Source organism: Symphalangus syndactylus, chromosome 13 (genome assembly GCF_028878055.3).
Source record: "Symphalangus syndactylus isolate Jambi chromosome 13, NHGRI_mSymSyn1-v2.1_pri, whole genome shotgun sequence".
Taxonomy (NCBI): Eukaryota; Metazoa; Chordata; class Mammalia; order Primates; family Hylobatidae; genus Symphalangus; species Symphalangus syndactylus.
Window position 1 is genome coordinate 55,596,346 of NC_072435.2, and position 72,089 is coordinate 55,668,434.

The 72,089-nt window shown below is 43.3% G+C and overlaps 2 long non-coding RNA genes across 2 annotated transcripts; both read left to right on the plus strand.

Annotated features, from left to right (window-relative positions):
- Positions 1-34,263: 34,263 nt before the first annotated feature.
- Positions 34,264-39,060, plus strand: LOC129460461 (uncharacterized). Its single transcript, XR_008650231.2, has 3 exons — positions 34,264-34,387; positions 36,421-36,494; positions 36,586-39,060. It is a non-coding gene; the product is annotated as an uncharacterized lncRNA (long non-coding RNA).
- A 7,110-nt stretch (positions 39,061-46,170) lies between these two features.
- LOC134732147 (uncharacterized) lies at positions 46,171-54,851 on the plus strand. The gene is made up of 4 exons (XR_010115031.1): positions 46,171-46,287; positions 48,804-49,007; positions 53,260-53,487; positions 54,651-54,851. It is a non-coding gene; the product is annotated as an uncharacterized lncRNA (long non-coding RNA).
- Positions 54,852-72,089: the final 17,238 nt, after the last annotated feature.

Genomic DNA, 72,089 nt, shown 5'->3' on the forward strand with positions numbered 1-72,089 from the left:
GACCACCTGAGGTCAGGAGTTCAAGACCAGCCTGACCAATATGGTGAAATCCTGTCTGTCTCTACAAAAATACAAAATTTGCCGTATTAGGGTGTGGTGGCACACACCAGTAGTCCCAGCTACTCAGGAGGCCAAGGCATGAGAATTGCTTGAAACTGGGAAGCAGAAGTTGCAGTGAGCATAGACTGCACCACTGCACTCCAGCCTCAGCAACAGAGTGAGACTCCATCTCAAATAAATAAATAAATATAAAAGTAAAAAATAAAAAAGAAAGTGTGAATAAAAAAATCAACAAAACAGAATAAAAAGTTAAGTAAGAAAACATATCACTCAAATATTAAAAATGTTGCTTTCCAAATCAACAGGAAAATAAGTTATTCAAAAGATTGGTATGGACAACTAGCTAACAAGAAGAAGAAAAAGTGAGCTACAGTCTTGCTTCATTACAATGAAATAAATAACTGTGAAATGACTAAACATTAGAATGGAAAAATTAAACCATTACACTATAATATAAAATTTCTGTTAATTACAGTGTAATCTTGCAATGAAGAAATCCTAAGTATAAAACTAAGGGCAGAGCCATAGAGAAAACTTTGATCTCTTCAACGAGGTAAAAATGAAAAACTCAAACTTAAAAACTGTTGTTGTGGTAGCAGGATTTTCAGCCATGGTGGAGAGAAGAGATCAGCAACCCTTCTCCCCGTAAAACAAGTAAAAATTGGACAAAACTATCAAAAACAAACACTAAGAGCTCTGGAAATTGACTGTCTCTGTCCATTGGGCTGCTATAACAAAGTAACAGGGACTAAGTGGCTTACAAACAACCTGAATTTATATCAGTTCTGGAGGTTGCGAATCTGGGATTGGGGTGCCAGCAAGGTCAAGTTCTGGTGAGGGCTCTTTTCCAGCGTGTAGACTGCCAACTTCTCTTTGTGACCTCACATGGCAGAAAGGGAGTCAGAGAGCTTTCTGGGCTCTACATATAAGGGTTCTAATCCCGTTCATGAGGGCTCCACCCCTCCCAAAGTCTCTACCTCCAAATACCATCACAATGGGATTAGGGTTTGAACATATAAATGTTGGGGAGACACAAACTTTTTCCATAACATTGACCCAAAGCAAACAATAAACTGGAAGCATTTATTCATCAAAACTGCAAGAATTTTGAGTAAGAACAGTAGGATTTGGCGACCTTCTTGCCTAGGGTTGCTCCATTCTCTTCCCCAGCTAAGTTGGCATGGTATTATTTTTAGGACAAGTCTGGCTGGAAAAACAGCATCTTCACTGCCAAAGGGAGCTGATCTGTTTTGGAGTGAAGAGCAAACCTGTACTTGGTTGTGTTGTCAATAAAAGTTGCAAACACAGAAGAAAAATAAGGAGGAAAACCCACAGCCCTGCTAATGTAAAGTTGCAGTCCCAGTTAGGGCAAATTCGGTGAATGGATAACAAGAAATTTAATGCGAATATCCTGGAAGAGCTAACTAAGCTATCCACACATCTTGGGCTACCTAGGGAGCCTCTAGCATGTGCAGGGAATACTGAAGAGGGCCAAGCAGAAAGTAAAACTAAATCTTAAGGCAGATTTGAAAACTGCCTGAACATGGGGTACAAGCTACAACCCATATACAAACAATCAGCAGAGTGTGGAAGCACTGAGCATCTTCCAATGACTGACTGACTACTAATCTATGCAGACACAGGGGCAACTCTTAGGATGTCAGGCTAAAAATAAAAATAAAAATAAGAATTTAAGAAACGAAACAGATGTATCAACCACACATGCTTAGAAGACAGATTTCATGTATTAAATCCAGGCAAGTTACTTTTTTTTAATGCTTAGGGGAAAATTTACAATCCAGAGTTGCATAAAATATTATTTTAAATGTCCAGTTTTCAACAAAAAATTCTAAGAAGCAGTAAAGTATAAATTATACTCAAGGAGAAAAAAGAGAACCTATATAAACTGATGTTGAATGGGCCCAGATGTTGGATTTGGATTTAGTAGACAGAGAGTTCAAAGCAGCTATTAGAAATACATTCATGTTTCCATGGTGTAATGGTGAGCACTCTGGACTCTGAATCCAGAAATACATTCAAAGAATTAAAGAACACTATGTTTAAATAATTAAAGAAAAATCACTGCTTCACACTCTATCAAAAAATGAACTCAAAATGGATGAGCAACCTAAATGTAAGAGATAAAACCCTAAAACTCTTAGAATAAAACCTAGAAGTTAATCATAATCTTGGATTTGGCAGTGGATTCTTAGGACACCAAAAGCATGAGCAATGAAAGCAAAATAGATAAATTAGACTTTATTAAAATTAAAAACTTTTTGTATCAAAGGAGGTTATCGATAAAGACAAAAAGATGACCTACAGAATGGGAGGAAATATTTGCAAAGCACATATCTAATAAGAATCAGGTATTCAGAATACAAAAAGAATTCTTATAACTCAACAAGAAAAACATAAATGCCCAATTAAAAATTGAGCAAAGTACCTGAATAGGCCTTTCTCCAAAAACATATGCAAATGGCCAACAAGTACATAAAAAACACTCCACAGTATTAGTCACTAGGAAAATGGAAATCAAAACCACAAATGAGGTAAAACTTTATACTTCATACAGAAAATAACATGGTGAGGATGTAGAGAAATCAAAACTCTTCTACATTATTGCTGCAATGTAACATGATGCAGACACTGTGGAAAACAGTTTGTCATTTCCTCGAAAGCTAAACATGAAGTTATCATGTGAGTTAGCAATTCCACTTGTACATATATCCCCCAAAGACTTAAAAATAGGTACTCAAACAAATACATTTACATGCATAGTTATAGTAGCACTATTCACAGTAGCAAATAGGTGGAAACAGCGAAATGTTTATCAACAAATGAATGAATAAAGATATCATGGTATAGACATACAATGAAATATTATCCAGCCATGAAAATAAATGAAGCATTGATATACGCTACCATGTAGATAAACCTCAAAAGCCTTATGCTCAGTGAAAGAAGCCAGACATGAAATGTACATATCATAGGACATCATTTATATGAAATATCCGGAAAAGGGAAATCCAGACATACAGAACACAAATTGGTGGTTACCAGGGGCTGAATGAAGGGGGAAATAGGGTTCAACTGCTTAATGGGTATAAGGTTTCTTTATGGAGCAATGAAAATGTTTTAGAAAAACATTGTGAATGTCCTAAATGCCACTGCATTGTACACTTTTAAATAGTTAATTTTATGCACATTTTAAAATAGTGAATTTCACCTCAATTTTAAAAATCTAAAAAATAATGAAAGGAAAATACAATAACAGTGACTCATACCAAGAACCAAAATAGAGAAATATAAACTATAGAAATAAACTAAATAAAAATTATAGATGAAAAATACAATGACAAAATGAAAATTCACTAGATGAGTTCAACATCAGATTTAAGATGGCAGAATAAAGAATCAGTAAACTGAAAAATCATAAATAAAACTTATCTAACCTGAAGAATGGAGAAAAGATTAAAAGAAAAACAGAGACATCAAGTGAGACAACATCAAGAATGCCAACACATGTAAAGTGGGAGTTCTAGAACTTGAGAAGAGAGAGAAAGGTATATAAATTGAATATTCAAAGGGATAGTAGCCAAAAACTTCCCAAACTGGATGAAAATATTTTACAGATCCAAGAAGCTCAAGCCAAATGTAGGATAAATATAGTATAATCAGCCTGCTGAGAGCTAACAAAAACAATCAGAAAATCTTGCAAGTAGCAAGAGTAAAACAACTTATTGTGTAGAGGGGAGTAACAACAATGATTAACAGCAGTCTCTGCATCAGAAACAATGGAGTCCATAAGGCAGTAGAACAACATATTCAATGTGCTGGGGCTGTGGTGGGTATAAAACTATTAACCAAGAATTCTGTATCAAAAAAATTATTCAAAAATCAAGAGAAAGATGCTCCTAGGTAAACACTGAGAAAGTTTGTTAGTAGCCAACCAACCTTACAAGAAATGCTTTAGGACATTTTTCAGGTTGAAAGGAAATGTCACCAGATAGTAACTTGAATCAACAGGAAGAAATGAAAAGTTTAAAAATAGTAAATACATCATTAACTATAAAAGAATGATTAAATATATATTCTGCTTTTTTCTACTCTTAATTTTTTTCAAAAATATAAGATTTCAAAAAGGAATCAGAACACTGTATTTTTAGCTTCTAACACGTATAGCTAAAATATATATGACAATAACACCACAAAACAGAGAGAAGAAATGGAGCTATACTATAGCAAAGTGGCCTATTTTGCTGGAATTAGGTCAGTACTAACCTGAAGTATATTGTGATACCTCAACAGATATATTTTAAACCTACAGAGCAAAAAGTATTTGAAAAAACTTTAAATTAAAAATATATCATTAGAAAAACAGAGGAATTAAAATGGTACATGAAAAATGTTTGTTTAACACAGAAAAGGGCAAAACAAGGAAGGACAGAGGAATTTAAAAAAGTGAGACATATTGAAAACAAATAGCAAAATGGTAGATGTAACCATATCAATAATTATATTAAGTACTGAAGAACTAACCTCTCTAAACAAAAGGCAAAGATTATCTGAAGGATAAAAAAGCAAAATCCAATTATATTTTATCAATAAGAGACACATTGTAGACTCAAAGACAAATAAAGTGAAAAGACAAAAATAGATATAACATACAGGCATTAACAATAAGATAACTAGAGTGGCTACATTAATATCAAGCAAAGTTGATTTTGAGATCAGAAATTTTTCTAGAGATAAAGAGAAATATTTCATATTAATAAAGCCTTAATACATCAAGATGGAATGAGTGTTGTCAGTGTGTATTATGAATCTAATCATATGTATAATAATATGCATATTATGAATCTAATAATAGACCTCAAAATTCAATAAGCGAAATCTGGCAGAATTAAAAGAGAAATAGGTAAGTCAATTATTATAGTTGAAGATTTCAATAAGCCACTGTAAACAATAGATAAAATTAGTAAAAATATAAATATATAAACTTTACACATATAAAGATATTAGTAAATATATAAATATATAAACCACTATCAAACCTACTGACCTAACTGACATGTATAGAACACTCCAACAGAAGAATATAGTCTTCTCAAGGGTATAAAGAGCATTCTCCAGAAGGAATAATATCTAGGCCATGAAAAAGTCTTGATGAATTTAAAATGATCTGAATCCTTTAAAGTATATTCTCTGCCTCCAATGAAATTAAGTTAGAAATTAAAAACATAAAGAATTTTGAAAATTTGGGAATTTAAAAACATACTTCTAAACAACCAATGGCTAAAAAAGGGAAATTACAAAAGTAATTAGAAAATATTTTGAACAGAATGAGAATGACAACAAAACATAAGAATTATTAGTACATCAGGGAAGGATTGCAGGATTGCAGATGATTACATAGGGCACAAGGAAACCTTTGGAGAAGACAGATGTGTATATTATTTTCAGTGTAAATTCTTGCACATGTACGTATGTCAAAATGTATTAAATATTAGTTTGTACATTTTAAAATGTGAAGCTTATTATATGACAATTATGTTTCAATAAATTTATTAAAAAGTGCACCTTGTGGTACATTTGTAACATTAAAAGCTCACATTAGAAAAGAACAAAAATCTCAAGACTCTAAGCTTCCACCTTAAAAAAAAAAAACTAGAAAAGACGAGCAAATTAAACCCAAATCAAGTAGAAGAAAAAAGAGATACCAGAACAGAAGTCAATGAAAATGAAAATAGGAAAATAATAGAGAAAATAAACAAAAATAAAATTTAGTTTTTTGAAAAGATTAGCAAAATTGATAAATCTTTTAGCTAGATGGGTGAGCCTAAAAAGAAAGCACACAAAAATTACCTAAATTAGGAATGAAGAAGGTGTCATCACTACCAAACCTACAAAAATTAAAAAGATCACAGAGACTGTGATTAACTTTAGGCCAACAAAGTTAGACAACTCAGATAAAATGAAAGTCACAAATCACCAAAACTGACACAAAAAGAAATAGAAACATGAATAAAACTACAAGTAAAGAAATATATTTAATAGTTAAAAATCTTCTCACAAGAAAAGCGCAGGCCCAGATGGCTACACTAATGAATTCTATCAATATTAAGGAAATAATATTAAGCCTACACAAACTCTTTCAGAAAACAGAGGAGAAGGAAACATTTCCCAAGTCATTCTATAAGGCCAGTATTATCCTGATGTCAAAGCCAGAAAAAGGCATCACAACAAAGGAAAACTAAAGATCAATATTTCTCATGAAGATAGAAAAAAAAATCCTTAACAAAATGTTAAAAAATTGAACACAGCTACAGTTTTTTAAAAAAAGATTATTATGTAACATTAGAAGTGATATTTATCTCAGGAACACAGGTTGGTTTCACATCTAAAAATCAATTAATGTAATACACAATATTAATAAAGGACCAAAAGCTCACATGATTTTCTCAATTTTCAAAATCCACACCCATTTAAAATAATAACTTTCTGTAAACCAGGACTAAAAGGGAACTTCCCCAACCTAATAAAGTTGGGGAAACCTATGAAAAACCTACAGCTATCAACATGACTGATTTTAAAGACTGTATTATTTCCCCTTAAGATCAGGAATAAGGCAAGGATACCTGCTTGTACCTTTTCCATTCACCATTGCAGCGGAGGACCAAGTCAATGCAATAAAGCAAGAAAAAAAAAAAAGCAAAGACATACATAGTTGACCCTTGAACAACACAAGTTTGAACTGCATAAGTCTACTTATATATGAATTTTCTTCCACATCTGCCACCCCTGAGAGGAACAACCCCTCCTCTTCCTTCTCCTCTTCTGCCTACTCAGTGTGAAAACAAGGATAAAAACCTCCAAGATGAATCTACTTCCATTTAATGAATAGTAAATATATTTTCTCTTTCTTATGATTTTCTCAATAACATTTTATTTTCTCTAGCTTATTTTCTTATAAGAATGCAGTAAATAATATATATATATAATATGTGTTAACCAACTGTTTATGTTATTGGTAAGGTTTCCAGTCAACAGTAGGGTATTAGTGTTAAGTTTTGGGGCAGTCAAAAGTTCTATGCACATTTTCAACTATGCAGGGAAGTCAGTGCCCCTGATTCCCACATTGTTCAAGGGTCAGATGTATATTGAAAAAGAAGTAAATTTCTATGCATTTCCACAGATCATAAAAAGCTACTGGAACTACTCAGAGAATTCACCAAAGTCACAGATAACAAAATCAATATGCAAAAACCAATTGTATGTCTACAGACTAGCAATGGACAATCCAAAAAACAAAATTAAGAAAAAAAAAATCACATTAGTATCAAAACAAATACTTAGGAATAAACAAAAGATTTATATACTGAAACTACAAAATTACAACTGAAAACTTGTACACTGAAAACTATAAATCATTATATGGAATTACACAGATGAAACTCAACACATTATGCTAAGTGAAAAAAACTAGACACAGAAGACCACAGATTGTATGATTCCATTTATATGGACTTTCTAGAAAATGCCAACCTATACCAATAGATAGCAGATCAGTGGTTACATGGGACTGAGTGCTGAGAATGGAAACCCAACTACAAGTCATGAAGAAACCTTTGGGAGTGATGGAAATATTCTAAACCTGGATTGTGGCCACTGTTGCATGACTCTATACATTTATACGTAAAACTAAAACTCATTGAATTGTACACTTATAATCATTGGATGCTTTGATTTGTAAATTATGTAAATTATACCTCCATAAAATGACTAAAAAATTATTGTAGCACTTCCACTTTTGATAAGGGTATGATAGATTATTTGAACTGTCATTTCCCCATGATAACTAGAAAAACTAGATAAGACATTAAAAATAAAAAAAATACTTTAAGGAAATACAGAACTAACAAAATACAGAAGAATTAACACCCCATGATCAATGGGAAATGGAAGCCCAGGAGGCCTAGAATTTGGGGTTACCTTTTTCATCTGGGGATATATACCAATTCCAGTTAGGAAGACTGAGAAGTGCTTTTAATAGACTCACCAAAAAAAAGTATTGAAGATTGCTGCCCAAGTTTCAACAAGGTATGGTAGAGAAATTGGATCTCAAAGATAAAATATTGTAAGGCTTGCTTTTGAAATTAAGAATTAAGTCAAAAAAATAAACAAAAGAGGGCCGGGCGCGGTGGCTCACGCTTGTAATCCCAGCACTTTGGGAGGCCGAGGCGGGCAGATCACGAGGTCAGGAGATTGAGACCACGGTGAAACCCCATCTCTACTAAAAATACAAAAAGTTAGCCGGGCGTGGTGGCGGGCGCCTGTAGTCCCAGCTACTCGGAGAGGCTGAGGCAGGAGAATGGCGTGAACCCAGGAGGCGGAGCTTGCAGTGAGCCGAGATCGTGCCACTGCACTCCAGCCTGGGCGACAGAGCGAGACTCCGTCTCAAAAAAAATAAAAATAAAAAAAAAATAAACAAAAGAGGATTTGGAAGTGAAGTACAAGTTGTGGATATTTAAAAAAAGAAAGTACAAATTAATACAATAAGTGGGTTTAGCATGGTTGCTGGATATAAGAGCAATATATTTAAAATACGTATTTTTACATACCATCTACAAATATAATTAAAGCCATTACAACAAACATCAAATAAAATTATATATCAAAAGCCTAGTAATAAGCCAAACAAAAATGTGGAAGATCTCCACATCCAAGATTAAAATATATCATTGAGAAAAATATAAAAGAATATAAACGGAATGATATTTTATGTTCATGAACAGGAAGCTTGATTTTGTAAAATATTGTATTTTCCCCAGTATGATCTATTCAATGAAATCACAATAGAAATTCCAACAGTATTTTTTTTAGAAGTTGACAAGCTTATTGTATTAATGTTCTATCGCCACAAAACAGATTATCACAATATGATTGGCTACAGAAAACACACATTCCTTATCTCAGATTTTTTGTGTGTCAAGAGTCTAAGAGTGGCTTAGCTGGGTCTTTGCTCAGAGTCTCACAAGGTGGCACTCAAGGTGTTGGTCAGGCTGTGTGCTCATCTGGAGATCAGGGGTCCTCTTCCAAGCCCAGGTGGTTGTTGGTAGTCCCTGTGCAGTTGTAGGATTAAGACCTCAGTTCCCAGAGGCTGCACCCAATTCCCTGCCACGTGGCCTTCTCCATAGTCAGTTTATATCATAGCAGCTTGCTTCTTCAAAGCCAGTAGAACTGAATGATAACAAGACTGAGTTTATATATATGTATGTACATATGTGTGTGTGTGTATATATATATGTACATATATATATATGCATTTGCTCTACAGGAGAAAAATCACACTTGAGAGTTAGACGGAAATGACAATGGGACAACTAGATATCTATCAGGAAATAAAACTGATCCTACCTTACACAATACTCAAAAATCAATACCCAGGGGATTTTAGACCTGAATGCAAAAGGCAAATTAATAAAGCCACTGAAAAGTAATATACGAGAGTATATTCATGACCTTAGGGTAGATTTTACTACATTAAGACTAAGAATTTCTGTCCATCAAAACACTCAACAGAAGAGTGAAAAAGTGACAGATCATGGGAACGCACCTGTGACACATGAAACTAACAAAGGGTTTTCACCAAAACCACAAAGCTATTGGAAGAAAGACAGGTGAGCCAGAATAGACAGATGGCAAAAAGACATGACCAGGCACTTAGGAGCCAGGATCTCCAAATGGCAAATAAACAGACCAGAAGTGTTCCACCTCATTAGTTACCTAGGAAATGCTGGTTAAAGCTACAATGAGATACCACAACCCACACACCTGAATGGCTGGAATTTAAAAATAAAAATAAAATAAAAAGCTAACAGCACGATGTTTTGGCAAGGATGTAGAGCAACAGGAACAGTCAGACACTCCACGTGGGGTGTAAATTGTACAAGTACTTTGGAAAAATGTTTGTCAGTGTATGCCAAAGCTGAACTTATACATACTTTAACACAATTTTAGTTATATATGCAAAAGAAATACACATGTATGTGAACCAAGAGACACATACAAGAATATTCATGGCTGCACTATCAATTGCCCACAAAACTGGAAATTACTTAAATGTCCATCAACAGAATAATGGAAAAATACATGGTGCTATAGTCATAAGATGGAAGACTGCAGGAATGAACTGCAGGAATGATAAGGAACAAACTACAGCTACAGGCAACAAACACATAAGAACACAGTGCATATTCCCATTTACATAAAGTTCAGAAAATTAGTAAAACTATGCTATAGTATTTAGGGATGCATGCTCACATGGTAAACTACAAAGCAAGGAATTGCATACCATAAAATTAGCATGCTCTTTTGGTTTGGCATGGATTTTGCTGCGGATGAAAGAATAGTGATTGTGAAGTACAAGGAGATTTCAGATTGCTGGCTTGGGTGGTAGTTACGTGGGTGTTCAGAACGTGATTATTATTGAGCTATATGCTTTTGTTTTGTGCACTTTTCTCTATGTGGTATATTTCATGATAAAATGTTTTAATACCATTAACTAAAAATTTATTGCAACACATATGATAAAAATTTTGTGTCTTTCTTATGTAGTCAGCTTTTCCAAATCAAATGGGCAAACAAGTGTGAGATAGAAAAACAGAAAATTCAAAAACTACAAATACAAGTGTCCAATAAACACTTTTAAGTAGCCAATCTTAGAATTCAAAGAAAGGCAGTTTAATTATACAATAGAAATGTACAACAATAAGGGAATTTCTATGCAATAGACAATGATTAGCCATGAAAAGTATGTTATAAATAATATTGATGATATGAAATCATAGTCATGATATAATAAGTGAATAATATGGGTTATCAAACTATTGAATATGGAGGAAAGAGAACCTTGCTTACTATTTTTAAAAAGTCCATGTTGTAAAACTGAATATAACTGTGATCTATTTTTTAAAATAAATCTATATGGAGGTGTGTATTTATGTATATGTAAAGGAAACAATAGGATGATTTTGTTGTTGTTGTTATTGTTTTGACACAGAGTCTTGCTCTGTCACCCAGGCTGCAGTGCAATGGTACGATCTCTGCTCACTGCAACCTCTGCCTCCCGGGCTCAAGCAATTCTCTTGCCTCAGCCTCCCAAGTAGCCGGGATTACAAGCGCCTGCCACCATGCCCAGCTAATTTTTGCACTTTTAGTACAGACCGGGTTTCACCATGTTGGCCAGGCTGGTCTCGAACTCCTGACCTCAAATGATCCACCTGCCTCAGCCCCCCAAAGTGCTGGGATTACAGGCATGAACCACCGCGCCCGACCAGGATGATGTATTTCAAAAGGTTCAGTGACCATCTCTGAGTGCTGAGGTTACAGATTATTTTCATTTTATAATTCTCTTTATGCATGTTCTAAATTTTTCTCAGTGAGCATGTATTAGTTATGAATATGGAAAAAAGATTGTGCTTTTTTCATGATAAGCCAAGAATCATAGAATGTCATCAGCACAAGGAAGCTGTGGGGACGTGCAGGTGGAGAGAGAGAGTGGATATTTTCTCCTGTGCCCTCTCATCCACCACCCATTTGCCCTAGATGTCAGTAGGGAAGATTTTTTTAAAATAAAGAAAATAGATCAAGACCTAACCTGTCTGGCAGCAGAGAGACGTTTCTTTGTCCAAATCAATGCTCAGGCAAATGGTAAACAGGAAAATCTCCTACAGAGCCATCATTAAAGCCAATCTGGAGGAAGGTGAACATTTCCAAATACAAAATATGGCAGCTAAGAGTCAATAACAAAGATGGTGTGGAGGCACCTCATTTCAGAGAAATAAAATCTCCAGGTATTTCTTTGTCTTGTTGCTTTTTTGCCATTGATCAGATTTTTTTTTTTATTTTAACTCTCTGTCACTATGAACAGCAGGATGTGAATGAGGACTGTGCTTGAAGCCACCTAAAAGGTAGAAGAACACATCTAAAGCCCCCAGCAAATGAGCACACCTCGCAGGTGTGGATAATGGCAGCTTTGCACACCCACCTGACACTGTCTTGCAGGGTTAATACAGGCCATCACTTAATTCCTTCACAAAGCCACAGTGCTCCGTAGAGGGGCGCCTTGGTAATTATTACACCCATAAGGTGAGTCAAGATTACAGTTTATGTGCAGCTAATAACCACCTATCAGCAATTTTCTCACTCTCTCTTTTTCAGTCTCTTTCCTGATGAGCTACCCACCTGTGCCCTGGGAGTCACTGAAAACAGAAGCCAGGAGTAGGAGAGAAGAGCAGGAGGGATGGGGGGGGCCTATAAGTCTCTCCCAGTATCAGATTCATCCCAGAGAAGGCTGAGCCCCGGCAGGATGATCTGCAAGACTACAGAGCTCCCTGGTTCCCTCTGCAATAGTCCATAACTTAAAACCATAATAGTAGGCCGGGCATGGTGGCTCATGCCTGTAATCCCAACACTTTGGGAGGCCAAGGTGGGAGGATCACTTGAGGTCAGGAGCTCCAGACCAGCCTGGCCAACATGGTGAAACCCATCTCTACTAAAAATACAAAAATTAGCCAGGCATGGTGGTGCATGCCTTAGATTCCAACTACTCAGGAGGCTGAGGCAGGAGAATTGGTTGAACCCAGGAGGCGGAGGTTGCAGTGAGTCAAGATCATGCCACTGCTCTCCAGCCTGGGCAACAGAGTGAGACCCCGTCTCAAAAAAAAAAAAAAAAAACCCTAAAATCTTAATAGTAAACCTAAATGAAGTTCAAGAAAGTCCAAAATGTCTTGATTTATGCCCACGATGGCCACTCAGATTTGTTTTTTTTTTTCCTACGGTGCCCTGCTTTGTAGTGTCTTAGGCCCACTGCCCATTACTGACTCTGGGATGGTTTGATCTCCCACTACCTCTTTGGGATAACCTTTAGGTTGTGCTTTTCATCAAAATGCAATGATCATGCCCAAAACTCATCTTAAATTGCAGGCCAATTCCCAAAACATCCTGGGTGGGGAGCCCAGGCACCCACAGCCATGACCTTGTATCCCCAGAGCATTCCCATTTCAAGCACACTCGAGCAGGTGAATTCTCCTGGTGGAAGAATTCAAAGAACGGACATCAAATTTTTTTTTTGGCTGTTACTGTTTTCTCTTTGTTCTACATTTAGACCCCATACTTTTTGTTAAAAATGGAAAAGACTTTTGTATCACTGGGCTTTCTCCAGAGTAAATATTAGACTAGATGGTTATGAAGCTCATTTGGTCAGAATATATGACTTTTAAAGAAAAAGGGGATCAGGACTCAGGGACAGCTGAGCCGTCTGCAGAGGGAGAAGGTTCAGGACACTCACCCACGCAGCCATTAATGAGACATCTGACCAAGATCGCCGCATCAGCAGCCAGCTCTTTCTTACAAAAGCAAAGGCCTGTCAATCTGAGGCATAGAGAAGGCCCACCTGCAGTGTATTTCATCGAGTGTAGACACAGCCCTACGTCAGATAGTTATCCTTTTAATTCGACTGCAGTGAAGTGCACTTGTGGCCCTGACAGTATTCTCTTGTGCACCAAAGGAAGTGAATAATAATTAAAGAGTCCTTTGGACAATATCCTTCTATCTGAGGAATCATATACTCAAATAATTTAATTTGTAAAACCTCTTCACCACCTTACTGCCCAGCTTTCATTTTCTTTTGCATATATTTTCACCACTCAACTAATGATGGATAGAGGGAATTAAGACATGGTTGATTGCATCTCATAAAGGCACTTGGACGCATTTAAGATCACTAGCCTCTTTTTCCTTCCCAGCACCTTCTAATGTAATGTGTTCTCTGAACACATGTGTAAGACACACACTGATATTAAAAGCTGTATTCTACACCACCTAATAAAGAGGATGCCACATCAAAAGGCAGAGTTAACATCAAAAATGCACGAGAATCATTTAAGAGATTAGAATAAAGGAGCTGGTGGAAGGTTGATGCCACTAAACTACCTTCACTCACTACCTCTATCCACAAGGGCAAAGTTAAACAGCCACAGAAAGATGGCGGGGCCACCGTGCCCACAGCCCATCCAACAGCACATTACACTCTGTCACCATGTGACTCTAGCTATTTCCAAAAGTATGAACAAATGCATGCAATGATGAAAAGTACTCAGTATATTTTGTGTGTCCTCTAGAAACAAAGGAAGAATGCTCCTGTTGGGGACATGTCATCTATTTTTTTCCTAAGTCAAGCATTCAACCTCTGACCTGAGCCAGTTCAACTGGACCTAGAGTTGCTACTTATTCACGTAAAAACTAGCAATTCTGAGGCAGAAAAAAACTGGTGGCCAAGTGCTTGGGTCCTACTGCAGACTTCCGGGGACTAAATCCCGGTTCTGCCACGCCCTTGCTCTGTGACCCTGGGCAAGTTAATGAGCCTCTCCACATCCTACTTTCCTCACTGTGACATGGGGTCTCAATAATGGCCCCTGTGGCCAGGCACTGTGGCTCATGCCTGTAATCCCAACATTTTGGGAGGCCAAGTTCAGGAGTTCAAGACCAGCCTGGCCAACATGACAAAACCCCGTCTGTACTAAAAATACAAAAATTAGCCAGGTATGGTGGTGCACGCCTATAATTCCTACTCAGGAGGAATGTAATGCCTACAGAGGAGGCTGAGGCAGCAGAATCGCTTGAACCTGGGAGGCAGGGGTTGCAGTGAGCCAAGATCACACCACTGCACTCCAGCCTGGGCAACAGAGCAAACTTCTGTCTCAAAAAAAAAAAATGAAAAATAATAACTGCCCCTGCTTCCTAGGATTTCTTTTGTGAGGGCTGAAGGAGCTAGTTCATGCCAATCAGCACATTGTCTCTTTAAAAGTAAATGATAAACAGATATTAACTATCAACGTTAGGGCAAAGAACAAATTCTATGTGAACTTAAACTATCATTTTCCAAACTCTGTTCCATAGAACAATCAAGATGTTAATGCTAATAAATGCTCCAGAGAAGGAAGAAAAATTAACCTGGCCTTGGTCGAATGTGGTGGTGCACACCCGTAGTTCCAGCACTTTGGGAGGCCAAGGCAGGAGGATCACTTGAGCCCGGGAGTTCGAGGCTGAAGTGAACAGTGATTACACCATCACACCCCAGCCCAGGTGACAGAGTGAGACCCTGTCTCAAAAAAAAAGAAAATTTACTGAGTAGTTAAGTGATCAGTTAACTGACCCTTAACTAGTCAGTTAAGGAGGGATGTCATGGGTCCTTGGTTGACCTGGTCTTTAGTTCTCTGTAACTTTAACACGTTAAAGAGTTTATGAATATCTCATGGCTGAACTCCACTTGGAAATGATGAGCTAAACACAACTGCAAAAATTCTTTTTATAAGTTTTTTTCTCTATTTTTTTTTAGAGACAGGGTCTCATTCTGCCACTCAGGCTGGAGTATAGTGGTAAAATAGGTTCACTGCAACCTCAAACTCCTGGGCTCAAGCAATCCTTCTGCCGCAGCCTCCCAAGTAGCTGAGAATGCAGGTGCTCACCACTGTGCCTGGCTAATTTTCTTATTTCATTTTTTTGTAGAGACAGATTCTCACTATGTTGCCCAGGCTGGTCTCAAACTCCTGGCCTCAAGCGATCCTCCTACCTCAGCCTCCCAAAGCACTGGGATTGTAGGCATGAGCCACCAAGTCCAGCTATTTCTTTTTAAATTATATTGGGAAGCAAAAATAGACACAGGAAAGCATGCTTCCTGTCTGAGTGATCTTGGTATATTCTCTGTGAGCTCCCCAAATGAAAAGTCCAGCACATTCAAGAAGCTTCTAAGGCCTAGACCTCTGTCCAGAGATGTAGCACATGGCCAAAACAGGAAGATGTTCAGGATGACACTGATGGCACCTCCAAATTCTGAAGGAACAGTAGGAATGTGCGGGGTTCTGTTTAGATGAAGTAACAGACTCAAAAAAAAAAAAAAAAAAAAGCTTGAGTACAAGGAAAAGATCTTTTAAGACTGCTAAAGAGGTCAAGAGAGAAACGAAATGGTGCAAAGTTGACATTTGTTTTGATCTCTCAAGGAAAGCATGATTTTGAAGGAAATAGCAGCCAATCATAATAGAAAAAAAATTTGTGGATTTTATTTTTTTATTAGTATACTTTAAGTTTTAGGGTACTTGTGCACAACGTGCAGGTTTGTTACATATGTATACATGTGCCATGTTGGTGTGCTGCATCCATTAACTCGTCATTTAGCATTAGGTATATCTCCTAGTGCTATCCCTCCCCCCCTCCCCCCCTCCCCCCACCCCACAACAGTCCCTGGTGTGTGATGTTCCCCTTCCTGTGTCCATGTGCTCTCATTGTTCAATTCCCACCTATGAATGAGAACATGCAATGTTTGGGTTTTTGTCCTTGCGATAGTTTGCTGAGAATGATGGTTTCCAGTTTCATCCATGTCCCTACAAAGGACATGAACTCATCATTTTTTATGGCTGCATAGTATTCCATGGTGTATATGTGACACATTTTCCTAATCCAGTCTATCGTTGTTGGACATTTAGGTTGGTTTCAAGTCTTTGCTATTGTGAATAGTGCCGCTATAAACATACGTGTGCATGTGTCTTTATAGCAGCATGATTTATAGTCCTTTGGGTATATACCCAGTAATGGGATGGCTGGGTCAAATAGTATTTCTAGTTCTAGATCCCTGAGGAATCGCCACACTGACTTCCACAATGGTTGAACTAGTTTATAGTCCCACCAACAGTGTAAAAGTGTTCCTATTTCTCCACATCCTCTCCAACACCTGTTGTTTCCTGATTTTTTAATGATGGCCATTCTAACTGGTGTGAGATGGTATCTCATTGTGGTTTTGATTTGCATTTCTCTGATGGCCAGTGATGATGAGCATTTTTTCATGTGTTTTTTGGCTGCATAAATGTCTTCTTTTGAGAAGTGTCTGTTCATATCCTTTGTCCAGTTTTTGATGGGGTTGTTTGTTTTTTTCTTGTAAATTTGTTTGAGTTCATTGTAGATTCTGGATATTAGCCCTTTGTCAGATGAGTAGGTTGCAAAAATTTTCTCCCATTATGTAAGTTGCCTGTTCACCCTCATGGTAGTTTCTTTTGCTGTGCAGAAGCTCTTTAATTTAATTAGATCCCATTTGTCAATTTTAGCTTTTGTTGCCATTGCTTTTGGTGTTTTAGACATGAAGTCCTTGCCCACGCCTATGTCCTGAATGGTATTGCCTAGGTTTTCTTCTAGGGTTTTTATGGTTTTAGGTCTAATATTTAAGTCATTAATCCATCTTGAATTAATTTTTGTATAAGGTGTAAGGAAGGGATCCAGTTGCAGCTTTCTACATATGGCTAGCCAGTTTTCCCAGCACCATTTATTAAATAGGGAATCCTTTCCCCATTTCTTGTTTTTGTCAGGTTTGTCAAAGATCAGATAGTTGTAGATATGCAGCATTATTTCTGAGGGCTGTGTTCTGTTCCATTGGTCTATATCTCTGTTTTGGTACCAGTACCATGCTGTTTTGGTTACTGTAGCCTTGTAGTATAGTTTGAAGTCAGGTAGTATGATGCCGCCAGCTTTGTTCTTTTGGCTTAGGATTGACTTGGTGATGCGGGCTCTTTTTTGGTTCCATATGAACTTTAAAGTAGTTTTTTCCAATACTGTGAAGAAAGTCTTTGGTAGCTTGATGGGGATGGCATTGAATCTATAAATTACCTTGGACAGTGTGGCCATTTTCATGATATTGATTCTTCCCACCCATGAGCATGGAATGTTCTTCCATTTGTTTGTATCCTCTTTTATTTCATTGAGCAGTGGTTTGCAGTTCTCCTTGAAGAGGTCCTTCACATCCTTGTAAGTTGGATTCCTAGGTATTTTATTCTCTTTGAAGCAATTGTGAATGGGAGTTCACTCATGATTTGGCTCTCTGTTTGTCTGTATGGGTGTATAAGAATGCTTGTCATTTTTGTACATTGATTTTGTATGCTGAGACTTTGCTGAAGTTGCTTATCAGCTTGAGGAGATTTTGGGCTGAGACAATGGGGTTTTCTAGATATACAATCTATTTTAACTAAGCTCTACCTCCTAAACCAAGTGGTCTCTGGCCTGTTAGGAACTAGGCGGCACAGCAGAAGGTGAGCAGCGAGCAGGCCTGTGAAGCTTCATCTGCATTTATAACCTCTCCCCATCACTTGCATCACTGCCTGAGCTCTGCCTCCTGTCAGATCAGCAGTGGAATTGGATTCTCACAGAAGCCAAAATTCTATTGTAAACTGCACATGTGAGGGATCTAGGTTGTGGCTTCTTATGAGAATCTAAAGCCTGATGATCTGTCACTGTCTCCCATCACCCCAAGATGAAACAGGAAAACAAGCTCAGGACTCCCACTGATTCTACATTATGGTGAGTTGTATAATTGTTTAATTACATATTACAATATAATAATAGAAATAAATGAAGTGCAGAATAAATATAATGCACTTGAATCATCCTGAAACCATCCCCCCAGTCCATCGAAAAATTGACTTCCACAAAACTGATCCCTGGTGCAAAAATAATTGGAGACTGCTGTCCTACATGGCATCGTCATGATCACTCCTGAGACTCAGGAGCCCTACCACAAAATCCTAAATGGAAATCCACTTTGATTCAATGATTGAAATTCTTTCCCCGACCCTCAGGGCTTCAACATCAGCCAGATTTTCATGAGAAAATCCTAGAACACTGTCCAGATTATTTGACAGGTGAAAGGAAAACACTTCAACTCGCAAATCCATTGCTTCACTTCTCTGGGAAGTGGTTTCTTACCAAAAATGACCAAACCTGACTTGCCCACTTCATGAGGCTCAGAATGGTTTCTGGCCATGCAGAACCCTGGTTAACACTTTCAGAGAATGAAATCGTACCAGTCAAAGTCATCCAGTGGAAAGCAGGAATATTCCTAAAGGTAGAACACAGAAGAAGAGTCAGAACAAAAATTCTTACGGCAATAATAACTTCATTTTAATAAGTATATGGATAAGATGACTATTTTACAGGGGGCGGCAGCCAATTCTCATTGGCTGGTTTTAAAATATCAGCCTCTTCACTTCAAAAAACTGCATTGATCCCTAAATGCCATACACCATGCCATCTCCTTAATTTTTGTAAAACAGCTTTATTTCTTTTTCTTTTTAAAATATTTTTTAGAGACAGGGTCTCCTCACTCTGCCACCTACCCTGGAGTATAGCGGTGCAATAGGCTCACTGTAGCCTCAAACTCCTGGACTGTAGTGATCCTTCTGCCACAGCCTCCCAAGTAGCTGGGAATACTACTGTGCTGGCTAATTATTTTATTTTATTTTTTTGTAAAGAAAGAGTCTGGTTATGTTGCCCAGGCTGGTGTCAAACTCCTGGCCTCAAGTGATCCTCCCAACTCAGCCTCTCAAAGCACTGAGATTGCAGACATGAGCCACTGAGTCCAGCTATTTCTTTTTAAATTATATTGGAAAGTGGGCCAGGTGCAGTGACTCATGCCTGTAATTCCAGCACTTTGGGAGGCCAAGGCAGGCAGACCACCTGAGGTCAGGAGTTCAAGATCAGTCTAGCCAACATGGCAAAATCCCATCTCTACTAAAAATAGAAAAATTAGCCAGATGTGGTGGCTCATGCCTGTAATCCCAGCTACTCGGGAGGCAGAAGCAGGAGAATCACTTGAACCCGGGAGGCAGAGTTTGCAGTAAGCCGAGATCAGGCTACTGCACTCCAGCCTGGGTGACAGAGCAAGACTGTGTCTCAAAAATAAAAATAAATAAAATAAATTATATTGGAAAGCAAAAATAGATGTAGGAGAGCATGCTTCTTGTCTGAGTGATCCTGGTGCATTTTCTTTGAGCTTCCCAAACCCACCTAAGTCAGAGTAAAAGACACACCCTGGAATGCACTTCCAAGTGAAGCCCTTTATGCTCCATGAACTAAGACAATTGTTCAACACCAAAGATTTTAATGATGAGAAGGGCAAATCCTGATGAGTGGAAACAGTGACACCCCAACTTCCCCTGCTCCTCGAGACAAAGCCAATATGATTCTAAGGAGGCCTTTTCTTTACAAAGAAACGTGCCTTCCTAAAGGAGGAACCATGTCACCGATTAAGACATTTCCCAAGCATTTGCTAACTTACTTACAGGCATCATTGCTCCCTTGGGCCTGGGGACCCCTCCACCTTCTTGAACGGAGTAGCTGAATAGGTAAATGGGTTATATCAGGCCAGGAAATCAATGTGTATACTGTGTTCTCAGCCACAGATGAGCATGTCGAAGCCATTCTATTATAGCTCTAGGAGCCGTATTGATCCAGCTGTAACTACTCGGAGGTGGCCCGCAATCCAGTGAGAACACATCCATCTGTCCATCCAGCCGCCTCTCTCCCCTAGTAGTGCTTAGAGAGTAAGTGTTTGCAGATTGGATTAATTTAATGTTTGCTTAATCAAAACTGTCTACCCTGGAACTTAAATGCTATTAATTACTAAGAGAATCCAGAACTAATTCTCTAGCTCTGTGAGGCTGGGGAGGAACAGCCGTTCTGCAGAGAAAGGGAGTTTCTGTTTGTCTCTCTTTCCAGATGTTCATTTGGTGGCCTTCCCCACTCCCATTACCACTTACCCACCTGCTTTCCCTCACAGCCTTCTAAAAAGAAAAAAAGTACTTGCTGCTTTGCTGTTTGCTCTTTGGAGCATGCATGCCGCATGCACGGGAGCCTGCCGGTTGGATACACAGAGCCTCCACCTCAGATGTCCCGGCAGCATGCATTGCGTCACTTGCTTTTCCAGTGCGTTCTGGTGAAATAGCACCCTGTCTTTCATCTACTTCATGGTGCAAATGATTCTTTCCCAGAGCCCCGAGAGCTCCCCAAAGATAGGAGCTATGACTTGCTAATCTGTAATGCCCCGGCACCGAGCACTGTGCCTGTTACATACTGGCATTAGCAAGTGTTTGCTGAACTGAACTGGGGGAGGAGACGATGGCCCCCTCCAAGGGCTCTATGTTTACAAAGCCCTCTGTGGCACTGACACCTCTCCAGGGAGTGTCTCAGAGGCTTCCGTTCAACAGCACCTGCATCCAATCTTTCATCTTCCCTGTCCTTGAAAAGACAGCAGACTGTTCTTAGAACCAGGACCCAAAGCCTATCTTGCTTATGAATTTAATGCCATCACAAGAGGAGTGTGAAAGGGCATATCTGCCTCCAAATCTATTCCATGGCTTTGCAAAAGGATAACCAAGGACCACAAAATGCCATGCAGTTCAGCCAGAGGGCTAGCAGGAGCCAGGAGAGGCACTGCTATACCCCGAAACGTGTCTTTAGCCGCAGCAATACCGCAGGCTTTTGGTAAAACAACTGCATCTGGGCATCTGCAGTTTGGCCATGAGCACACATCACATCTCATGAACATCTCACTATTTGTGGTGAGTGGCGAGTGGTTCCACTATCCACTATGTCTGTGTATTGTACAGAAAAAGTCCACTGCTCTCCAAAGGGAATTCCTCTGCTGAGCACCTGGCCCCTGGGGTGGCCACTCCTTAAAGCAGAGGTTCTTCTGCAAGGGCATGGTTCTCAGCCCCCAGCTACCACTTGGGAACTTGCAGCTATTATTATAGGCATTGCAGACTTAAATCCCTACAAGGACACAGCAGGCGGAGTAAATGACCGAAGCTAGTAAGGCATACTTCCTTATGCGGTGGAGAGGAGCAGAGCAAAGTGGGGAGACTGTCCCTCTCCAGGAGGGGCTGCTGTGACTCAGCGCTCACTGCTGTTCCCCTGCAGAACACAGGCTCAGTATGAATAAATCTTCTTACTTCCTCATGACCTCACCCTACAGTAAAATGCTGGCAACCAATTCAATTTTTAAAACATTCACATATCATTCAAATAGGGTCTATAGTTCAGTTAATAATATTGTACCAATGCCAGTTTCCTGGTTTTGATAATGTGCTATGGTCATGTAAGATGTTACCATTGGGGGAAGGTGGGGAAAGAATACGGGAGAACTCTTGGTGCTATTCTTGCAACTTTGTGTGCATCTTAAATTATTTTAAAATGGAAAGTTAAACACACACACACACACAGTGCAGGCCAAGCTACATAGCTCAACAAGCCATAGGTTTTCTAAGTTTGTTGACATCCCTTGGTCACATCCAAGTGGGCTAGTGCCTCACAGGCAAAATGGGAGAAAGACCCAAAACCTTGACCTGACAGCTTCCACACATGGCCAACCTCAACTGTTGACCCTTTTATGGAACCAGTGCCCTGGAGGTGACACTGCAGACTTAGCTCACTGAAGTCCTGCCTCTGCCAGATTTCTGAAATCAAATCACCACTGCACCACACAACACCCACTAATTCATATGCATTTTGCACAAATAATTCTTATTTGATGAATAGAGCACCAGACTTAAAATTCAGCCGTGGTGTGGTAAATTACACTGGCCAGATTAACTGTACAAAGAACACGTCTCAAAACAATGATTTCACTTCGAGCTAAGGAGGAACAAGTGCCCTTCCTTTCATTTCTAAATTACATTTTCAATCATAAATATTGAAAATTACATTTCTGATCACCGCTGTCACCTTGTGAGTAGTGGCACATGAGCCCCACAGACACACGGGTTTTTACAGAAGGAAAGCAACAGCCATTAGAATACCCCAACCACTTTGAGTTTTAAAGGGCCTGTTCTCCCAGCCTACAAGATTATAAAACGATGGCACCCTTTGGAGCTTGCAGAGGCAGGGAGCAACAGTCTCATTGGCACATTGGTTGTTAAACATATGGAATTATTACTCTGGGTGTATTTTACCACTTATTATACAAGGGCTGTTCCAAGTATATACAGGTAGGTATGGTGCAGCCATTGCCCTAGCGAGGCAGACATGAAAACAAAACATATTTCTGCCTGGTAGACCTCTGAAACTTGTGAGCTTCTGGCTATAAGCAAAATAATTTTTTAATGTAAAATAGGGGGTAGCATGCTCATCTTCCTCTCCAGTAATAACAAAAGTCGGTATCATAAGGACAGCTGGGCGCTGTGTCTTATGCCTGTAATCTCAACACTTCGGGAGGCTAAGGCAGGAGGATTGCTTGAGGCCAGGGGTTCAAGACCAGCCTGGGAAACAGAGGAAGACTCTGTCTCAGAAACAACAACAAAATTAGCCAGACATGGTGGTGTATGCCTGTAGTCCCAGCTATTTGGGAGGCTGAGGCAGGAGGATCACTTGAGCACGGGAATTCGAGGCTACAGTGAGCTGTGATGGTGTCGCTGTACTCCATCCCAGGCAACAGAGTAAGACCCTGTCTCAAAGAAATAATATAATAAAATAAAATAAGACCAAAATAATTTTGAAAAAATAAAATGAAAATGAATGCTGCATGTAGAAACTCGGAAAAATAAAATAAAAAAGACTGTAAGGATGGAGAGGCTCTTCAAAGGAAAGATGAATGGGGTGTTAAAATTACTTGGCTGAGGAGATAGCAGGAAAGAGGCAGAGCTGCCCCCGTGGTCCCGGCTGGGAAAAGGGAAGGGTGGAAGAGACTCTGATAGAAACACAAGGCTAGAAGCAGAGTCCGTCTGAAAGACTTAATTGGTGAGCTAGTTTAGCTGCAGGTATTTTGACATTAAGATGAAAATAAAGCACTTGCCTACAATGAAGAAACCAAACACCCACCTCAACCAATGAATTGTATCCTTCAAGATATATACCCCTGGTGCCTTTAGATATAACCAACACTACGTTCAACTCTTCCCTGGATCCATATACCTGTCAGGCATGTGGATGGACCATTAATAGACAGTAGCAATGTCTCTACCCACTGGCTCACATCAGGGATGTACTGACCACTCTGCTTATGCTGGACCACACCAAACCCAGGCAACACTAAGCCATGCAAAGTCATACATAGAATATCCCATATCCTAAAGACAAAGCCCATAATATATTCTTGCAACTCTGCATTCCAGAGTCCCCTTCCCCCAAATGTATAGTATGCTAACAGTAGTCCCTTAAGCATAAAGTTGTACAGACCCTAACATGGTAGTATTTGTACATCACCTCCATGCCTTGCAGTAGCACTCAGAGTTCTAGTACAGGCATCAAGGGTGTCTGCTGCAAGCATGCACCAGAGGGCTAATGCCCCAGGACAGCCCTCCACTCCACCAGTAGCGGATAGGAGTTGATAGATTCATACCCAGCCATTTCCTCCCTTACTTGGAACAACTCAGGATTTTTTTTACATTCCCAGAGCTCCCAGCTGCCAGGCAAAGCAATCTGCTTATTCAATGCTTTCTGTATCAGTCCCCTTCCCTTCCCTTCTTCTCTCAGGCTAGATGGGATTAGGGCCTAAAGGCCACCTATGTTAGCCAGAGTTCTCCAGAGAAACAGAGCCAATGGGATGTGTATACACACACTGCATAACAACATTTTGGTCAACGATGGACCACATCTACCATGGTGCTCCTATAAGACAGTAATGTAGCTGAAAATTTTCTATCGCTCAGTGATGTCTTAGCCATCATGACTGTCAATAACATCTGATATGGTTTGGCTGTGTCCCCACCCAAATCTAGAATTGTAGCTCCCATAATTCCCTGTGTCATCAGAGGGACCCAGTGGGAGGTAATTGAATCATGGGGGCAGGTCTTTTCCGTGCTGTTCTCATGATAGTGAATAAGTCTCTGTGAATAACCATGAGATCTGATGGTTCCGTAAAGGGGATGTTCCCCTGCACATGTTCTCTCTTGCCTGCCACCATGTAAGACATTTCTTTCACTTTCTCCTATGATTGTGAGGCCTCCTCAGTCATGTGAAACCGTGAGTCCATTAAACCTCTTTTTCTTTATAAATTACCCAGTCTCGGATATGTCTTTATCAGCAAGCAAAAACAGACTAATACAACATCGTAGCAGAATGCACTATGTTTAAATTTGTTTAGATAACACAAGTACTTACCACTGCATTACAGTTGCCTGTAGCATTCAGTACAGTAATATGCTCACAGATTTGTAGCCTAAGAGCAATAGGCTACACCATATAGTCTAGGTGTGTAGTAGGCCATACCATGTAGGTTTGTGTATGTACGCTATGAGGTTCACGCAATGACAACATCACCTAAGGATGCATTTCTCAGAAAGCATCCCCATGGTTAAGCAATGCATGATTGTATATGGAGAGCCAAATTCACTTAAAGGAATTGGTTCACGTGATTTTGGAGGCTGGCAAGTCCAAAATCTACCAGTTAGGCCTGCAGGCTGCAGACCCACCCAAGGAAGGGCCAATGTTGCCGTTCCAGTTGGAAGGTTGTCTGCTGCAGAATTCTCTCTTGCTCAGGGAAGGTCAGTCTTTTGTTCTATTCAGCCTTTCAAATAACTGGATGCCCACTTTATGGAGGGCAATTAGCTTTACTCAAAGTCTACCGATATAAATGTTACTTTCATCCAAAAACATCCATAACAATTTTCACTAAATATCTGGGCACCGTGGCCCAGCCAAGTTGACATGTAAAATTAACCACCACACCTCCATTCCCCATCCCCTACCAGTGTGTCCTGCAACCACCACTGAAAGAAACAACTTGCACTCTAATTATTGTAACAGTGTCTGCTTCTGGTGGAACCTAATTTAAAACGTTGTATTTTTAGTATACTGTGACTTGGAAAATAAATGAAAGCATAGAAATGCTTAGTCCTCTTTCAAAAACCTAGTGACCCATGAAAGCACTTGGCCTACAGTTTAGGAACCACTGCCTCACAGGTGCTGGAGTTTAATGCCTAGAAAGGCCCACTCAATCTCTAAGGCTATGTAAACACAGATGTTTCCAAAGTCGTTGATCGTGATTTTGGAAAGACCGCAGCATTCCTAATAGTGACACAGATATCAGGATGGTGCTGTCAAAGAAGTCCCTCTCTATTCCATTGCATACCCGACCTTCCAGACAGTTAGCAACATTCTGAGAGGGTAAAGACTCTTATCTGAAACCCATCACGTCACCAAAGCAGCAACGATTTCATTTAAAAACAACACCTCTATCCAAGGGCTCAGAATATGTTCACAAAAGAAAATACATCTTTTGACATGCCTAAAAATACGTGATTATATCCTTTGTGGCAAGACGAGACCAAGTGACTCATTGAAGTCATAAAGGCTGCAAATTGCAGTATTGTTGTCTTTGAATGAAAATTGCCAGAGGACTTGTGTTTCGTTGTCTCGAGAAACCTAGGCAGTCATTTGCCGCATCACGAGATCCAAATCATGTGAAGTTGAAGATCATCTCCTCCTTTTTGTATTTCATTAGCCAAGATCAGGTTAATAAAAAGTTTAAAAGTTGACTGCCTTCCCCAGGAGATTTATTTAGACCTCCTCTGCGGGGATGAGCTGGGAATGGCAGCCGACACTCTCATTTCTCCAGAGCTCACTCTGTCATCTCCCTCTGTGGTCCCTGAAGTCTGCCAATTAAAGACCTCCTCGATGACATTCTGCTGCTGAAGTTATGCACACATAAATCACTGTAATAAGAGAAGATTGTTATGTTAACCTCCGCCATGCAACCCTTTTCCTTTTGTGAGAAATGTGAAAAACATTCATTTGTCTGGCACAAAGGAAGCTATTTCCCAACAGATGCCTGGAAGCCTCGCCTGGATGATGCCCCTTCCTGTGGTTACGTAGGTGGTGCCTCCTGCACCAGCAGGCATTACTCAACTCGAAACACAGAGCAACGAGGCCATAAACCAGGCAGCATTACATCAGAGACAGGGTGCTCTGAAATAAATGGGGAGCTGGTTCTATCTACAGGAACATTTTTCCATATTTAACCAAGCAAAACTGGAGACATTACTGAACACACAGTCTCAAAGGTCAATTCTTAAGGAGATTGGTGCTGGGGAGGGAAGACACACAGTTTCTACAGCTATGGAGGAACCCTTGAAGTGGCTGGAGTTTCACTGTTAGAACGAAGGGCTGGTGTGCAGCGACTGTGAATTCTACTTTGATGTGAAAGATTGCATCATCTTCTGGTTGAGCCCCTGGGAGTGGCAACCATAGCAGCCATGGGGCTGAAGCTGGAGACGGTCACCACTGTGTGCTCCCTCACCAGCACCGCAAATCTTCATGGGTTCAAATTCCCCAGAGATTCAGTTTTCAAAAGAGAGACAGACCGAGAGAGAGAGAGAGAGAATGTTTTATCAACAACAGAATACATATTCATGATACATTAATGACTTATATCTACATGTTAATTTTAGAAGACAATATTAATTGAAGGACCTGAAAAGGAAAAGTCTGGGCATGAACTAAGCTGTTTCTCTCTATATTCAGTTGCCCCCAGTTAGCTAACTCAAGGCTGGGGTGCCCCCAGGGGATGGCAAGGGGTGACCTGCTATGCAGATGCAGCCACTCATCCAGAAACTGGCTTGCTTTGGACACCCAAGTGGGGACACCAACCTTGATCAAAGGACTCATTTGCCCACCCCTACAGACCTGACTTTCAGAGCTGCTATCAAAAGGCAGGAACCTTGCAGGGCAAGCCCACAGTGGAAGGAAGGAAGGAAGGAAGGAAGGAAGGAAGGAAGGAAGGAAGGAAGAAGGGAGGGAGGGAGGGAGGGAGGGAGGGAGGGAGGGAAGGGAGGGAGGGAGGGAGGGAGGAAGAAAGAAAGAAAGAAGAAAGAGAGAGAGAAAGAGAGAAAGAGAGAAGGAGAGAAGGAGAGAAGGGAAGGAAGGGAAGGAAGGGAAGGAAGAGAAGGAAGGGAAGGAAGGGAAGGAAGGGAAGGAAGGGAAGGAAGAAAGAGAAATAACAGTGGCTCACGCCTATAATTCTAGCACCTTGGGAGGCTGAGATAGAAGGATTACTTGAGCCCAGGAGTTCCAGATCAGCCTGAGCAACATAGTGAGACCCTCTCTCTACAAAACAAACAAAAAAATTAGCCAGGTGTAGTAGTGCACACCTTTGGTCCCAGGTATTTGAGAAGCTGAGGGGGGAGGATCACTTGAGCCCAGGATTTGGAGGCTGCAATGAGCTATAGTCATGACACTGCACTCCAGCCTGGGAGACAGAGCAAGATCCTGTCTCTTAAAAAAAAAAATCTAGTTAGAGGGGTTGGTAGGAAGGGAACAGGACACAATTTCTCTTATTACTTATTTCACAATCAAAATGGAAATTTCATTCTAGTTCACACTAGAGCAATTCACTTGCTGTTGGAATTTTGATATATTCTGTAAAGAGTGTCCAAAAATAACCAGTTGTACCTGATTCTGTTGAACTCTCTGCACCTGTCCATTTTAAATCTTGTTTTCTTATTTACTGTTTTTTCTCCCCCTTCAAACTTAAAGGTGTAAGGTGCTTTGCTTTTCTGCTTTTCTTTTTTCTTTTTTTTTTTTTTTTTTGAGACACGGTCTCACTCTATCACCCAACCTGGAGTGTATGGCACGATCTCAGCTCACTGTAACCTCCACCTCCTGGGTTTAAGTAATCCTCTTGCCTCAGCCTCCCAAGTACCTGAAAGTACAGGTGTGCACCGCCATGCCCAGCTAATTTTTGTATTTTTAGTGGAGATGGGGTTTTATCATGTTGGCCAGACAGGTCTCGAACTCCTGATCTCAGGTGATCTGCCCACCTCGGCCTCCCAAAGTGCTGGGATTACAGGCATAAGCCACCATGCCTAGCCAGATGCTTTTCTCCTTAACCTAGAGTGACCAGCCATCCTGGTTTTCCTGGGACTGAGAGGTTTCCCAGAACAGGGGGCTTTCAGTGCTTAAACCAGTCCTTTGCAAGCCATAGAGTCATTTGCCTTCTTTAAGTAAACATGTAAATCTTAGTTTGAGCCTACCAAACCATGATCAATTAAACACAGTATATTAGTCCTTTCTCACACTGCTATAAAGATACTACCTGAGTCTGGGTGACATAAACAAAAGAGTTGACTGACAGTTCTGCATGGCTGGAGAGACCTCAGGAAACTTACAATGATGGTGGAAGGCGAAGGGGAAGCTTGCACGTCTTACAAGGCAGCAGGAAGAGAGAAAGAATGAGAATGAGGAAGTGCCACACTTTAAAACCATCAGCTCTCATAAGAACTCACTCAGTTTGATGAGAACAGCATGGGGGAAACCACCCCCATGATCCAATCACCTCCCACCAGGTCCCTCCCTCCACATGTGGGGATTATAATTTGAGATGAGATTTGGGTGGGGACAAAGAACTAAACCATATCACACAGTTTCACGGTTTTGTGGTAGCAGATATACAAGTACATTCACCAGGCTGTGGGAAACTGGCCCTATGGGGTTTCTGAGCAGAAGTGAGGCCACGTCAATCATTGCTGAGAACGATTTCCACCTCATACTGCAGGAAGACAACTGAAGGTTTTCAGAGGCTATTGCACAATTCGAAGCATAAAACAATAAGGGATTAAGTGAGAGGAATGGAAAACAAGGGGCAAGGTAAGCAGACCCTTCTCCATGGAGGTCTTGCAAATTGTTCCAATCCAGTCATTTATACAGTCTTCACCAGTTACCCCCAGGCCCCATCAAAAGCAATATTTCACCTGAGGATCCAACATGGGGTGCCACCTCCTCCCTGGCACATGTGGCCAGAGCATCATCTCACTGTGGTCTTTTTATTTTGAAGCAAAATATATAGGAACAATTAAAAAGGATGGAACCAATGCATCTCGAAATTCTCTTTATAGGCAAAAAAAAAAAAAAAAAAAAAAAAAATCCAAATTAGACTTTTGTTACCCTGACAGCACTGAGAATCATCTGGCTTGTGAGCTTTTAAATACTCAGTGTATAATGAACATCTCCAGCCAGATCCAGTGGGCATCACTCGTGGAGACTGGCCACAGGGTGGGCCCACATCTCCCTTGCCTTCTTCTAGGCTTTCAAAGGGAGCCTGTGATGCCTACATATGAATTGCACTGAATTGCTCTTGATTAAATCACTGTAATTTTTTTTGTTACTCTATGCTTTACATTATTAGTTGAATACCCAAGGGTTTTTTTTTTCCACTAATCCCAGGTCCAAATTAGACTTTTCTCATCCAGAAGTGTTGGGAAGATGGAAAATAAAAATAACAAGTATGAGGAAGAAGAAGAGAAATCGCTGATACTGAGAGGTTTTGCTAAGCACCTGGCATTTTGCTGAGTGCTTCTCATGTTACGTTGTGCCCTGTGAAACTGCCATTTTCATGGGTCCCATTTTTATATTGTTTGACCCACTACATTGTCTCCTATCATCCTCACAGCAAGTGAACCGATACTGTCATCGCCCTCTTTTTACATGCGGGTACACTGAGGCTGGAGAAGAGTGTGGTCCAAGCATGTGTTGAACCCAGCTTGTCCCAGCTCTGACTCCAGAGACTGTGCTGCTAGCTGATACCCTTGAGTGCCCTGCCCTGACCCAGTTCCCCAGTCTTTTTTCTTTTCCCTTCTTCCCCAACCTCTACTCTGAGCTGTACGCTGCTGCTGAGAGAGGACAAACAAACAAGATGGACAAGATGGTACCAAATCTAGAGTCACGTGGACAAGGGGATGGTGTGGATTGAGTGGCTGCGGCAGTTGTAACTTCATGCTGCTGGGATTGGAAGCCAGAGGTTATGGAAGGCAAGTGCACGTGGACATTCCCAGCAGAGGAGGGGCAGAGCTCCCAGGGAACCACAAAAGCACCCACGTGGAGGGGCTGAGGATGCGGCCTGGGAAGGATGCCATGTGACCACGTTTCTTCTCTGTTTTCCAGGCCACCATGGCTGACCACCCAAGCATCCAAGTCAATAAGTCTTTCACTGAGAGAGACCTGATGCCCCGCACAATCTCGCCCCAACTGGGAGAGTCGGCACAGGCTGTGTCTTCTCCTTGCACTTACTGAAGTTTATTTAACAGTTTGGACCTTGCCTGTTGAATCTTGAAAATATCACAACTATGCATATACTGTGTTCTGAAGAGCTTACCCGAACACTATTTATTAGTCACTTTGATCTAATTCATCACATGCAAAAATCTCAAACAAGCACTAAGTGTCCTTTCAGGGGGACGTGTTAAGGTAGTTAAAGTACGCCTAAGCCCCTGTTTCCCACGGCTCGGGCCACGGGTGCCATGGGTTCAAAAATGCAATTAAAAGAAGACTGTCAACTTCATCATTGTCAAAACGCCACATCACCCGCTAAAAAAGAGGCGCCCCCTTTGTCAATTTCCCCATCCATGCCAAAGTTTTGGAGAGACCCTTCACTTTATAAATCAACTCACAGCTTAGAACATCCTGGCAGCCCCTTCAAGGAACCGATCGGAATGACAGGGAAAGAGAGGATAACCATCATAGCTTGACTGGATACAGGTGTTTGCGTTTACAGATGAACCACAAACGTCTGGATCTTTGACAGGCGTTGATGCTATCAGTGAATCGCAGCTATTATTGGCTCCGGTCACCAAGGGCTCGGGGGCCTTTCCCTTAGCAACATCTCTGAGGCTGATAACATTTGGCTGAACTTTTCAGATCTTAACCTCCCTTCTGACTTTCTGCAGTCAAACCCGCCTAAACTGATCAGAAGAAGAGACACGCAGTGGGAAGACAAGTAAAATATTATTGACTGGACTGTTTCATGTCTATTAGGAAGAAAGAGCAGAGAGGGGAGGGAGAACCTCACAGTCTGACAGGCGTCAAGATAATCAGGGGAGGAATCGGGGCTGCGCAGTAACCCTCAGTGAGGTTGGAAAGCACTGGCTTACAAGAGGTCATTGTTCTGCACGGGGAACAAACAGGGCGCCGGGCAAACAAGGGCGCAATTGCATTCCTCTACGGGACCGTTCCTTGTCAGCAGGCCCTGCTCTTACAGCAAAGCATAGGATGGGAAACAAAAACAGGAAGTCGCGTGGCTCGAGGAAGAGGCAGGGGCTCCCCGTCCTCATCCAAAGGCTTTAGTTTCAGGAAGCAGCAGGATGTGCTGACCCTCCATGCACCCTGATGCGTGGGGCCTTTGTGCTGGGCAGAGATGGGACCCAGAGGGACAGGCGATGCTGCTCTGGAAGAATTTGGCTTTGGCAATTGGTATTTTCTTGTGTGTGTGTGTGTGTGTGTGTTTGTGTGTGTGTGTGTGTGTGTGATTTATTTTTTAATTTTAGATTCAGGGGGTGCCTGTGCCTGTTTATTACATGAGTATATTGCATACTGGTGAGAACTGGGCTTCTAGTGTATCCATTACCCAAATAGTGAACATTATCCCTGATGGGAACTTTTTCAACACCTGCCTCACTCGCACTGTACTCCCTTTTGAAGTCCCCAGTGTCTATTATCTCCATTTTATGTCTGTGTGTTCCCACTGATTAGCTCCCACTTATAAGTGAGAACACGTGGTGTTTAGTTCTCTGTTCCTGCATTAATTCACGTAGGATAATGGCCTCCAGCAGCATCCATGTTGCTGCAAAAGGCATAACTTCATTCCTTTTTATGACTGTGTAATATTCCATGGTGTGTATGTATCACATTTTCTTTATCCAGTCAACTGTTGATGGGCACTAAGTCTGGTTCCACAACTTTGTTATTGTGAATAGTGCTGTGATGAATATATTCTATAATATATACATAGTGCTGTAATGAATATAAGTATACATTATAATGATTAATATATACTTGATGAATAATATAATGATTTCTTTTCCTTTGGGTAGATATCCAGTAGTGAGATTGCAGGTTAAATGGTAGTTCTGTTATTCTTTGAGAAATCTCCATACTGTTTTCCGTAGAGGTTGAACTAATTTACATTCCCACCAACAATATTAAGTGTTCCCTTTTGTTCACATCCATGCCAACATCTGTTATTTTTTGACTTGTTAGTGATAGCCATTCTGACTGGTGTTGGATGATATCTCATTGAGGCAATTGGTATTTTCAATTTGCATTTCACTTCCCTGCTCCTTGTCCTGCTGTTCCTGACAGACCTCCTTGCTTCTTCAAGTTCATGTCCTCAGCATCCTGGCTGTGCATGCCCAGGCTCAGGTGTGCATGTTGGGCAGCAGCTAGAAGGGCTCCGCTTCCTCTCAGTGGCCTTAAGTCCAGTTGCCAAGACCCCCCCGGACTCCACAAATGGGTTGATGATACAAGACATGCTTCCCACTGCCCCCAAATCTATTGAAGAGGACAACAAACCCCACTTGCTAACCAATTTGCAAGACCGAGCTTGTCATCTGAAGCAGAGATCAAGGTCTTCAGCACTGATACAGAAAGCTGGAATAGTGAGACCATGCCCTGCCCTGCCTCTCCTTCCCTCCCTGGACCACTTTCATTTTTACTCACCCCTTGTTCTGTCAGGTAAGACCAACCACAGACACTGCTCAAGGAGGTCCCAGAAAACCTATGGAACATTCCCCACCATCCTTTGGGTACAATTCACCTTGGAGCCATCTCTCTTTGAGGACTGGGCTTATTTCCCCCAAACATGTTTATACTCTGTATTCCAGCAGCCCTGATCTGTGCAAATGGTTTGCTCATGGCCATCCAAGAAGCACCATCCTTTTGTTAGGGGAAGCACCTGATGCCCATAGAAGCATGTGACTTGTCCACTTGAGCTTCTCACCACTCAGGGTGAGAGGGTGGGGTGGCATTTCAGAAAAACATCAGGAAAGGGAGACTTGGAATCAGAGAATGGCAGTACAGAAAGGAACTAAAACATCACCTTCTCCAATTACTTATGCCACCTGTGGGGAAACTGAGGCACAGGGAAAAGAAGAAAGAAACACTTGGGTTTACACATGGTAAACTCCCCTGAGGCCTATCCCTGACTCACTGCACGGCCTGGCCTTACAGTACTTTCAGGCATGCAGGTCCATCCATGCTCCAGACACTCTCAGGGCAGGCCCCACCTGTAGGGGCACTCACTGTCTCCCTCACAGCTGACCAGGCTCTACCACAGACCCTCGGCTGGGCCTAGATCAGAAACCTGGAGCCAAACAAGCTCCCATCTCCGTAACACATGCAGTTGGGGGGGCTGCAATGCTTCCTCCCCTTACCCGGCCCCTAAACTTACTCTTATTTCCATCTCTTACTGTGGTCTTGCGTGTCCTCTTTCCTAATTCTTTCCCTGTTAATCACCCTCCCACTCGCTGCCACAGAGCCTTCTAGAACCCTGGTTCTATGACATCATGATGACGATGACGACGACGACAATAGTGGCAATCATTTATTAAGCATTGCCCTGGCCTAAGGCGCCACATGGGTCATTTCTTCCAGACTCCGACTTGCTTCTGCTTTGCCATATGGTAACACAACCCTATCACGGAAGCACCATCATTACCGCCATTTGCAGGGGAAGCCCAAAGAGGTGAAGTATCTCGCTCAATCTCACGCAAGAAAGCCGGGATTCGAGCCTTCCAGCTCTTCCACTTCAGCCACCCTCACCCAGCATTGTCCCAGAATAGTGTCGTCACCACAGGGTGGAGGGACGGGTCTCAGAACTCGAACATCCCCATGTCCACCCCTCGACCACAGCTGCCTTTCCTCCCAGTCTTCAGATACCTGGTTTTCTTCCCAGAGACCTGCAGAACAGTGAAGCCAGCCCTTTGCCCCTTGAATCAGTCCCTCCTGGCAGCTCCTCCCTCCCACGTAGCCCAGAACCCACACTGGTTCATAAGAACACACTGGTCTCAGCTGGGCACTCAGTTATCCCACATCTCTTCCTTGTCCTTAAACCTACAGAGATTGCACCCTGCTCACCCCTCCTCCTCCCACCCTGCACCCACGCGGCTGGGCACTAATGGTAAGAATCTCGCCACTGTGTAGCACTGCATGTGGGTCCCCATCTCCACTGCACCCTGGGTCCCTCCATCAGGGCTTTCCGCCTCTGTTTTCAGCTTCCTCTTTCATTCCTCCCAGTGCTCTTGTGACCTCATCTTTCCACCTACAAATTTAGCAACATTCATGGTGACACCTTCCTGCCAGTCTCACCAACCACTAAAGACCAACCTTTCCTCCTTGCTCTTCCCTGTTGCCCACGGTCCTCTGTCTCCTCCACTCTATTCTCCCCATCACCACCAGCTAAAGCACTCCTACCATAAATCAACAAACTAACCACCCTTAACATGATGACCTCCTCCCTCTCACTCAGTCCAGTCATCCGTGACCTTCCCATAGGCAGATCTCAGACACCCACTCCTCAGTCCTTGTGTGGCTGAACATCTCTGCTGTGTTCATCACCACTGAACACTCCTGCCATCTTGAAACTATCTACCCCCTTGGCCTCGGGTTTTCTTCCTTCCTCCATGACCACTCCAGCTCATTTCCACCCATGACTTCCTCGTTCTTGACCTGTCCCTGATTGGTGGTGGTCCCCAGGCTTCCACTGACAACCTGCCCCGTTTTCCCCTGCCGTAGCTTTACCTGCCACCCCAGGTGCTAACTGAAGCTCTTCCCAAAGATCTCAGGCTTAGCTCCAAACTGGCTGGATATCTCCAGCTGCCTTCAGCAAAAGAATATGTTCATGACAAGGGCCCACTGTCTTGCTCCCCAAGGTGATTTGATAGTGTGGTTTTGTATTACAGCCTGGCTTCCTGGGGTGATCCATCACAAGAATAAAGAGTATTGATAAGGCCAATGGGTGCATTTCCAGGTCAGGATGGTTGTGTTTCTCTCGGCAAATGAATGGGTACTTTCCCCAGCACCTGCAGGTGGTGAGAGTTGGTCTCAGCTCTGATAACCCAGGCTCTGCCAAAGGTGTGACCTTGGGCTTTGGGGGATTCAACGGAGTCAGTGGTAGTGTGTGGTGGTGTCCATCTGTCCTTGCTCAAAGCCGATCTCTACCTGCACCTGTTCTGAACCCTAGCTCTGGATGAAGAGAGCAGTTGAGAGTTGATGAATGGACAGAGCCAGCCCCCAGCTCTTCTGGGCTCACTATTTGCAGGGGACTTATGGGCATGCTTGAGCCATAGGTTGGTTGCACCCCGGCACACAGGGCAGGATCCCCATCCACAGTCACCCCACTAGAAATGAGGCAGCCCATACGGTGTGCAATGTCACAGCGTGGGGGAGCGGCGGTAGGCCGCCACTGGGAAGAAGCACCCTCCTCAAGTAGGTTTGATGTTTCTTTAACTCTCAAAACTGCTGCCCATGGTTTACAAGGTCATGAACGGGAAATGACACACAGCACATGCCTCTCATGGCAGCACTTCCTGGATACTCCATCTGGACCTGAAAACGCAGAAGGAACAGTGGGAGGAAGTCTAACCAGGAAGCCACCGTTCAGATGCCCACTCTGTCACTCACTCACTGCATGACCTTGGGACAGTGACCAGCTCTTCCGAACCTTAGGATGCTTATCTATTGGACATTTACCACAATCCCACCCTGCCTTCTCACCAGGTTGACTCAAGGCTCTCCTGTGGTTACCCTCAGAGCTGTCATGGGTGAGCCCAGAGGATGACAGAGCCAGTAGGGTTAGTATCTTCACAATCCTCATGCTAGCAGTCCCGATGTGGTCCCCTCTGCTGCTCCCCAATCCATGACAGGCTCCTTCTCATCCAACAGGCTTCAGCCCAGGAGTCACCACCTCAGAGTGGACTTCCCACCACTCATTCCAGTGCAGCCGCCAACTTGAGGCACTTTCTAAATGATGCCTCTGTTCTGTTTTTTGAAGAAAGTCTCCAACTTACCTTCCAGGGAAACTGACCAAACCAAGGAATGCTGACCCTAAGTCCCTCCTGGAGCCAAGATCAATGAATTCCTACATGGATCAGATGACGTGGCCTCTTCTTTGAGCCTCTCTCCAATGCTAGTCTTCTAGTTATCACCAACTAGAGGTTTTTTAATTTATGTATTACATTGCTTGCTTGTTATCTGGTGGCCTGCAAGGTATAGGTGTATCTTAGTCACTGAAGTAGACCCTGCCTGGCTCATAGTAGGTCCTCAATAAATATTGACTGAATAGCTAATGAGCGGATGATTGAGTGGACATCCCCTCTCTGAGGCTGGGATACCCGGACTTGACAGATCCTGGTTCCCCAGTCTCAGTGGGTTCTGCCTCTTGTCGCCTCCTTTGCCAGCCACTTCCTCAATGATGGAGAGAGCCGAGGTTCCCCTGCTGGGTGCATTTTCCCTGAATTTGGGGAACCCAAGATACTGTCAAGCCTACAGTGAGCTCTGAGCCCTTTCAGGAGAGCCAACCCTTGATACAGCCCCCCAGGTACCCCTGTGAGTTTTTCTCCTATAAAAAAGGAGAAATCTGTAGCTGGGTGCGGTGGCTCATGTCTGTAATCCCAGCATTTTGGGAGGCTGAGGTGAGTGGATCATTTAAGGCCAAGAGTTCAAGACCAGCCTAGCCAACATGGCAAAACCCCATCTCTACTAAAAATACAAAAATTAACCAGATATGGTGGCACATGCCTGTAATCCCAGCTACTCAGGAGGCTGAGGCACAAGAATCGCTTGAACCCAGGAAGCACAGGTTGCAGTGAGCTGAGATCGCACCACTGCAGCCACTACACTCCAGCCTGGGTGACAGAGCGAAACTCTGTCTCAGAAAAAGAGAGGATCTTCCATTGTAAACATGACCAGACCTTACCCATGAAAGAAGCTCCTTTTGATGCCTTCTTAGAGCAGTGTGCTCAACTACCAAACAGAGCTGGGACTTCTGTCCTTCCGAAGCCACTCCTGTAGAGCAGAGACAGGCGCCTGTGTCTTCATAAGCCCTTCTTTCTCTGTAGTCTGATTTGATTTTCCCCAAACCGGTGAGGAAACAAAGATCTGGTGTGTCATTTGACTTGTGCGATGACTCCTATCCGTGTCTGGTATCATCACTCGCATCTCCGAACATTTCACAGCAGTGACTGATGCCCAGACCTCTGGCTACACGGGAGCCCTGACTGTCTGTTCTCTGTGCACCTGGTCAGCCTCTCTCCACTTGGACTGCAGCCTCCTGAGGAACTAAGCTTGCAGCACCTCCCATCAAATAGACCAATGAGCCACCTTGTTTGGCTGAAATATATGTTCATTCTACAATTTGGCCATCAGGGGAAGGTAAGAAAGAAGAGAGGCAGAAAAACAGATGAAATGAAAGGGAAAAGACACACACCCAGGAGCAGAGAAAAGACATAGGAAAAAGAAAAAAAAAACTAGTTTAAGGGAGAGGAGAAAATGAAACATATACAGAAGCGAAAGAAGATTACGGGAAGAAATTCTCTAAGATCTGCTGTCTATAAGGGAGTGACGGACATGAGGGGAGGATTATATGGTGCTGTCCACTTGGCACAAAGGGTGCAAAGTCTTAACATCCCCCTGCCACCTGCACCTCCCACTGTGCCATGCTATGAACTGCAAGAGGCTCCATTCCAGCTCAAACAACCCTGTGAGCTCAAAAGTAGAAAACTTGTCCTCAGATGCAACAACAGTTGTCAGAGCAATGTTACCCTGAGTTGTGAAGAAACCCAGGTCTGCATGGAAGAAACCTGGGCTGCCTCAGTCCCTGGCCAAAGGTTTGCCAAGCACCCTCAGAAGACCTGCAATTGTCAGAGGAAGTGAACTTGGTCCCCCGTCCCCCAAATCCCTGCCCGTTCTCATTGCTCCATAGTCCAGTGCAGTCCCCGACCCAGACCCAGGCCTCCCGAGAAGCCAGTGAGGTGAAGTCATTCCAGGGAGCCTCATCCCTGATGGGTGGGCACAGGGCCTGTCTGACTTGCCCACTCACATCACTCAGAAATCTGAGGAGGTGGTGCTTGGGGGGCAGTAGAATGAGGCTCCAAGAAGTCACTGTCATTTCTGTGGGCCACGCCAGAGTTCAAGACCAGATCTTCCTTCCCATGGCCGAGGGATCTCCAGAAGGTCCTCTTTGCCACCAAAAGCCTGCCCTTTTCTGCATGTTTTGAAAGGAGTTTTCCTAAACACAGCCTCCTCCATCAGGAAGTTTGAATGTATAAACAGTGACTCTTATTCAGAAAAGCAGCGACGAGCAGTTTTATATAAAAGTTACATCTCCATTTAAGAAAGAATATATAATTCCACATTCCACTGTCCCTCGAACTTTATTCCCGTTTATGTAGATCTTAATACAGTTATATAGTCGCGGGGCTAATGTCCCCTCCGGATGGTAATGAGGTCCTCTCGAACCCGTTAGCTGCTATAAAGTATGCAGAAGTTAAATGCACAGATGGAAAAAAATTTGTCTCAATTTTATACTTCTGCAAAATGGTAATTTTATACTTAAAATGTACAAGATGGATGTTCAGAAATATAGGCTGATAGCCTAAATTATATTTGGTCATAATTTATGTAGTACAGTCCCAAAGAGATACAAAAAGGCAGAGCATAATTTATCTGCTGGAATCAGCGATAGCTTTGCTAAAACTCCCATTTATTCCATCCCCCATAGTTTTAAGCAGGCTTCGTCCTCAGGGCTCACTCTATTTAAGTTTTCCATACTGCTGTTTGATCACATATTGTACTCTATAATTTGCCTATCATCTGAAGCAAATTTAGGTCCCAGAAGTTATGATCTCTACATAGCAACCACTTTATTTGGTAAATGCAAAATATTTATAGCAATATAAAAACCAGATGAAAATAAAATTCCTATAATCATTGGAACATACACACTTTATCATTGGGGCTCTTAAGACCATTAGAGTAAGACTAGTATGTTGCCTAATACAATTACCTTTGGACGCTCACTCGAATTTGCTGATGCTTGGGAACTGGAGAAACTTTTTCTCCAGCATCCTTTCCATCTTGCCAATGGTGGAAAAAAAAAAAAAAAAAAAAAAAAAAAAAAAACATCTGGGCACGGGCTCCAGAGAGAATTGCCCCAGAGGAAATGAGTTGAAAAGCGAGAGTCAGATGAGTCATCACTGTGCCTCAGATGTGGAAAGGAATTTCCAAGTAAAAACACACTGCTTGGCAACGGCACTGCCCTGGATGGGTTCACCCCTTACCTTCCAGGGAAACTGACCAAACCAAGGAATGCTAACCCTAAGTCCCTCCTGGAGCCGAGATCAGTGAATTCCTACACGAATCGGATGATGTGGCCTCTTCTTTGAGCCTCTCTCCAATGCTAGTCTTCTCACACCTCTAACTTCTTTGTGTGTGTCTGTGTGTCTGTGCTTCCAAAATTGTTACTTGGAAATGTTCAGGCTGGAACCTACAACATAACACAGTCCATCAGCAGCTCCTCGCAAAGCAACGAGCTCTTCAAAACAGAGTGGAGAGAGAAAACAGGGAAGGGACAGGCCCCAAACTGAAATGTGCACATGAAAACCCGAGGGAATAACGTTACTATGCATATTCACGTACACTTGTTGAGTGTCTGTTCTCTGCAAGCACTGTCTAGGGCAGAATGTTATTAGGACAGAATGCTGTTCAAATATGTGTTCAGGTGACTTCCGCTTGTGCGTAGGACCCTGCCCTAGATTCTCTCTAGTCCTCAGAAAAACCCTGCACAGTAGGGCTTACACATTACCAGTATTAAAAGGAGGAAACTGGCCAAGCGTGGTGGCTCACGCCTGTAATCCCAACACTTTGGGAAGCCAAGGCAAGCGGATCACCTGAGGTCAGGAGTTTTGAGACCAGCCTGGCCAACATGGTAAAACCCTGTCTCTACTAAAAATACAAAAATTAGCCAGGCGTGGTGGCACGTGCCTGTAATCCCAGCTACTGGGGAGGTTGAGGCAGGAGAATAGCTTGAACCTGGGAGGCTGAGGTTGCAGTGAGCCGAGATCATGCCACTGCACTCCAGCCTGGGTGACAGAGGGAGGCTTCCTCTCAAAAAAAAAGGAAGAAACTGAGGACGGGAGAAGTCACCCAGTTAAGTAAATGGTAGAGGAGAGAGTGACACCCAGGACTGATACCATTCAAGCCAGCAGTGTCTGATACCAAACAAACCCCCTGTTGTACTTTTCTGTATGCCAACACACAACACCAAGCTTCCCAAGGTGCCTATGCTGGGATATTGCTTCTCTGTCTTCAGACTTCTCTCCGCCCACCTCAACCCCCTTCCATCCACCCTCAAGGTTGCCTTCAGCTGAGTGAAGATGAAATAATACCCCAGCTGCATCTCTCTGATAAAAACTTCAACTGAAGCCTCATATATTTTGTAGATACTAAAGATCTCATGGCTCTTTGAAGACGAGTGTTGTATTAATCATCGTGGTTGTTCAGATTATTTCCTCATTTTTAACATTGTTCGAGCCCTCTACCACAGAGCCACCATTTCTGTGTCCAGGGTAGTGAGACCCTAAGAGATACCCTAGATTCCTCTTTATAGCCACTTCCTCCTTCCTTGCAACTTAGCTCCAGCTCCAGCTCCCTAAGTCTAAGGGAATCTCCCCATTTTTAACTTTTTTACCCAAAACATGCTTAGGCAGAAATCAACAATGCATATTTGAGTAGCATTCTGTTCTAATCCAAATATTATTCTACAAGGTCCATTTTAAAGTCTGTTTTTTCATGTATCACACTGGAGGGAGAGAGAAAGAATATAACTCAAAATAAATGCGTAAAAAAAAAACGAAAGAGATCGTAAGGGCGGAGGAAATACCTTAGTCTAATTTGTCTCCTGATTCTATAATTATTTCAAAACCAAATACAGGTTCCTAAAGTATCAGAGTGGAAAGGAGCCCTAATGCACCAGAACTGCTCATTTCACAATTGGGGAAACTGAGGCTCATAAGAGAAGTCATACATACACCAGTAAGGAGAAAAGCTAGGTCTCTATTTGGGTGTTGCTTGGTAGCAGGTGGACAATGTGTCTGTTCTCAAAAGACAGTAACTATTGCAATCAGTTGGGAACTCAAAAATATCTGACACATGGGACCATCCATGACTTGTCTCCAGTCCTATTCTAGCCTGTGGGCAGGGAGATGGGTTTCATTTGCCTGTTGTCCGCTCATCAGCACTCCTCCCCATGCAAGGGTAGAGGAAGCAAGAGGGTATGTTGACTTTTATCAAAAGCCTGTATGCTGGGCATTTAGTTTGAGCTTTCTCCCTCTACCTTCAGGCAGTCCTATGCATGGCTCCAATGTGCAGGTGAGGTTCAGTCAAGGGCAGTCATTTTCCCAAGGACACACACAACCGAGCCCAATTGATAATACTACTGTAGAGGTTACTTCAGAGGAAGGAACTATTAATGTTGCCTTGGGGAATAGGAAACAACATTCTAGTTGAATCTTCTAGGACAGGATGGTATTTGCATGCAGAGGACAATTTGTGGGCAGAGGTGCTAAGGTCCCAGTAAATATTTAGGATGGTATTTGCGCACAGAGGACAATTTGTGCGCAGAGCTCCTAAGACCCCTGTAAATATTTGCTCCATGTTCACAGTCCAAGGAGGGAGAAAAACGTGCAAAGGCCCCAAAGAGAAAGGCTTTAAAACCCCACAGGAAGCTCTTTCCAAGTGTTGCAAAGGGAATTGTTGTTCATCCCCTTCTTAGGAATCATTCAACCTAGCCCTGCCTCCCAGCCACCCTGCAGCCAGGAGCTCTGATGTGTGATATTACATAGAGTTCAGGAATGTGAAAGGCACCACATAAAATCAAATTCTCTTCTATTTTAAGTTGAGTGGTGCACCAGTTCAGCTTTAAAACCTAATTTCTTAAAAGTTTCAAAGGGGAAAAAAAATGTTCCTTTGCAATTGGAATCGAGTCCACATAAATTAGCAGGCCAGCTCTACATATCCATCTTTCCGAACTTTCCTGGATTGTTCATTTTAATCAAGCTGCCCACATTCTTGACTTTTCATCCTTCACTGCCCAGAATGATGCACTGCGGCTACTGATGACACGCAAATGTTAATTTTGTTCAAGTTCAAACATCATCCAAAAAGGGCCTATTTTAAAGACTGCTTTGCAAACACCAGCTAAAAATGAGGACGAACCGAATCAAACACCGCCAAGAAATTCAGAGGAGGGAAAGCTGTGGTCTTACGGAAACTCACAAGTTTTTTGTCTCTAGATCCTCAACATCTCCAAAGCCAAGAGTAGAATCCTTGATGTCTAGAGCTGGAAGAGAAATCAGATCTCACCCCAGCCCTGCCCAAGGTCATTCACTGTGGTAGGGAGGGGATGAGATAATTCAACTCTCCCCCTGGGTAAAAGAGCCTTCCTAAAATGTGAAACCAGTGAAACCATGCATTTCAAGTCTTTCTGTCATTTAGTAGGTTTCGGGAACAGCAGGATACATCACACACACACACACACACACACACAGGCACACAACAGGCTTATTTTAGAACCCTGGCTCACCCCTTAACCAACTACCACTCCCTCTATCCCGTCTCCTCCAGTATAGGATGTCACTATTGCCCAGTGGGGGCACAAGAGTGACAGTTGTTCAGAGATGCTTCAACAGGAATTGTGCACTTGAATAAGGAGAAATCAGCCAAGTTCCTATTTCTTCATGGCTGAAATTGTCTGAGATTTGGCATCTGCTTGTTTGCCTTTGCACCCAATGAAGCTGCGTGAGAAAAGGACATCATCTGTATGAGTCACTACCGCATCCCCCTGGAGGCCAAAACAGGGCCTGGGTGCCTCATGAGCACCCAGTGAATATTTCTAAACAAATGAAGAAATGAAATCACTCTGGTCTATTATTTACCAGGATCCTTCAAAGCAGGGCGGTACTATGGAAGGTCTCAGCATAGAGGTTAGAGGTCTGAGGGTCCCTAAGACATTGAGCGTCATCTCACAGCAACATGGCCCTAGAGAATAAATCCATCTGAAAGCTGTGGTCCCAGGGATCTCAATGGCCTTGCCTCTAGAACACCAGCCTCATGTAAACAGGCCATCGGCAGTGACAAGCACCAGTATTCGTGGCCCATCAGACTAAACTGTTCACAGTGGCGGCCGATCTTCTGAAAGAACAGAAGAGACACTGCAACATCGAGAAAAAAATGACTGCCGCTATTCCCTGAGCGATAACAGCCGCTCTTGAAATGCAGGACATGTTTCATTTGGCTTATAATAATTGTGTACTGTCTTTTAACCCTCAAAGTGTTAAGCATTGTCATATCCTCTGGGGATGAAAAGATCTGGGGTTAACAACTTTCTCTTTTAAAAATTCATAAAGGTGCAAATAAACAGCATTGCATCCAGTGGCTATGCGTTGCAAGAAGCCAAGGGAGAAAGAGGAAAAAAATAGATGACAACAACAACATTACCCCCCACAGGATACTTGGCAATTAACTGCAGCTATGTCAGCAATTTTTTGAAAAATTCCCTAAACATGGAGAAGACTCATCCTCACCATATGAAAAACAAAGCTACTGCAGTGACTCTCCCATGCATTACAATGTGTGTGTCTTACTTCTTAACCAAGCCGCTAATCACGCAAATTATTGCAACTAATTACATTTGAAGGTCTAATTAATTCTTTCAGTACCACATCATTTAGTACGCATTCACAACACAGCACCTGTTTTGAAAATCCTTGCAGTTAATTTGTTTATAAACAAACACTATTTGCATAAAATGTTTAATGAATGGTTTAACAGTTAGTACAATACTCCAGTTTTGTCTTCGTAGATCTGAGGTCATCAAAGGCCACGATAAATTAATTTTAAACTATACAAATTAATTTAAATAGAATGTGTGAATTTCTCATTAATAAAGAAAACATTTTCGACATGTTAATTAATATCTCTGTAACAGGCTAATTGCTTCCTGCACAACAAGTACATCTTACAAGCAAACCTTAAAGATTTGGGGGGCAAAGGGGTGGGGACTATTTTAAAACTGCAAAACAAAAAGTGCAATTCAGAAAAAACACACACAGCCCGATTATACTGGAGAATTCGCCACTTAGGACAGGCAAACCGAGAAAAGAAGCTATTGCCTTATGTTACAAATACAGCACATTTTAGTTATCGAGAACGGGACGGTTGAAAAACGTTTCTATCACAGGTGCAGTTACACTGCAAAGATGGTTAGATGATGTCTGCCTTCTGGTAGAAAGACACAATTAATGAAAATATTAGTTCTGAGAGTGAAGATCTCTCCTTTGAATGTAGGGCATATTAGCTGTGTTTGTAACCCAATGGTAAATACGGATTTCATTAAACAAATCAGCATCTTCACACCAGTGTCTGAGGCTCAGCCATCATAATTCTCCCTGTGGCAAACCATGGAAAGATACTTCATGTAGAAACTAAAGAGTAACAACATTATAGCCCAACATCAAGCACAGCCCTTGCAAAAGCCGTCACTGAGATACGTTCACCCTTAAGTTTGTTTCTGATTTGCAAGCGTTTTCACATTTGATAAGCACCTGTTGTAAATTTACATCCACGCAGGAAGTATTCTTATGCTAGGGAGCTGAGAATTGTAAAGCATGTTTATACTCTTACCCTTGCGTGGTGTTGCCCCTTAATGCACAGGCTGATAAAATGACTAGCTACACAGTACCCAGAGGGATGTGCCACTCCACCTGGTTCCCGCCGCATCTGCCCCTGAGGAGCCACTAGTCCCTTCCTCCTGGAAGAGGTTGTCAGCGCTGATCAACAAGCACTTGGTTTTTAAGTTCGTTAATTTGGAGAGGACGTGGAGAGACAGGCAGCGAGGGGTAGGGAGAGAGAAAGAGAGAGAGTGTGTGTTCAGGGTGTGGGGGTAGAACGACAGAAAGACAAAGAGAAGCACAAATACAGACTTCCCAACACTTCTCTGGGACCTGCCAATGTATTTCCAAGAAAACAATGGAAAAATAGTAGGAGTTCCATCCTGATAGCACCAGGCGAAAAGAAGAATTTGCCCAACCTCTGATTGGACCCAGATTTCCAGTGTGGTGCTGCTACTCATTAGAAAACACTTGGCCACGTGGCCCCCTGGTCCTGATATTTCTTTGGAGGTGTATATAGAATAAGACTATCCCAAGCACCCTGCCCCCAAACTACCCCAGTGAACCCAGTACGGTGTGAAAACCCCTTTGCTTTACTCTTTTGCCAGACAAATGCCAGCCAGCATCCCTGTCTCTGGGGCCCTGGAGAGGACTTCAACACACCTGGCCTCACTGCCCTGTGGCTTCAACAAAGAGGCCGAGCATCTGCTATAAACCTTGAGGTCCACGGATGACGTAGCGGAATGATGGATTTCAGAAAAGGCAGGTGCTTCCCACTCTTTAAATTTTTTTTTTATTCTTTCCAAGTTTCCCATCAACAGCCCTGCAGTAAAAATTCAGGGGTTCAGAGACAAACATTTCATGAGTACAGACTGTGATGAGGAAAAGCAAGCCATTCCTTCTCTATCAGGACCCAGAGGTAAGCTGCTGCTTTGCTCTTAAAACGCAAAAAAAAAAAAAAAAAAAAAAAAAAGTGATAATGGTTAGCACAGGACTCGGGACTACAGGCCATTTCCATGTTGACTTCTTTTTGGAAAAGATACGCAGACAGTCATGTGAGGAGTTACTCCAGGTTTCGGCCCCATAGCCAGCTAGGAGAACTGAGGTTCAAGGGGCAGAGGGTGAACTCCCCAGCGGAGACAGAACGGGGCAGGAAGCGGGCAGGAGGCGGGTGGCTGTCAGACAAAATCCTTCCATCGCAGAACAAGCAGAAACAGGCGCACCACTCTGCAATATAAAAGTCAGAAAGCCTTGCAACATAGATGCAACCCAGGGACTTCCCCCTTGCAGCCAGCAGCCAAGGCAGCCACTGTGTGGCTGTATTTAAGCCCAACTTGGTCCCTAACTTCTCTCCAAAGCCGGTCAAGTTGCCCCACCCGAAGCATCCAGATGACAGGCTCCTGCCTCCCCTCTTGCACAAAATCATTCCCGGATGTAGAGCCTGGCTTTTTCTCTTTCCGCATTAAAAACCACCAGCGTTTCGCAAATAAAGGCGATCGCCATGTGAAAAATTATCTTTTAAAATGGAGTTTAATTTGCATATAAGGAACGAGAGATTTATGACAAGCAACATCGTCCAGTACTGCATCTGCCTAGTATCAGTCGTAATTTAGATTGTTTGTGACTGATCTTAAATTCTAAAGCTTGGAGAAGATGAAGTACTCTGTTGCTGTATTATTGTCAGGAGTCTAAGACTTACCAGAGATTTATTAGTAATCTTATCACAAACATGTCTCAAGTTTTTGCTTTTAATATGTGCCAAGCTCCTCTGAGGAATTTTCCTCACTGCAATTATATTCCTCAATGCCTGCATTCTGAAGCTGAGTTGATTTCCTTCCTAAAATAAAGCGACCTATCATTACACCACAGCCGCTCTTGTACATTTTTCCTCTGCTACTTAATAATCAATGTATTCATCATTAAAATCTGAGCCCTGAAGCAATGGTTTTTAGCATATTCTAATGACTAGCGACTTGCAAATTACAATGACCTTTCATGTACATTCTGTAAGCACCTTGTTCTAATGTGTACTGTATTTATAGTTTGCCAATACAAACTAGCCAAAGATTGGATAATTACTGTAATCTATTAGCTCGGTTGCTTTCCCTGCTCATTTATAGCATGTGCCACGCAGGCCATTTTCAAAAACTGGCCTATCTTTCATCTCCCGCAAGCTCAGAAAGTAAGGGATACTTCATCTTCACAATATACACACTTACTAATGTCTGAAGAGGAGCCCATCTCAGCTCAAGGAGGTTTCAAAAATAAAGAACCTTCTTTCCTATTAGTGTCATAATGCTATTTGTGACTGACAAAAAACACCGCTCCGAGAGTGTAAACTTTCGTTGAAGAATGTCAAGGCCAGTCCCATTTTCTGCCCATTACTCTGACCTCCAAATAGCATTTAATAAGATCTGCTTTGAAAGAAAAAGATAAAGGCACTTCCCTCAAACAAGAAACAATTTTTTTGTTATAAATAAATGTTTCAAGTGAAGCATTAAACTTTTTCTTTTCTTCTTTTTCTTTTTTTCTTTTCTTTCTTTTTTTTTTTTTTTTTTTTAACACACTGCTGTTACGACTCCAGAACCGATAAGGAAGCTATGTGTGGAAGTATGAGCTCGGGTCGCCTTCTGACCCTCTGTGACGGTCTATTTCAGGCAGTTATGGATAGATAACATTACAGACACTGGTAATTAAAACAACACTAATTTTGTCTCTGTGGCCACGCTTTGTTGTTAGAAGCCATCTATCATGGCCTTCACGCATCACACAATGAGAAGACATTTGTCTACGTACATTGTGCTTGGTCAACGGTTTTACCGATCTCCCCCCCGTACCTGTACACCCAGGCACTTTTAAAGACGTACTGCCTTGATTTCTACTCTATTACTCTGATTAATAAAACATTTTGCATGCTTCATCAAAACACCCTGCAAGCTTTTCACCACATACATTCATGGGGGGAAAAGCAATGTTAATTTCTTACCCTTTTAGAAAGAAACTAACAACAACAACAACAAAAGAAATTCTCTTTTGGATTGGAAGAGAGAAAGAAAAATTCAAATATGGAAATGTTTGTCTTTCCTGTAAAACAGAGTCCAGCCTAATGAAAAGTATAATATTAAAACACACACACAATGCCAAGCTTCTCCTTTAAGGCTACACGTATTTTTGACTATATGTATCGTTAGTTCTTTTCTGTGCATTCATTTGCTTGATTTATGGACACTCAATTTCACTTCACCTTTTATTACAAGATCTACAGTTACATTAAGAGTAATAGCAAGTCAAATGTTTTTACATTTGGGCAATTAAAAAAAAGAAAAGATCTATTCCATGGGCCCTTATAAGAAATTAGGGACAGCTGAAATGCAAGATGACTAGTTTAGTTCTGTTGTGATCAACTAAAAAGAAACTGCAATGGTGCATTTCAAGGGATCTTTAACAAGTGACACAAACAAGAGAAGAAGCAGACAGGACCATTTAACTTCAAACCCCACCGAAGAGAGCCAAATTGTAAGCTTCCTACAGCAAGCCCGGCTGGCGGCTATGTGGCAGTCTTCATTTCTCAGCGGAAAAGCCACTCCCTGGAGACTCCAGGCACCCCCCCGACCACATTTTTTATCAAGTGTCTAAAAGGTAGGAGCTGTTAGAATTCTTTTCTCTATTCACAGATGATCACAGCCCTTTTTTCCCCTTTAGCTTGCAGACGCACATGTAGTTTCAAATATTAGCTAGAACTCCAGCCCTCACCAGCCCCTAATTGCTCTCTCAGGGAAGGTATCATAAACGCAGGTATGGCTGACACAGATGTAGCTTCAACTTTATGCAGGCAAGAATGCTACATCAAAGCTATTTGCAAAGTGACATAACTAGTTATTTAAAAGAACATTTTTATTATATTCCTTGGAATTTGCATTCTTCCAGAAACCAAGTGTATTTTTTAACACGGCCGCAGACATGTTGGGGCAATTGACCATTCATGATGTCTGCAAAGGAAAGGCATCTAAATATTTTTCAAGCCACTTTAATAAATTTGAGTGCGTCTGTCTCTACACCTAACCTGATTATTTAAATAAGTTAATATTATCACGTCTCTTTTGCCAGCTGCTGTAAGCAGTCGGCCGCTGTCATTAAGCAAAAAGGCCAAGACGATGTGAGTTTATCTGGTCCTACCTGCATTTCTACTCGTCGTTGGACTGAAGCAAATGGGAAAGAAAAACTTACTGACTTTTGGCGAACTACAAAGGTTAACTCTATTCATCATGGAGAAACTGATACTAAGTGCTTTCTGTCTGTCCATATATTTTAAAGATTTAGAAGGAACCTGGTAGTGTTCTTAGGAGACAGAAGACAGAGTATTCATCTTTGCCATATGCAGAGTGTCTCTTGCAGTTTTCTCTTTACCTCACTGGCACTGCTGAAATCCTTCTTAGACTACAGTTTTGGAAACAAGGTTATTTTTCAATGAGTTAAAAAGCCAAAGCTTTTCTTTCTTGGGACCTTTAACTCTTTTAAGGTAAGTGGCAGGGTTTGAAGCTGCCGTTAACCGTTTGAGGAGAAGGAGCTCAATAGTTTGCAATGATAGGAAGGGAATTCTCATCACCCAGGTTGCAATAAAACATGCCTCTCCAGATACCAGTAAAGCCCACTCTGGAGATTTCCAGAGACTGTTGGAAGGCAGTGGAAGGTAAACCCAGAGGAAACACAAGATAAAAACAACCAGGTGGCCTGGTTCTTAAATCTTAAAGCAACAGTTCCAAAGTTGAGAGCCCGCATTGCAATCTATTGCACAGCCTGACAGGAGAAGGATCGAGGAAGTTCAGAACCTGGCAACTGGAGTGTTTCCCAGCTCCGGGTCCCACCGTGCACCGCACCGAACAAGAAATGTTTTTCACTTTCTATAACTCATTTGCATGAATTTACTTTTTTGCCTTAAGAGGTTGTTGTAATGTGTGTTAAAACACACAGTGCAATTTTATCTCCATAATATCACAAAAGAAATATTATGTTAGTATAAAGTTTAAAAAAAAATGCTGCGAGATCCTGCAGCACGGCGAGCGGCAAAGCGTTGCTCAAAAGCGCCACCCAAAGGCGGGAGGGGTGTAACGGCATTCAGGGAGGGATCGGTTTTTGTTAATTTCAGCAATCCGAATGTAAAAAATGACAGCGCCACGCAAGTTGACGGAGGCTTTTGATTGAATTGACTGATTGCCTCAGCTGCACCTGCGGAAAATTGATGACAATGCTGTCTAAACCATTCATTAGGATTTGAAACTTCACGCAGATGAATGCTGGATTCATAAATTTGCTAGACATGTGTTGTAGATAATATGACAAAGCACTGTTTTCAAATGAACATTTCTTTGACCTAATTTTATCAAAATCATGCAAAGGAATGAAAGAACATTTGTACCCGAACTCTTTGGAACAGCTGCAACTGAGGCCTCTCTCTCCATCTCTCCCTCTCTCTTTCTCTCTCTCTCTTTACCTTTTTTGTCTTTCAAATAAATTTAAATGAACTATATTGTTTGAAATATATCTTCTAGTTTATTTAAATTATTTTTAGAATGGCAAAACATTTATTTTTACTTATTATGAACAATGTTACTCTCTGCCAGATGAAGGAAAATTATTTTGAGGTTTTTTTTCAAGCTCCAAATTTGCTAAATTGAACACAAGTGGTAAGTAGATTTTTCAAATAATATTAATAACGCGATCTCCACAGACATGTTGGGGGGAACCGTTTCAGTACCAACTGGACATGCATTCTGTGAGAACTGGACTTCTTGCAGGTTTTGAGGGGAAAAGAAATCCCCGTAAAATATTGACGCTTTTGGTCAAAAATGGCGAAACAAGGAAAAAAATGACATCTGTGTACATTGTATATAAGATTTCTGACTTGCTCTTGATTTTAATGTATCAAAACACTATCAATATTGAATTAAGCTTTCTCTGTGTGTCCAAGAAAGGAAAACAAGATGTCTGAGAAGGGGAAGGGAGCACTGTTTTCATACCTGGCTTGGCTTAGCTGCACGAGAGAAGAAAAGGCCGTGGCTGAATCCATCTCCAGGAGCAGCTGTCTCTCTGCACCGTTTGAATTGCGAGGAAAGAGTTACAGTTTTAGAAAAGAATACCTGGTATTTAAGAATTCGAATTTCTCACTGTAGAACTAGATCTCACTTCTACAACAAGGACCCTCTGCTTAGTACTTGGACTCCCCCCAAAAAAAACAAAATGAATATTTATTAACGTAAGAAGAACCTGGCGCAGGTCGGTCCATGCATCCCAACCTGCCAAAACGCTTCCAAATCTCTTCCTTGGCATTTAAAAGAAATCTATTTTTATACATTCTCATGAATTTGGGCTTTACTACCAGTAAGGTAATTTCTGATTAGGCATCTTGGGTTTTTCTCTTTTTTTTTTTCTTTTTTCCTAAAGAATCCCTGCAAATACACCCAAGGTGCTTGCGTTAATCCCACACCTGGATGGAGGGAAACTGCAGGTGTGAACAGCAAGGCTAATAGACTTGAGTTTTGCCACGCATTTATTTTTTTTTTTTTACCATTCTAGCAGTTACTTTGAACTGGAAAACATTATTCCAACAATCCAAACAAGGCTCTTTAAGGCTGCTATGACCAAGCTGCTACAGATACAAAATTATCAAGTAGATATGTGAAACCCCCTAAATGCAGAACAATCTGAGTTGGCTTCTAATTGCTATGTTTCAATTTCTAATGGGGAAAATGTGTAAAACAAATAACTGGGCATTGGGAGCTCTGAGCAGTAAAAGCAGAACTTTCTTGTATTTCAGTAAACCATATAACTCTACAGATGGGTTTGGAAAGCCTGAAGCTCCAGCCACCTTTTAGACTATTTGGATCCAGCGTTTGCTTCGAATTCCAGGCAATACGCTTAAAACAAGTTACCTATTTGTCTTGGATGGCCTTTGCAATAAGAACCCTAGGCCTGCAAGACCTCTGAGATTCATTGACCTCACCAGCCCACCCACAAAGAAAGATACGTGGATACTCCCTGTATTGCCCAGTCCTGGCTACAATGGCAGGGAGGAGCAGGGAAACAGCCTCCCCGTCAAAGATGTTACAATCTGGTCAATGTACACTGGGGTAGGACACACGGAGAGTCAAATATACATCAATTTCTGGCAACACACGGCAAGAAAACACAGATGCCCAGAGGGACATCAACTCAAGGTTAATTCTTAGCTCTTACAGAATGGGGGGACTTGGGCATAGTTAAGCAGCAAAAGCTTTAGGGGAGGAGGTAGCAGAGAATGTGTAGGGCAGAGATGTGTATATACGTGAGCCTCCAAGGATGCACTAACTGTGCCTAGTTCTTCCTTCCTTGGTTACTACCCTTCCTGCTCTTCTGGTAGGGTTCAGCCAGGCACAGACAAGAGTGGGTGAAAGAGCACCCAGCCTTGCTGTGCTCACGCACCCATATGTCCTGCCTGGCCTGGGCAGTCACCTGAGTTTGTAGCCCTTGGAGATGCACCTGTCACCCTCTATTCTGACACCTTTATAGGAACAAGCCTTTAGTCTCAACAATGAGAAAAAAAATAAAATGCCCTTCCTCCAAGAGCTTCAGCTAAGAATCATTTCATTCATCCTAGGCATTCTGGCAATTTCCTTTTTCCAGTTCCTTGTTCTCAGAAACGCTGCATTGTAGGCATATTTAAGGAATCTACCCTTCTCCCACCCTAACCTCCTAGGCCAGAGGGGCTTTTTGTTCCCTTATCCTGTGTATACCCTCAAAACTCACTCAAAATCTTCTTGTGTGGTCAGAATGGGGATCCTTTTGAGCTTTTTATGAGACAAGCTCTGTCCTCACTGGGGTCTCAAATGCTAAATTAATCTTTATTTCTCTTTAGACACAATGAACAGAAACCAGAGCTTTTGAATACAGATTTCCAGTAAAACTAAACCCAGCTTGGGTCATATGCACCTTTCCAGTGACCACCATCTCAGCAACAACCTGCCAGCTGTTGATCAGAAGTTCAGCTTCCGGGAACTTCAGCCCCCTTCTCAGAGGAGCAAGGTCCTAGCACCAACAGCACCTGCAGCGGAGTCTAAGTATGGCTGCTTCATGGAGAAGACAGGTAAAGAGGGGTGTGCACACAGTCTCAGGGTGGCAACTTTTATTGATAACGAAGGCATTGTGGCCTTCTGACAGGTACTGCTGCCCACTGACAGGTATGTGACAGTACCTCCAGCTCAGGTCAGGGTTAGGTCTCAGAGACCCTTAAGAAAATGGTGTTCCAGGCCAGGCGTGGTGGCTCACACCTGTAATCCCAGCACTTTGGGTGGCTGAGGGGGCAGATTACTTGAGGTCAGGAGTTCAAGACTAGCCTGGCAGACATGGCAAAACCCCGTCTCTACTAAAAATACAAAAATTAGCCCAGCATGGTGGCAGGTGCCTGTAGTCCCAGCTACTCATGTGGCTGAGGCAGGAGAATCACTTGAACCCAGGAGGTGGAGGTTGCAGTGAGCCAAGATCATGCCACTGCACTCCAGCCTGGGTGACAGAGTTAGACTCCATCACAAAAAACAAAAAGTGGCGTTCCAATCAAACAATCGATAATTAACACTGTGTTCCAGGGTCAGATCTGGCAGTTGTGTTGGACAGACAACACAGGTAGAGGAGAGAGAAAAGAAAGGAAGAGGTTCAGGCCAGGCATGGTGCCTCATGCCTGTAATCCCAGTGCTTTGGGAGGCCGAGGTGGGAGGATGGCTTGAGGCCAAGGGTTTGAGACCAGCCTGGGCAATATAGTGAGAACCTGTCTCTCCAAAAAATGAAAATAGCACGGCAAGGTGACGCACGCCTGTAGTCCCAGCTACTTGAGAGGCTAAGGCAGGAGGATTGCTTGAGCCCAGGAGGTTGAGGCTGCAGTGAGATTGATTGCGTGCCACTGTACTCCAACCTGGATGACAGAGGCAGACCCTGTAGAAAGAAAGAAAAAAGGAGAGGGAGTGGGAGAGAGGAGAGAAAGAGAGAGAGAGGGAGGAAAGAAAAGGAAAGGAAAGGAAGGGAAGGGAAGGGAAGGAAAGGAAAGGAAAGGGAAGGGAAGGGAAGGGAAGGGAAGGGAAGGGAAGGGAAGGGAAGGGAGAAAGAAGAAAGAAGAAGAGAAAGAGAGAAAGAGAAAGAGAGGAAAGAAGGAAGGAAGAAAAGAAAGAAGGAGGGAGGGAAGGGAGAGAGGGAGGGAAGGAGGGAAGGAAGGTGGGGAGGGAAGGAGGGCACGGTGGCTCATGCCTGTAATTGCAGCACTTTGGGAGGCCAAGGCGGGCAGATCACGAGGTCAAGAGACCAAGACCATCCTGGCCAACATTCTGAAACCCCGTCTCTACTAAAAATACAAAATATCAGCTGGGCATCGTGGTGCGTGCCTGTAGTCCCAGCTACTTGGGAGGTTGAATCGCTTGAGCCCAGGAGGTTGAGGCTGCAGAAGACTCGTTCGAACCCAGGAGGCGGAGGTTACAGTGAGCCACGATCGCGCCACTGCACTCCAGACTGGCGACAGAGCGAGGCTCTGTCTCAAAGAGAGAGAGAAGAAATGAAAAGAAAAAAAAGAAAAGGAAAGAAAGAGGTTCAACAGGCAGAGTATCCTTAAAAAACTCACCCAGCCCCTCCTTCATTTAGATAAGAAAATGGCTGAGATGTGGCAGAGTCAAAGTTCTGGTGCAGGCCCATGGGCCCTCTTGGTTCACCTCCTCCAGCCCAGGCTTCTAAAACTACCTCCCATACCTGCTGTATTGCAGCAACCATGCTAATTTAGCAACTTCCCATCCCAGATGCATAGAGAAGATGGAATCAATTCACCATGAATCTATCCATCCAGGGATTTAGACACAAAGATGAAAATAACACAGGCCCTGTCCTCAAGAAACTCCTAGTCCAACAGGAGAAGGGGGAGAGTGTCAGTAAACAGGGCCGTTGAGCTCTGTCCCAGCAGTGGGGACAGGCTTGCATGGAACCACCCTCACTCCTGCAGCAACTTCCCTCGTGCCAGACAAGAAGAGAGTGAAAGGAGACCCCCACCTTAGCTTTCTTGGCCTGGGGCTCCATCCTGCTGTGCCTAGCAAGAACACAACACACAGACACACACCAATAGATACACGTATCTTACCACTACTGGGGGAGAAAGAAAGGAAAAAATAAATCACTGGGAACCGCAGCAGGGTGAGAGCCCAGACCTCAGCAAGTCCCAATTTCAGAGATGACAGCATCTTTAAATGCCACAGGAATGCGCTCCTAGCTGAGGCAGGTGTGTGGATTCAGTGCTCGACCCCAGCTGTTCCAGAGCGCGAGGAAGCTACGCAGTAAACCCCTTACACATCAACCTCTAAGGACCGGTTTTTCTGCACCTGGTGGTCCTTCCAGACGTCTAGGAGGATCGTGTTCTCAGGAGAGGGTTCTTCAGCATAGATGCCCCAGCGGGTCACGTGCAAGATTCCACCTTCGAGCAACATAGCTGACACTCTGCAGCACAGCTGTCACTTGTAACAAACCTCAGTGGGTCACACAGCGAGGGGAGGCAAGGCTGCATAAGGCAGTGGCTGAACTATCCCAGAAAACAAGGATCACAGGCCCCCAGTGACACCAATGTTGCAGAAACACCTGGAGTGGCAAGTCAGATGTCCACCAGGGCCAGGCAGATAACAAGGAGTAGCGGTCTGCAGAGGCCTCGGGAGGGTTGGCACCATCCAAAGAAATCAATTGTTCTGCACAGTGGTAAGAACCCAGTGTTCCCAGCACTTCCAAACATTTGAATGAAGCCAGAATTCCAGATAATTATGTGAAATCTCCAATTACTAAATATTGGCAACAAATTCATATTTCTTTCAAATAATCTGTGAATCAAGCAAAATACATCTGTGGGTAGATTGGGCCCCCCAGATATTCGTTGTGTGACCGACCCTAGTAAAAGCCCTCCCTCTAAGGACCCTGGACACTCACACAAACCATTTAATTCCTCTCCTTCCTCCCAAGCCAAGCATCACACCATTCAACAGATAGGACTAGCAAGCTCAGGCCAAGGTCACAGTGTCCCGAGCAGGGTGGGCTAGGGGACCTTTTACACGATGTTTTCCCTTGGGCTGTGGGACCAGGTCATCTGGCCAGAGAGCAAAGGCTTTCCTAGTAGAAGTGACCCTCTGAGCTTGTAACATCGAGGGCCCTGCCTCTGGGCAGATCCCCCAAGCATCCGTGCAGGGCTGCCCGAGAAGCTGAACCAGCTCTGACACAGCCAGTGGGATGTTCCACAGCCTCCCAGGGCAGAAGGGCTTGTGGGAGATTCGCTTAAACGTGACTGATTTCCGCTCTCTGGTTCTCTGTGGAAGGTGGAAGAATTACCCCCGGTCATTAGGGAATCACCCTTTCGCAGCAGCAGAGCGTGTGTGACCTGGGTAATTTAAATTTTAGTTTTGTCAACATGTGCTTTCATCAGATTGTTCTTTTTATATATTTCATACATATTATATATTTATAAATAGATACTAAATAGACATAGATGTAGATATATTTAGGTATGTGCATTTATTTTTATATTATATTTTTTATCTCATAGTTCCTCGCTAATGCATGTAGACTGAGTCCAATACGACAGTTAAAATGTCACATTCCTCCAGATGGATTTCCAGATATTGAAATGTGATCACTGAGGCTCAGTGGGAATCCCTTTGCTCTCAAATTCCCCGATTCAATGCCTTCTGATTTCAACAGAAAAGCAAGAGGCTCCAGGCACCCCATTCAGGGGCTGCCACCAAAGCACCGGCAAATCCTTCATGAAAGGGGAGACATTGACACAGTTTTTTTTATTCTCTGGTAGGTATCTGTTTGCGTGCACATCCGTTAGTGTTTGCATCTCATGTATTCGAAAATCCTGTTTAAGAATGCAGAGGTCCATATAGTGTCATTAAAACAAATGAGTATAACCCTTTGGTCATCTAGGTGAAAGCATTTTGTTGGTTTTTTTTTTTTCAAATTGCTATTGCTATATATAAATGTAACGTATAGCAATAACCGTAGAAAGATACTGTGCCCTTGTGTATGGATAATTAAAATAGGAACATCTCTGGACTAAATTAAAATGTGTAAAAACCAAATCCTTATAGCATCCATGAAATTACAGAAGCTACAAGTGAATCACTAGCCCAGGGACGAAGCATTTCTTTCATTACTTCATGAACCTCTTCCATGATCACAGTTTTACATTTTCACAAATCTACATGGTTCTTTTTATGTCACTAAATATCTCAGCTCACTTTTACTGCCCTCCTTATAGATATGCGAATTGGTAACAGCATGCAAACAGCCTCCAATCATTTAAGAGAAACCAACACTTTCAGTGCTTTTGATGACACTTATTACTACAAATTATGAACTAAAAACCTGAGCAGGATATAAGGAGATAAATTACATCTTTAGAACATAAAGGGGGAAAAATGCATATTTTTCAGTATCAGAAAATCAAAACCCATGAGTCCTAATCTATGAATTAAGAAGACCTGAATACCTGAGAATGTGTACACAGATTTTTGCCCTAACCCATGACCTGCTCAACTGTGTAACTCCCCTCGACAGAAAGATCCTGATTTGCCCTTTTCTCCTCTGTACTTTGAATATAAGAGGTGTTATTACCCATAACTTTTTATTTAAAGGAATTGTGCAGCTGGGAAAATGAATGAATTTAATTATCAATGCAGTGTGAAAAAAATCATTAGAGCAAGGGCCTGGAACGCCACATATTAAAAATAAACAAAGGCTATTAAAAAACAGTTCCAAAAAGGAACGTCAGTTTTTCTTCAATTCTTAAAATGTAAATACCAAAAAGAAAACCATATGTAAACATCTATAGTCACAGAAGAAATTACTCTTTAAGAAAATGTTAAATGACTGACTGGATCATTTAACTTTAAATCTATACTTTATATGGCAGTATAGGAAGGTCATTTGATTGCCATGCATAGAAAAATGAGAATTCTAATATGTTCTCAAAGTTTCACCTTCATAAGACAAAATTTTCATTATGAAATTGTATTTAATGGTGAGCACATAGAACTTCTTCCTCAATTGCATGGGATGACACTTCTGTCAGAGGCGCGTGAACCAGAGCGACTCCATCTTGAATGGAGGCTGGGTAAAATGAGGCTGAGACCCACTGGTCTGCATTCCCAGACTGTTAAGGCATTCTAAGTCACAGGACGAGATAGGAGGTCGACACAAGACACGGGTCATAAAGACCTTGCTAATAAAAACAGGTTGCAGTAAAGAAGCCTGCTAAAACCCACCAAAACCAAGATGGCCACGACAGTCAGGAAGTTACCCTCTATGGTCTAAAAAGGGAATATATAAATAATCCCCACCTTGTTTAGCATATCATCAAGAAATAACCATAAAAATGGGCAACCAGCAGTGCTTGGGGCTGCTCTGTCTATGGAGTAGCCATTCTTTTATTCCTTTACTTTCTTAATAAACTTGCTTTCACTTTACTCGACGGACTGGCCCTGAATTCTTTCTTGCGCGAGATCCAAGAACCCTCTCTTGGACCACTTTTCTGTAACATCTCTCTGGTGACCGCAGAAGGGACTGCAGTGAGGAAACCCCCAACACAAAGGTTAACTATGGGTAAGTGTTGGGATCCTGTAGCACTTCCATAACCAAAGGAAGCTTGTCTTTACCTTTCTGAAAGACAGTAGAATTCTATCTTTTAAATAAATTTTTAAAAACAACTCTAGAATAATATTCCCTCCATGACTGGAGAGTGAAAGTGCTGATTTAGCTGAGTATTAGGGAAAAATACTAAGCACAGGTGCCCAGGAAAGGCCTTTCTAGTGGGCGAAGACTATGGAGAAACATGTGTTCTAGGCATACAGGAATGCTGAACTGCTCATTTGAGGTTCAGAATTTTCTGCTTGGGACCAAATTTGACCTGTAGCTGCAGACTTCCCATGGGGTATTTACAGCAGGGCCACTTACAGATTGGAATCTGGGGGAGTCCAGGAAAGATGAATGGAGGCTCAGTTCTTTCCATCTGAAAGTGAATGGGGCATCTGAAATTGAATGGGGCCCTGGATCCTGTAAACATAAGAGATCTTAGCCTCTGATAGCCAAGTTTGGAAAATCAATGAAAGCAATAGGCTTTCTCCCCTGCCCAATGCACACACAAAATAATAATAATAATAATAACGCAATGTTGCTTACACTTTCAAGAGGTTTATGGACCACCTCAAAACTCATGCATGCACCCTTTCCCCCAGCCCCAAGAGAAGAGACAGGATGACAGATCCACCCAGAACAGAGTGTGGCCTGATGGTGGTCTATCTCTAGCTAAACAGAGCAGGAGCAAATCTCACAGGAGCAAACTAAGGGAAGACAAAATAATTCCACCTGGGAGGAGAGGAGCAGGGGGTCTTTTCTCCCATCAGCTCAAGGAAGGCTACTTTCTGACCTTAGCCACAAGAGTTAGACACTGAAGAGAGGAAGAGCAGTGCCACAGAAACGAGACGCCTTCTGGACAGTGAGTCCGGTCTCCAGCAAGAGGGAGGAGAGCCCAGGAGTTGCCACGTGTCCTCAGCTATAGCCTCTCCCTCTGGTGGACCAGAGCCGCATGTTGGTGCTGGAAGAGAGAGGTGCAGGCTGAAACCCACATCAAACAATTGTCACTAACCAATATCACGCAGTTGTTTTTACTTTCACCAAAAGCTTTGGTGTATGTGTGGTTCCTGATTTACTTATTTCCATGTCTCTCCTCTCCCCTGGGTTTCCCAGTGCCTCTCTGGAAGGTCAGTTTCTAAGACAGAGTCCAGCTGGTTCTTCCCAACCTCTCTGGGCCTGGATCCCTGCCTGGATCTGCCTTCAGGGATCACCATCAGAATGGCACACACCACCTGCAAGTCAACTCTCTGAGCCTTAGTGGCCCCATCTCTAAAACCAGAACATTGAACAAAAGCATCTGAAGGTGAATGGGGCCCTGGCTCCTGTAAATACATGAGAGCTTAGCCTCTGATGGCCAAGAGCCTTTTGGAAATTCAGCGAAAGTGATAGACTTTCTCCCCACCACAAAAAGATAATAAAATAATGCAATGTTGCTTACAATGTCAATTTCATGGGCCACCCCAAAGCTTATGCACGCACTCCAAGCTAAGAGCCCCTGACCTGGCTCAAAACAACCATCCTCACCACCATAAGTTTCAATATGAAGGAAACTGATCCCCAGAGAAGAGGATAGAGTGTCCCAAAGCCACACAGAAGGAAAATGACCAAACTAGAAAGATAACCCATTTCCTACCTCCCAGGCAACATCGTTCTCCTGGGCTCTTCTGCCCTCTGCACTCCTTCATTCTCATCAATGCCTTTCTGATTACCCCAGGTGTTGCCACCTTTTTGGCTCCCCAGATAGGAATTTGATATCTGGGCCCCACAGGTCACCCCCACTCCAGAGTTCACCTCCCAGCAATGGCAGGGACTTGGGGAAGGAATGACAAAGGTGGAACATGGGAGCCAGAAGGGGGACTATGGCCAAAATGCCACAGCCATCAGGTAAGCACTGGATGACCCTGGCTGAGAAAGGAGACAATGGAGACAGAAAGGGGCCACCTGTCCCTTCCACACAGAATAGGTGGCCCTAAGCTGTTGTTTCAAAAAGCACATTTGCTGTCTTCAAAAAAATATATATGTGGAGGAGGAGGAGGAGGAAGAGGAAAAAAAAAAAAAAGATGCTCAGGCTAGATAAATTCAGAATGATTTGAATACATTACTGTAGTTAAGTTTAGTACATAAAGTACTGAGGATGGCTCTGCCGTGCATTTCAATGAAGCCCAAAATAATGAGGCACTAGCTGGGCTGTTGCAGCTTCGTCAGAGCGATTCTGCCCTAATAAGTGGGAAGGAGGTGGCTACGGCTCCCTGCCTATGAATTGTCCTCATGGGATTTGGCCCGGCCTCTGAGGGGAAGACAAATGGAAGATGAGAGAAGCTGGGCAGTGGGATGAGAGACTGAACACCTGGAGAGAAGGATGAGCCCACGTGGAGCATTTCAAGGCTTGAACCAGCCAAGGAGTCCTTCAAGGTGCAACCAAAATCTGTCCCCTTAGACCTTCCAGGTCTTCCCAAGGGAGGCTGTGGAGGGACGTGGAGTCCAAATACCAGGAGGGCAGCCTCCAACCTGCTTCACCCAGCTCTCTTGTCTCCACCTCCTCAGACCCTACACTCCCACCCAGAGAAAATGGAAAGACATAACTTAGAAACCAAGAGGCCCAGAGGGCACCAGTGATTCCCTCCAGGATCCATCACAGGGAGGAGGTGAAGGAGAGGAGGAAGGGAAGAGTGAGAAGAGGAGGAAATGAGGGAGGGAGAAAGAGCAAGGGAAGAGAAGAAGGAAGAAAGAGACAAAACAAAGTCCCCCATCTGTAGCTGCCTCAGCCCCTGAATGGAGAGAGATGCTGTGTGTGGCTTTCTCCAGCATTTCTGGGGCCTGAAATGGCTAAATCTGCAAGAGTTAGAGGAGGAGAGACTGACTCCATAACCACTACATGAGTCATGTGTTCCAGACAACAGCCTAGGAGCCAACATCCAGGTTGTCGGGACAGGCGAATGCAGCTGTGGCTCAGAAAAAGAACACTAGAAAACATGATGGCCCTCTGGGAGGACGCTTTGTAGAGCCTGGTCTCTGACTCCATAAGCAGGCATTTGACACTCAGACGCTGGAGCAGAAAGAGCCGTGAAGGCAGCAGACCTGATCCCTACGCGGTGACAAAAGAGGGTTTCCTTTCCCATCAGTCTCCAGCCAGAGAAGCTGGGAGTTCTCTCAGGTGAGCCCAGCAGATGTTACGAGCTTGCAAATAAAGGGTGAAAGTGACTAGCCTCCGTCTAGAGGGAAACCCAAGCCTATGGCCAGCCTCTCACTGAGAAAATATAAATAGTTAAATCCGTAAAATCAGCCTCCTTTTCTGTTCTCTGGATATAACTTGCTCCTGGACGTCTGTGAGTAGTTAGCTGAAAAGCTGTTGGGGTGGACATCTGTTGTTTTTGCCTGCCCAGCCGCTTTTCTCCTTTTACTGGAAATAGCATCCCGATTTTCCTTGAGGAATCACTCCTCCCCCATGCCCAATCCATGTGGTCTTGGGTGGAGCTGAACCCACGCCCAGCTCCAGGGACAGGCAAGTGACCCAGACCAGGACAATGAGGGCATCATATCCCACGGAGCCACCATGATTGGCTCACGGGTTAGGATAGGAACTAATACGGAACAGCCTGACTCAATAACAGGTCTTTGTGTAAAAAGAAAATCTTTTCACTGAAGTTCCAGAGAAGATAGATGAATGTCTGGTGCTGCTGACAGCCATCTTGCCACCACAAAGAAAGACTCCAAGCTGCCTGAAAATGGAGTTAAGGCAGAGAACACCAGAGCTGAAGCCTGCTGACAGCATTCTTGCCCCTGGATCCAGCTATACCTGAAGCTGTACCCTCTGGGATTTTTTTGTTACAGGAGTCAAGTTCATCTGTGGTTTGACAAGCCCATCTGACATGGGCTTCTTGCAAAAGCCTTGACTAAGATAAACTCACCTATAGAGTCTTTTTTTTTTTTTTTTTTTTTGAGACCTTTGGAGCCTCTATAAGTGAGTCTATCTTAGTCAAGACTTATGGAATCTACCATAAGTTCACGGATGGACTGATAAACATATAAGGTGTCTTTGTCCATTTGCGTGCTATAATGATACCCGAGACTGGGTAATTCAAAAAAAACAGAAATTTATTTTCTCACCATTCCAGAGGTTGGGAAGTCCAAGATCAAGTGCCAGCAGGTTCAGTTTCCTGGCGAAGATGCTGTCTATCTCCGAGATGGTGCCTTGCTGCTGCATCCTCTGGAGGGTGGAACCATGTCCTCATGTGGCAGAAGGTAGAAGGGTGAGCCAGTTGAACACTGCATAAAGCCTTTTTCATAAAGACCTTAATCCTACTAACAAGAAAGGAGTAGCCAGGCTCAGTGGCTCATGCCTGTAATCAGCACTTTCAGAGTCCAAGGCGGGAAGATCGCTTGAACCCAGGAGTTTGAGACCAGCCTGAGCAACATAGCGAGACCCCATCTCTACAAAAAATTCAAAAATTAGCCAGTTATAGTGGTAGGCACCTGTAGTCCCAGCTACTTCAGAGGCTGGGGTAGGAGGATCACTTGAGCCTAGGAGTTTGAGGCTACAGTGAGCTATGATTACACCATTGCACTCCAGCCTGGGCAACAGAGAAAGACTCTGTTTCTGAAAACAAAAGAGAGACAGAGAGTTGCCCTCATGGCCTAATCACCTCTTAAAGGCTCCACCTGTTAGTAATATCACATTGGCCAAAACACTTGAATTTTAGAGGCGACACATTCAAACCATAGCATAATGGCTCCTCTGAAGTCACAGGGCTGATGAGAGGCAGAAGAGCCTCCTCTCCTGGTACCATGATGCCTAGCAGGTTCCCAGGGTCTCCAAAAAAAGGTATGCACTGGCCCAGTTGCACTTCAGGCTGCACTGTGAGTGAAGGACTCCTTCCCCAGGAATACATCAAGCTGTGCAGTATTCACAGTTTTTAAATTACTCATCAAGAGCTGGATTTTTTTTTCTCCTCTGCTACCTTAGTTACTGATTATTTCCAGATCCATCAGATACACAAACCCTTGTTTTTAAAATGCAATCAGCACACCCACGCACCCATCTATAGATAGTAAAGAATAGGTGCTGAAGTCCCTGGAATGTATTGCTATCATGCAGGATGAAATGGACAGCATTACAAATGTACACTCAGCAGGAAAATACGATTTACCTGGTAATTCAAGCTGGGGATGGATAATCAGTTCATTTCAAATAACGAACCAAGAAAGCACTGCCATTTGGAAAACTTGGGGGTCCATGCTTGTCTGTGGGATCTTGGTGTGGCTGTGTTATTCTTATGCAGAAGGGTCACCACCTCTTCCAGAGAACACAGGACACCGTCTCCAGTGGGTCAGACGCAGCTGATGGGAGACCACCCAGGCAGACTCCCCAGGCACCAGTTTCTCATCTGGCTCCAGTGGTTTCAGAGCCCACAGAGAGGTCTGTCGTTTCTCCAAACGCTGATTCTGTGGAGGGGCAGATGGTGCACAGTTCTGTCCCTGGTCTCGGGACAGGTTTAAAAAGCCCCTTTTGTTGATTTCCTCTCTTGTCCTCTGCGCATTCAGTCCCATCACTGAGCTGCTCATGACTGGGAGCTACAAGATCCTTGTAGTGGGGGATCCTTCCAATTTATCCTGACATGGCTCCAGAAAATGCTTAGGTAGGTTATGGACAATGCACTTTTAAGACTCCAGACCAGCCGCTAGAGTATAGACCAGGGCAGCAGCAATACAGGAAAACATCTCAGGAAAATAAATTCACACAGAACCCATTATAGCTGATTTTGACCTATTTTGAAGAAAATTGCACCATTTCTAGGTGTGGGGTTGATCTGTTGCAGGTGGCCTACACTGTGACCTCTCTTGTAGGCATGGAGAGGAACATACTTGGTATCATCCACTCTCCTGCACTGCTGGCTCAGTCACCAGCCTTTTCGGGCACAGGGTCTGCAACCTCTCTCATGGTTTGTGCAATATCTTGAGTCAGGAGCCACAGACCTCATCCAGGACTTACAGCCTGCCAGACTAAGGAGTCTGATAAATCCACACATTCTGAGTTGTTATGCTGGGCGAAAGCCATGCCCATCCACGAGCCAGACTCTTGGCCTCCACTGGAAGCTTTGGAGCTTTATTCCCATGAAACACTGACCTAATCCTTGCACTGAGACTGCTATTTACATTAAAATTGGTCACATAATGAAAAAAAAAAGGTAGTTCATTAATATGCTAAGAAGTGCTAATTTGAACATTGCCGAAAAGCAATTGCAAATTCCATTTTGCAACTTGCAAATGTGATGCAGTGCAAATTAGGGTTGATGGACCCATCTTCAGACATTCAAACTTCATCTGGGTGTCTCTGAGTTCTCCAAGCCTTGGTGGCCAAGATTGGCTGCAAGACCAGTGGGGGTGACTTCTCCTTCACTGGAGATGAAAGAATGTGCTTCCAGTGGTGGGTGGACAACCATGAGCCCTTCTACACAGACATCAGGTGAGTCCAAGGAAGGCTGTCTCTAGGGGCTTGCTGAAATGACCTGAAACAGAAGAATAGGAATGACCCCAAATGCACACAACACATGTCTTCAGAAAGCTGGAGCTGTGCCAGATGGACACCCTGCACCCAGTGCAGCCCCCACCCCCCAGCCTCAACTCCATCTTCCACTGGGTGGCCTTCGATGCTCTGTTGACCCAAGCTGGGTTGAGAGGTAGCCTGAGGCCCCCTCCTTCAGCAGGAAAAGCCAGTGGGAATCAGAGCCAGCTTTGGCAAGGGTTTGCCATTTTCCTCCCAGAGGTGCTCTAGGGGCAGCTCTCTCCATGGAAAATAAAGCCCCAGGGACTGTGCCAGGCTCAGTTGCCCCTTCCTTCTTCCTGCCATCCTCTTCCTGTCTACACAGGAAGGCTGAGCTTCCAAAGTCAGAAGACACCCAGAAATTGATGTGAGTTGAAAAACACACTTGCCGGGCGCGGTGGCTCACGCTTGTAATCCTAGCACTTTGGGAGGCTGAGGCGGGCGGATCACGAGGTCAGGAGATCGAGACCACGGTGAAACCCCGTCTCTACTAAAAAATACAAAAAATTAGCCGGGCGCGGTGGCGGGCGCCTGTAGTCCCAGCTACTCGGAGGCTGAGGCAGGAGAATGGCGTGAACCCGGGAGGCGGAGCTTGCAGTTAGCCGAGATTGCGCCACTGCACTCCAGCCCGGGCGACAGAGCGAGACTCTGTCTCAAAAAAAAAAAAAAAAAAAAAAAAAAAAAAAAAAAAAAAGAAAAACACACTTGAAAGTCCCTTAGGACAGTGTAGCCTCAGAGACCAACAAACCTCCCCCTTGGTAAGTGGACGCTGTCAACTTTACCTCCATCTTTGGCTGTCATTCCTTCTTTCATTGGATTCTAGATGAAGTGGGTGGCCTGCCTTTGGTGCCATGCTGTTTCCTTTTGTTTTTTTTTAAGTGTGTACCTTTAAACATGTAACAATCCATTACACACAGCAAGATGTTCCAGCTCTAAGAGACACCGGCCACAGTCCCTGGTATCCATTGCCAAGGTCTGCCAGCCACAGAGCCAGCACAGGCAACAGCTCCCCCTGGGTCTTCACACCACTCTAAGCTACCTTCCCAGAAGTGGAAGACCAGCACTTCTGCCAGGATCTAACTCCAAGGCAGAAGTGTCTCTCTCATGAATAAATCCTCAGGTGCGGCCGGGCACGGTGGCTCACACTTGTAATCCCAGCACTTTGGGCGGCCGAGGCAGGTGGATCACAAAGTCAGGAGATCGAGACCACGATGAAACCCCATCTCTACTGAAAATACAAAAAATTAGCCGGGCGTGGTGGCGGGCACCTGTAGTCCCAGCTACTCGGAGAGGCTGAGGCAGGAGAATGGCGTGAACCCGGGAGGCGGAGCTTGCAGTGAGCTGAGATTGCGCCACTGCACTCCAGCCTGGGCAACAGAGCGAGACTCCGTCTCAAAAAAAAAAAAAAAAAAAATCCTCAGGTGCAACTTCCTTCCTTCCCTTCCTTCCTTCCTTCCCTCTTTCTTTCCTTCCTTCCTTTCCTTCCTTCCCTCTTTCTTTCCTTCCTTCCTCCCCTCCTTCCTTCTTTCCTCCCATTTTTCCTTCCTTCCTTCCCTCCTTTCTTGCTTCCACCCTTCTCTTCCTTCCTTCCTTCATCTCCTCCTTCCTTCCTTATGTCCTTCCTTCTTTCTTCCCTTCTCTTCCTTCCTTCTTCCCTCTCTCCCTTCCTTCCTTCCCTTCTTCCTTCCTTCTTTCCTTCCATCTTTTCTTCCACCCTTCTCTTCCTTCCTTCATCCCCTCCTTCCTACCTTCTGCCCTTCTCTCCCTTCTTTCCTTCCTTCTTCCTTCCTTCTTTCTTTCCTTCCTTCTTTCCTTCTTTCCTTCCTTCCTTCTTTCCTTCCTTCCTTCCTTTTCTTCCTTCTCAGCTACTTCTCAAAAGGGCACAAAAGGGTGAAGTAAGGAGATGGAGGAACCTGGCTAATGTAAGGAGAGGCAAGTTCACCCTGGAGCCATAAACAAGGTACAAACATAGTCACGTGGACATGCAGTGCCCACGGGGACACTGAAAACGTGGCCCTGAGCTTTCCATGGAGCTAAAGCCAAGAGGAAAACAAAACCCAGTAAGGAGCACCTTGTCAGCAAAACTGAAAAGGCAGCGATCCTGCTTTTCCTGCAGCTGAGGCCTGAGAAAAATTTCTCAGGTGGGTCACCTCCAAGGTAATGGACAATGTCCTCACCATAGACTCTATGAGGCAGCTCCTTGGCCCGAGCCAGAGCCTGACTTAGCTCTCCAAAAGTGTCTGTTTGCTGGGGGATTTTCTACTCAAAGGTGAAAGTGGAAAGCAGGGAAGGCAGGCCCAGCCCCAGGCATCTCCCACCACAGCCTCCCAGACCCCATTATGTCTCTTCAGCATTGCTCATGCCACTCTCGGGCCACCCATGGGGCTTTGGCACACAAACGCCTTCCTAATCACCCAGACATCTTCTCATGTGTCCCCCGCTCAGGGAGGCTTTCTGTGACCACTCTGTCCAAAGTGGATCATTTCAGCCGGGCGAGGTGGCTCACGCCTGTAATCCCAGCACTTTGGGAGGCCGAGGAGGGCAGATCATTTGAGGTCAGTTCAAGATCATCCTGGGCAACATGGCGAAACCCTGTCTGTACTAAAAATACAAAAGTTAACTGGGCGTGGTGGCCCGTGCCGGTAATCCCAGCTACTTGGGAGGCTGAGGCATGAGAATTACTTGAACCCAGGAAGCGGAGGTTACAGTGAGCTGAGATCACACCACTGCACTCCAGCCTGGGGACAGAGGGAGACTCCGTCTCAAAACAAAGAAAAAACAAAGTGGATTGTTTCTTCACATTGCTTATTACAATCTGAAATTACCTGTTTCTTATGGTTCCATATAGAACACAAACTCCACATGAGCAAGAAGTTTGTCTTGCTCAAGCTGAATCCCAAGCTCTAAGAATTTTACCAGGCATGTGACAGATACTAATAAATACTTGCAGAATAAATGAACTGACATGACAAGTCCCTTGATAGCATATTCTATATGCCACGCACTTCTAAGCACTTTGAAAATATGAACCTTCATGTAACCTTTAGAGAAGCCCTTGGATATAAGTTCCATCACCATCCCACTTCACAGATGAAGAAATTGAGGCATAGAGAGGCTCGGTAATTTACTGGGATAACACAGCTAGCGAGTGGTAGGATCAGGAAGTCTGGCCACACAGTCAGAGCCCTTGACCTCCATGGCTGATGTTTGATTGGGGCAGGTTGCCCAATGCGTGATGAGCAAAGTTTGAATCTACTTCCCCGCACACAGAAATCTTCCACACCCATTGCTCATTTCTCTCTCATTGTTCCTGAACGCATTATCTAATTTTGGAGATAAGCAGCCTAAGCCATTTAAATTCTCCTTTCTTTAATGTTGTTGATTTTTGCTAAAATGCAAAGTGTAGTGCGGAAGAGCCCAGACGGCATCCACTGGAGAGTATGGGATTAGTTCATTAATAGGTTCGGCTGCTGCCCATGCGGCAGCATAACATTAGGAGCTAACTGCTTCCAACCACGCACCACTTAGAACCCCACATTTGCAAATCAGCTCAAGATGCATGTCACCATGAGAGATGACAGTGTTAAAGAAATGCATTTTTCATTGATTCTATTAATATTAGTAATACCTCTTATTGAATATGATTGGTGTAGACAATGCAAAAAGTCGTTTTTCCCATTTATTTTCTAAATCAGCCAGCATGCCCCAATACCAGCCTTGCTCTGTGGACAGCTGCTGGCTGTGAGCATTTTATGGAGATGGACGTGCCTGGCCTGGTCTGGCCTCTTTTAGCCCTGCCTGTACCCCCAACACATGCCCAAGTCCAGAGCAAGAACTATTGGAACGATTTACAGCCTATTAAGAATGCCCGAAGCTGAGCACCGTGGCTCACGCCTGTAATCCCAGCACTTTAGGAGGCCGAAGCAGGCAGATGGCTTGAGCCCAGGAGTTTGAGACCAGCCTGGGCAATATGACAAAACCCCATCCCTACAAAAAATACGAAAACATTAGCTGGACATGCACACCTGTAGTCCCAGCTTACCCAGGAGGCTGAGGCAGAAGGCTCACCTGAGCCAGGGAGGTCGAGGCTACAGTGAATCATGATTGTGCCATTGTACCCCACTCTGGGCAACAGAGGGAAACCCTGTCTCCAAAAAAAAATCTGCCTGAGAATTGAATGGAGATTTCTGGGGAATTAGGTTCCTCTATACCCCAGGGAAGCCTGCAAAGGAGCCCCCTGATCCCTGAGACAGGTGTTCTGGTGTGATTGTGTTGGGTGAAGTCCCAGATGCAGTGCCACTGGCACATTGGCACACAGAGCTCAAAGGAAAGGAGCAGGGGAATGAGTCGGACCTGTGTGTCCTGTGCCAGGCCTGCTACTCTGCACACCGGCCCCAGCCTTACGAGTCTCCCTCACTGTGCAGTCCTACTCCGAAAGTTTCCACGGTTTTTTTGCCTCCTAGTTTCTGCTTCTCCTAGGTTCTTGCCTTCACACATCACGACCTCCTGTGGCCCATCTACCTTGTGGCAACTTTGCTGCTTTTAGCTTCAAATTCAAATGTGGATTGCCACGCTGAGAGAAAGCAATGCCTAGGAAAATATTCTTAAAAAAAAAAAAAAACCAAGAAACTACACCACTCTTTGCTTTACTGCCCCTTTTCCTTTCTCTGCCTCTTGTTCAAAGAGGTATCCAGGAAGTGTGAAGTCTCCCAGGATCCAAGAAGGCTGACGAAACCAGTATACTTTTCCCTGAGCAAATTTCAGTTTACCAGGCTTGTAGGAAGTCAGAGCCAAAAAAAGAAATCAACATTTTGGCAAGGCCCCGCCTGGATGAATCTCAAATGAGTCATTTGAGAAGAATGTAATGGGCTGGCCCATTTTACCTAGTGGTACAACTACCTGCCCAAGAAGAGAGTAGAAAATTCTGCTGCGGGAAAATTGCCTAATCTGAGCTTGAGTTGATGCAAGAAGCCCAGTTTCATACTGATATGGTTTGGCTGTGTCCCCACCTAAATCTCATCTTGAATTGCAGTTCCCATAATCCCCACATGTCATAGGAGATAGGAGGGACCCGCTGAGAGGTAGTTGAATCATGAGGACAGTTACCTCCATGCTGTTCTCATGATAGTGAATTCTCATGAGATCTGACGGTTTTATAAGGGGCTTTTCCCCCTTTTGCTCGGCATTTCTCCTTGCTGCTGCCACATGAAGAAGGACATGTTTGCTTCCTCTTCTGCCATGATTACGTTTCCTGAGGCCTCTCCAGCCATGCGGAACTGTGAGTCAATTAAATCTCTTCCCTTTATAAATTAACCACTCTCAGGTATGTCTTTATTAGCAGCATGAAAATGTACTAATACACATACCATTTTCTTTTTCACTGTTAAATTACACATTGGGTTTCTGTGTTTATACATCAGTCTCATGACCTTGACTAATGTGAGTCCACACCTAAGAGACAGATCCACTCTCAGAATCAGAATCAAATCTTGTTTCTATATTTGTGAGGTGGAGAATCAAACTACAAGCTGTGATAAATTTACCACTAACAAATGTCAACCTGCAGAGGCAGCCACCACCCTCCCCAACCCCACCAACAATCCCTAGTAAGTCCCATTCTTGAGAGGAGAAGGCAGGAAAGGGTACACATGTGCCACAACCTAGGACAATGATTCTCAACCCTGGCTGCACAGTGGAATCATCTGGTCTCACCACAGAATTTCTTATTTAACTAGTCTGGGGTGCCACTTGGGCATCGGGGCTTTTTGAAGCTCTCCAGATGGCTCTGCTCTGCAGTCAAGCTTGAGAACCACAGACTAGAGCTTGGAAGCACCCAGTCTGAATAAAGACCAAGAGTGGCTGGGCGTGGTGGCTCACACCTATAATCCCATCACCTTGGGAACCTGAGGTGGGAGATCCCTTGAGCCCAGGAGTTCAAGACCAGCCTGGGCAACACAGTGAGATCCCATCTCAGCAAAAAGTTTAAAAATCAGTGAGGCCAGTTGTCATGTGCCTGTAGTCTCAGATATTCAGAAGGCCAAGCACGAGGATCGCTTGAGCCTGAGAGTTCAAGGCTGCAGTGAGCTGTGATTGTGCCATGTCTCTCCAGCCTGGGAGACAGAGGGAGACTCTACCTCTAAAAGAATAAAATATAGTAGAATGACTTATAATCCCTTCGGTATATACCCAGTTATGGGATTGCTGGGTCAAATGGGATTTCTGGTTGTAGATCCTTGAGGAATCACCACACCGTCTTCCACAATAGTTGAACTAATTTACACTCCCATCAACAGAGTGAAAGCATTCCTATTTCTCCACAATGATAGACTGAATAAAGAAAATGCAGCATATATACACCATGAAATACTATGCAGCCATAAAAAAGAATGAGTTAAAATTAGCTGGGCGTGGTGCTGGGCACCTGTAATCCCAGCTACTCAGGAGGCTGAGACAGAGAATTGCTTGAACCTGAGATGGGAAGTTTGCAGTGAGTGGAGATCATGCCA